Source organism: Helianthus annuus, chromosome 5, assembly GCF_002127325.2.
Source record: "Helianthus annuus cultivar XRQ/B chromosome 5, HanXRQr2.0-SUNRISE, whole genome shotgun sequence".
Classification (NCBI taxonomy): Eukaryota; Viridiplantae; Streptophyta; class Magnoliopsida; order Asterales; family Asteraceae; genus Helianthus; species Helianthus annuus.
The window spans coordinates 88,468,431-88,540,519 of NC_035437.2; the positions used below are offsets into that span (position 1 = coordinate 88,468,431).

At 37.3% G+C, this 72,089-nt stretch overlaps 2 protein-coding genes and 1 non-coding gene across 4 annotated transcripts; 2 read left to right on the forward strand and 1 right to left on the reverse strand.

The window, feature by feature from the left end:
• Positions 1-13,657: 13,657 nt before the first annotated feature.
• On the reverse strand, positions 13,658-14,110 carry LOC110938909. The gene has a single exon (XM_022180897.2). The coding sequence runs from the start codon at positions 14,108-14,110 to the stop codon at positions 13,658-13,660; it is 453 nt and encodes a 150-aa protein (XP_022036589.2).
• A 7,358-nt stretch (positions 14,111-21,468) lies between these two features.
• On the forward strand, positions 21,469-21,575 carry LOC118492682. The gene has a single exon (XR_004894684.1). It is a non-coding gene; the product is annotated as a small nucleolar RNA R71 (small nucleolar RNA).
• Positions 21,576-44,467: 22,892 nt separating this feature from the next.
• On the forward strand, positions 44,468-59,494 carry LOC110940722 (transmembrane E3 ubiquitin-protein ligase FLY2). 2 transcript variants are annotated; one of them, XM_022182280.2, is made up of 16 exons: positions 44,468-44,652; positions 44,753-44,995; positions 50,516-50,588; positions 50,836-50,963; positions 51,062-51,177; positions 52,871-52,931; positions 53,651-53,717; positions 53,796-53,873; positions 53,962-54,119; positions 54,274-54,333; positions 54,433-54,526; positions 55,138-55,305; positions 55,501-55,829; positions 56,437-56,553; positions 56,750-56,911; positions 59,201-59,494. In XM_022182280.2, the coding sequence occupies exons 2-15, from the start codon at positions 44,879-44,881 to the stop codon at positions 56,849-56,851; spliced, it is 1,668 nt and encodes a 555-aa protein (XP_022037972.1). In that variant the 5' UTR covers positions 44,468-44,652; positions 44,753-44,878; the 3' UTR covers positions 56,852-56,911; positions 59,201-59,494. The 2 variants fall into 2 exon arrangements, with proteins under 2 accessions (XP_022037972.1, XP_022037971.1); XM_022182279.2 differs by having other exon boundaries at positions 44,468-44,995.
• Positions 59,495-72,089: the final 12,595 nt, after the last annotated feature.

The window sequence follows — 72,089 nt, forward strand, 5'->3', positions numbered from 1 at the left end:
GACATGCAGTTTTTCTCCAGCTAGACACTTCTTGAGGTTCGAAACGTGGAAAGTCGGGTGTACGCTGCTGAGTTCCTCTGGTAATTTGACTCGGTAGGCCACTTTACCAATTCTTTCAAGAATCTTAAAAGGACCAACGTATCGTGGCGCTAGCTTTCCTTTCTTGCCGAATCGGATCACCCCCTTCCAAGGTGAAACCTTTAGGAGTACGTGATCACCAACTTCAAAATCAAGGGGCTTGCGATGTTTATCGGCGTAACTCTTCTGACAACTCCGAGCTTTCAAGAGATTATCTCGTATCTGGAGGATCTTGTCAGTCGTTTCTTGTATTAACACAGGACCGGTAATTTGCGCGTCTCCGATCTCGTGCCACACAATAGGCGATCGACATTTTCTTCCATATAATGCCTCAAATGGTGCCATTTGAATACTAGCGTGATAACTGTTGTTGTATGAGAATTCGACTAAAGGTAAATTAGAATCCCAATTACCACCAAAATCTATAACGCACGAACAAAGCATGTCTTCAAGGGTGTGAATCGTACGCTCAGTCTGACCGTCGGTCTGGGGATGGAAAACGGTACTAAGATTAAGAGTAGTACTGAGAGCGGATTGAAAAGTTTCCCAGAGACGCGAAGTAAATCGACCGTCGCGGTCAGAGATGATGTCACGAGGTGTCCCATGTTGACAAATGACTTCGTCGGTATAGATTCGTGCTAATCATTCAGCCTTATAGTCTTCTTGTATTGGTAGAAAGTGAGTGGATTTCGTAAGACGATCAATGGTAACCCAAATGCTATCGTGACCTGATGGCGTGCAAGGGAGTTTCGTAATGAAATCCATAGCTATACTCTCCCATTTGCACATCGAGATCTCGGGTTGTACGAGTAAGCCAGAGGGTCATTGATGTTCAGCCTTAACCTTTGAGCAAGTTAGGCATTTCAAAACATAGAGAGCGATATCCTTCTTCATTACTGGCCACCAATACCTGGCACGGAGGTCCTGGTACATTTTGTCGGCACCGGGATGAATGGAATATCGGGATTTGTGGGCTTCAGTCAGCAAAATCTCGTGGAGATTATTGCGACTAGGTATCCAAATGCGATTGAGATGGTGAAAGATACCATTCGGTTTATTAACTAGTTGGTTTTCGGTTCCAAGTACTCTTTCTTCCTTCAAGGTGTTCTCGAGAAAACAAGCGGGTTGAGCATCGCGAATGAGAGCTTTGAGGTCGTGTTGGGCTTGAACGTTACGAATACTATGTAAATAGCTTTGTCGGCTAAGGGCGTCGGCAACGACATTTGCTCTGCCTAGGTGGTAGCGTATCTCACAGTCGTAGTCGTTGAGAAGTTCAACCCATCTGCGTTGGCGCATGTTCAGTTCTTTCTGCTTTAAGATGTGTTGTAGGCTCTTATGGTCGAGATCGTGGGTTGTGTAGTTCTTCTCGTGAACTTTGAGTTGATGAGACACATACGCGATAACCTTGTCTCGTTGCATAAGAACACAACCAAGACCTAGGTTAGAGGCATCACAATAAACAACAAAGTCGTCATTTCCATCAGGTAGCGCGAGTATAGGAGCGTCGCAAAGCATACGCTTAAGAGTTTGAAAGGCATCCTCTTGTTCGGTTTCCCAAACAAAAGTCTTGTCTTTATGCGTTAGGGAGGTGAGAGGGACGTAGATTTTAGAGAAATCAGCGATAAATCGACGGTAATAACCTGCCAATCCGAGAAAAGAACGAACTGCAGATGGGGTTTTCGGTGTAATCTAACTCTTAACTGCTTCAATCTTCGCGAGATCGACGTGAATATCTTGATTGTTGATGATGTGACCGAGGAATCGAACCTCCTCAAGCCAAAATTCACACTTGGGGAACTTGGAGTAGAGACGATTTCATTGGAGAAGCTCGAGAACCAAACGAAGATGTTGCGCGTGTTCAGCTTTCGACTTCGAATAGATAAGGATATCATCAATAAACACGATGATGAAGCGGTCGAGGAAGGGTTTACACACACGATTCATCAAAATCCATGAAAAGCGCGGGTGCGTTGGTAAGACCAAAGGGCATAACGACGAATTCATAATGGCCGTAACGGGTACGAAAAGCGGTTTTAGGGATATCTTCCTCCTGAATTCGTAGTTGATGATAGCCAGAGCGTAGATCGATCTTAGAAAAACACGTAGCGCCTTGCAATTGATCAAATAAATCGTCGATTCGAGGTAGAGGGTAGCGATTCTTGATAGTAAGCGTATTGATTTCCCTATAACCGATGCACATTCGGAACGATCCATCCTTCTTTTTCATGAAAAGGACAGGTGCGCCCCATGGAGATGTGCTAGGGCGTATGAAGTCTTTATCAAGTAATTCCTTGAGTTGACTAGAAAGTTCACGCATTTCGGATGGTGCGAGGCGATAAGGGTTTTAGCGACAGGGTTAGCTCCAGGAATGAGGTCGATATGAAAATCAATATCACGACTCGGGGGTAGATAGGGTAAATCGTCAGGAAAGATATTAGGAAAATCACGAACCACAAGTACCTTTTCCATCGGTTTCTTTTCCTTCTTCGCTACTACGATGTGAGCCAAGAAAGCCATGTATTCCTTGCAGAGATACTTGCTTGCTTGAATGCACGATGTGAGTTTCAATTCCTTCGAAGATACTTCGCCATAAACACAGAGTTGGTCGCCATTAGCAAGAGATAAACGAATCATCTTTTCGAAACAAACAACTTCGGCACGGTTTTCACGAAGAAAATCCATACCTGCTTTGACATCGAAACTACAAGTTGCATTGGGATGAGATCGATCGGGAAAACGTGATTGTTGAGTTCAAGAGTACAATCACGGAGAATAGATTCTACGGTGACGGTTCTTCCGGTGGTAATTTCTACGTCGAACGTTGTTGGGAGGTTAGCGCGTTTACGTTTTAGGAGCCTTTCGAATTCAAACGACACAAAAAAGTTATCGGCTCCAGTATCAAATAAACACGAAGCATAAATACCGTTAACAAGAAATGTACCATTGACAACATTGTTGTCAGTTTGAGCCTGGCGGACATTTATGTTGAAAGTTCTTCTGCGGGCTGCTTGTTGCGGTTGCTGCTGCTGCTGTTGTTGTTGTTGTCGTTACTGCTGTGGTTGTTGTTTCACAACTCGATTTGGGGAGACGTTAGCAAAGTGGTTCGGGTCACCACAGGAGTAGCAAGCTCGTGCGTGAACAGCGGGAGCAGGAGCTGCTTGGTTACCCTGAATTGCAAGGGTTGAGCTGGTGGTGCTAGAGCTTGAACAGCTTGTTGACGTGGGCCTGAAGGGCAATGAGCAGTAAAATGCCCATAAATGTTGCAGTTGGCACAGAAACGACAATTCACCCCTGCAGGGTGATGGTAGGTGCAAGTAGGGCAGAGAGGATGAACACCAGTGTACGCACGTTTAGTAGGCGGTGCGTTGGTGTTAGGAACTACAACTTGTCAGTTCTGGTTGCTGTTGGGTTGTACGGGTACAGCGTTGAGAGGAGCGGCGGTAGTAGCGTAGTTCTTGTTGTTGTTACCCTTGCGTATGCGATTCTGGCGTGAAGACTTCGAAACTTGTGATGCTGCAGGTTCGGTAGCGGGAGTAGTAGTGACTTGGTTGAGATTCTTGGTTGTGGTCTTGAAATACCCAGCTAAGACTCGCTTGTCGTTGATCTCAGCTGCGAGTTGGTAAGTCTCCTCAATGGTAGCAGGTTTAGCTGCTTGAACAAAGTCAGCTACATAGTCGGGTAGAGCGCCGATGTACTTCTTGATCGTTATATCCAGTGTTGTCACTTGACCAGGACAGATAATACTGAGCTGCTTGAAACGAGCGGTGAGACCAGCGTTGTCACCTCCTTCTTGTTTGATATGCCAGAATTCATTCTCCAACTGTTGAACCTCATGGGGAAGACAGAACTCCTTCATCATGAGCTCCCTAAGTTCTTCCCAAGAAAGACCATAAGCGGAATCATTGCCGCGCCTATTGCGCTCAGTAGTCCACCAGTCCAGAGCCCTGGACTGAAAAACTCCAGTTGCGTTAACAGTACGCAAATTTTCTGGGCATCCGCGTTGCCTGAAGGTGACTTTGATTAAGTCAAACCATTGGAACATAGCGTTGGGTCCATCTTCACCAGTGAAGTTAGCAGGACCGCAGGCCTTGAATTGCTTAAAGCTGAAAAGGAGCTTTAGGAGAGTCGCTCTTCGATTCGATGGACGATTTGCCGCTGACATCGTTGTTCTCACAAACAATCTGAGGTATGACCTTAGCCATTTCCTTGGCTACCAGCGAAGCGATGCACTTATCAGCATGGTTGCGTCGAGCGACGCGTGAAGTGTGGGAACCAAATGACGACATTGTCTGTAGCAGACATCGTCACATGGTTTAGACGAGATTCGATTATATCAGGTTTCGTAAAGTTTAGCGTTCGTAACACATAGGCACATAATCACGTAAGCAAATAATCCACATAGACACATAAGTACGTAGGAGCACATAATCCACGTAAGCACATATTTTGCACATATTCACCTATATTTTGCACGTATTCACCTACATATTTTGCACGTATTCGCCTATCTGTCACGTGCGCGATTCGCGTTTGAGAGTTGCGAGCCTCACTATCACTCATAGTACAAGCATGTGTCATATGCGAGGGGTGTTGCGAGAAGTGTAGCGAGTATCATAAGCGGGGAGCGTTGCGTACGAGAGTGCTTAGTTTGAGTTGCGATTAGTTAGCGTTTGTGGTTCGATAGCTGTGCGAGTTGTGCACGTTTAGTAAGAGATGAGCAGAAAAATTAAAAGTGGTATAAAAATCGTAGTGTGCGTGGTCTGGAGACTTTACGCTTTCCGCTAAATGGGTGAAATCACAAATCGTAAAATAAAATCAATGACGCATGAGGGGTATATTTGGTATGGAGCTTTTAGGAGCTTCTAGCTTTAAGCTTTTAAGAAAAAGCTCCTACTCAATAAAAAGTCTTGTTTGGTTGAAGGAGCTTTAAGCTTTTAGGTTAGGAGCTTTAAGCTTTTGGTTGAACGCTACTACTAGTAGCGTTTAGAAGGAGCTACAAGCTTTTAGGGAAAAATGACTATTTTAACCTCTAAAAATAAGGAACTTTTTAATGCACTAACTTTCTAAATTTTTAGTTATGTCCATTTTGGTCATTTTATACATTTTATTAAAAGCTCCAACTATCTTACCAAACACCAAATATATCTAAAAGGTTACAGCTACTAGCTACCAGCTTCCAGCCACCAGCTACCAGCTACCAGCTTCCAGCTTTCAGCTACCAGCCACCAGCTACTTTTGCCAAACATACTCGAGATCAGCGAACGGGGGCTCAGAATCGAAACAGGGTGCCTTGGGTGTTAGGTATTGACTATCCCAAGTGATTTGACTATTCACAATGACCTCGAGTACACGCTTTTACCAAATAGACTGTGCTCTCGCCAAAATATGGCGAACGACATGCATCCTTTCGGTTACTACGTAACTCAAGCCATTGGAATTCATCAAGACTTTGGTGAGAGTTTTGCAAAATCCAAGTAGGGATTGGAACTAGTCATTAAGATGCGGGTTTCACCCCTAACTTAACAACTTTGTTCCTAATAGTGCGGCAAAGCCACGAGATAGAAAGGGAGAATTTCTTCGAGATATGGATGTCACTCCTGACTCAACGAAAGATTCTCGTGCTGAGAGTAAAAATTTCGCGTAGAGTGAGCGATTTTATCGAGAGTTCTTGGTTTTCACACCTAATCTTGATTCAATCACTCGTTTGTGTTATGCGAGTGCTTTCGAAAACGTGTGTATTGTGTCAGCCTTAGGAAAGGCAAATATGCGTTTTTAGCTTTAGGAAAAGTTGTCTTCATGCGAAGCTGTAGTATGTGGTGTTCGCACAAAGATGTAGTTTTCGCGAGTCCAAGCGAGAGTATCAAGAGTAAGATCGTGCAAAACCCCTACTGGATGCGCACAAGGCAGTCTGTTGGTGCTTAGACTATAGACTAGGTCAATCCTAAGACACGACCTAATTCCCTATAGTTTGGCTCTAATACCAATCTGTCATACCCCAACCGATGGCGGAATCATTGAGGCGTCCCACTAAGAGAAACCGATTGTCCAAGAGAATCCATAACAACTATTAATGACAATATATTTAACGTTAATGTCCCATACCACTAACATATAAAGTAAAAACAGTCATTACAGATAGCGTGTCTCAAAAACAAATAAACTTTTCCGACAACTCAGATTTATTTAGTGAAGTTTCTAGACTTCCTACTCGTTTCACCAAGCATAGCATCCTATCAACCTGTCACATACGTTAAAATAAAGTCAATACATAAAATGTAAAGGTGAGTACACAAGTTTGCATAGCATATAGTATAGCGAAAAGTGTTTACGCATAACCAGCATGTATCACGTAACGGGAGAAGCATGCAACTATCAAGACTATGTTCACACTTAACCACAAGACTGTGTTGTAGAGTGATGTGATCCCTAGCAACTAGGGCTGTAAACGAACCGAACGTTCAGCGAACAGTTCGTGAACCGTTCGGCGTGAAGTTCGTTTATGTTCGTTCGATTAGCTTAATGAACGAACACAAACACAAAATTTCGTTCGGTTAGCTTAGCAAACAAACAAGAACACAGGTCTCGTTCGTTCGGCTGTGTTCGTGAACGTTCGGTAATATGTTCGGTTACGTTCGTTCGTGTTCATTTGATTATATTAAAAAATTAATAAATAATAAACCTTTTCTCTAAATATATTGAAAACTTGAAACCCTATTTTTTTCTAAGTTAGCTAAAATTTGGACATTCTAAGACATTTTTGGGTGATAATTATGTCTAAGTTAGTTAAACTCGATTCATTGTTTTGTGGGATAGTAGACTTCTTGTGTTTTGAGTTATCATTTGATGGTTGTATTTAACTACTTATATCCAATTTTAAGGATAACCGTGTTTTTATTTTTTTTTTTTATTTTCAAGTTAAATGTTAGTTTGCGTCCGTTTTTATTTTACTTGCGTTTGTTTGTGTTCGAGACCAGTGTTCACGTACTGTTCGTGAACCACTGAATTTCCTTAACGAACGAACATGAACATAAACTTATGTTCGGTATGCGTTCGTGAACAGTTCGCGAACATGTTAATTTCCTTAACGAACGAACACGAACATGTCCTCGTTCGTGTTCGTTCGGTTCGTTTACAGCCCTACTAGCAACCCCTGCCCACGACAGGTGCTGAGTCCAAACTATAGTACTATCGTTGCTAGACGCAGTAGAATGTAACACTGTCTAAGCATAGTAACAAGCATTCAAGATCACGTATAACATGCGGGAGCGGTTAGCGTTAAAAGTGTTTGCGTTGTGTGTTGTTGTGTTTTGATAGAGAACACATGTAACACCCAAAAGTGCGTTAAAAGAAAATGGGTTCGAGTATACTCACAGTATGTGCTTAACAAATAAACACAGCCATGATTGGATTGAAGGGAGCGCGTTGGAGTTAGCCTGAGCATAGAACAGTAGCGTAAGCGTTGAACAGCGTGTCAGATGAGATAAGTGTCGAATGGCGAGTCGCACGGATGAATATCCATTTGAGCAGATGGTCATCCGAGTGGATAACCATTCGAACGGATGGCTATTCGAATGAGATGTGGGTGTTTGTATATCGTTTTGAAAATTTGAAGTTTTTGTTGTAGCATTTAAACAATGCAAAGTGTGGATGCCAAGTCATCCGGTCGGACGGATGGCCATTCGATCGGATGGCTATTCGATCGAGAAATTGGTAGTTTGAAGTTTTGGTCAAATTCATTTTGAACAAGGATTAGTTTAAGGGACAATCACCTGGTTGAATGGTCATTCGATCGGATGGTTATTCGATTGGATGGCCCCTCGAGTGGGCGATCTGTTGTTTTGAAAATTTCACAAAGTCTTCTAAGTTCAAAAGTTTGAGTTTTAACGGAGACAACTTGATGACGTGTCAAACAACGGAAACTCAGCATGGTCCAACTCAGTCGATCGGATGGGAATCACCCCATTCGATCAGACTCACTGCTCTTGATGGAGTCTCATGTTCAACCCGTTAATCAGACATCTCTCCGGTGGAAATCCGTTTTCAAGCCGGCTCTAGACTAAGGAACGAGTCTAAAGTCAGTTTGAGTCCAAATCCCATCGGTTTTGAGCATAAAGTGAAGAAAGGTTGAAGAAAAGTTGAAATCAGTGGAAATCTTGTTGAGATTCGTGTTTAAATGTGTGGAAATACTTTAGATCTGAACCAATCTTGATGAGGTGATGTCACACAACAGTTTGCAAAAGAAACCGAGTGAGAACCACCTTCAAGGAGTCCAAATCAGGTGATTTCGAGATGAAAACATGTGATTTTGATGGAGAAGATGATGTAGAAGTGTGTAGTGATGATGATTGTACAAGATTTAAGGAGAAACACGTAAGAAATGGCCTTGAATCGAGAGAAAAGTGACTTGTAGCGACTTGAGTGCGTGCTGGTCGGATGGAGCTGTCAAATCAGTTACAAAGACGTGTACGGCGGGTATTTTGTAGGGTAAGAGGAGAGTTAAGTCGGTGGAGGAATGTGAGGTGTCGAATGGGTGTCCGGTCGGATGGCCATCCGATCGGATGGTCGTCCAGACGGATGTCCATTCGATCGGATGTCCATTCGGACAGCCGTGTTGTGCGAGTTAGTTTTCCAACTTTCATTTCGCGTGTTAAGCGTTGCGTTGCGTTTAAGCGAGTTGCGAGTAAGCGATAAGCGTATAAGCGTTGTGTTGAGATAACCAGATAACATCAAACAAATAATCACATAAATAACTAAGATGCATAAAAGTATATATTTGTTTCGAGTTTGCGTTTGGTTTGCCTTGCGATAGCGTTTAGTCTAAACAAGCGGATAAATGCGAGTAAATAGTATACGTTGTAAACTGCGATGTGATAACTGCGTTTTGAATAAGCGTTATGAACGCGTTGTAAAATATAGTTTTAAATAGTTAACCCGTAGCGATAATTGAAATCTCGAGAGTACAAGTTAATTAAGCAAGAAATGATAGATACAAGTAATGACCCGAAAAGTCGGGTTGTTATAGTGAGTGCATATGTCTATCGCTTCCGTTCAATCACGTATCATAGCTAAGCAAATGAAACAAGATAAGGCTCTGAAGTATTCAAACATAATAAGTTGGTCCGATCTAAAGCTCGCACGGATGGACTTATATACATCCGCACGAATGCGCAAGATTAGGGTTTCATATGTTAGTCCTTAATTGCGCAATAGGTCCGCATGAACTGTCCATCCGCAAGTACTCTTGATCCGCGCAGGTTGATCCTCAACTATGTTCATCCGCAGTTATGAGTCCATCCCTAGTTATCTTGTGCGGATCTAGGCATAGTATATATAGGGGTCTTGTTCATTTGTCATTGGTAACTATTAGCAATAGAGAGGCGAAGTTCTGCTCGTTTGTTTCATGGTATTGTAGTTAACATCAATTAATAGAAAACAACTTTAATTAGCTTGTTCTTGTCTGATCCACTCTCGTACTTGGATTCCGCACAAGATAAGAGATCTACGCAGTCAACGGTGTAACGGAATCGATCCTAACACGATCTCACATATGTTGATCTCTTGTTGTTGTTAACAATTTAAACTTGTAAAAGTCAAACAGGTTGAAGGGCAAAAAGTTAAACACAACCCAACTCCAAATAGTCAAAACCAGTTCAAGTTCTAAATTGATTTCCAATTATGCATACATGTGTTAATTTCTTGTTGTTGTTGTGTTACTACCTTTATATTGCCGATTAATTAATGGCTTAAGGTGGTTTATTACTAGATTAGGAAAGACTTTTGAATATGGGGGGGAAATTATGAAATATACTAGCAGGAACTGAAATTGTAAGTAAAGTTGTGAGGGTATTTTAATTTTGTCACTGAATTACAAACGTTTAGTTAGTGGGAGGGACTTGATTGTGAGGAATTGACAACCACATAGACTTGATTGTGAGCAATTGACAACCACATAGACTTGATTGTTCGTTTTTTTTTTTTTTTTTTTTTTTTTTTGCAAATGAGGGTTGAAAGTATGATTGGGTGTAAAACCAGGGATTGAAATTGTACTTTACTCACTCTTTAGTTTACCCATGTAAGGAATTGAACCATGATCTTTTCTCTCAGTGACAGGTCAAGAAGAAAACTTTAGGAGAATCCTAAAAATAGACCTAGGGGTATCCTAGTATTTGTTTAGAAGTATTAGATAGAGAAAACAAAGAAGAAAAATATTTTTTTACACTAATTTTACATGTAGCCGACAAAATTGAAGGGTAGATCAAACTACCCCTAAACTCTACATACATCCACCCTTGTTTTATCCGAAAGGCAAAAAACCTCTATTACCGGACAAAAGATAGAATGGCCAAATTTGACTTGGTTAGGAAACTTAATTGAAGTTTTCCATTCTCTCATTTTTATCGGTTAATGATTTTAAAAACAAATCAAATTTCTTTACTTACAATTTAGAGTTAACTAGAAGCGCACCCCGCCGCGATGCGGCGGGGGCTTGAAGATGTGTTGCGAAACCGAGTCAATGTAGCGGTGTTAAAATATATTAACAGATCCTTTTTTCCGGAAAGTTAGATTAGGGTGATCTATAAAGTATATTTACTAAGCACAATCATTAAGATAGTAAATCCGCTTTGAGTAAAGATTATTGCACCATAAACCATCATTGTCCATTTACCCTTGACTATACCCATACGTTCGAGAATCAAGGTTTGTATACATTTTGTTTCTAAACATGTGTATGTGGTTGTCGGCTCCCATGCAACTTCACAGATTTTAGATATATGTAACTATGTTAAATGTTTTTTCGATGGTAGACCACAACCACCAAAATCATCACAACAATAGCCACCACAACATCGCATTCGTCAACACCACAACCGTAAAAAATAAAACCACCACCAACCATATATAAAGATTTTTTGTTACTCATATAGGCACACCTAGAGCCGTATTTAAAAGCCCAAATCCAACGGCCAGTCTTTGACTACAGGCACATAAAACATAGCTTTTGAATGATCAAATTACGTGATTTCTTCCATCTTTTCATAAAAGCCATTCAAAATTGAATTTATTTCTTTTCCTTAAGGATGGTTCTTATCAGCAGTAAGAAATGCATGAATGCTCCCCTTCACTTCCACCCAACCACACCCAAGATCAACTATAACCCCTTTTTCTCTCATTGTCATTTTCAACTTTGCAACTTCATCCCATTTACCATTATCAGCATAAAAATTACACAAAAGTGTATAATACCCGGCATTTACCCATTCATATTGATCAATCTGATTTTATAGGCATTTCTCTAATAGACATGTAAGCTTCTTCCCATGCACGCAAAAGTAAATCACACAAGCATAATGTTTGAGGTCAGGGACAATACCATAATCTTCTGTTATACCCTTTACCCAAAAAAAATCTTCTGTCATAATCTTGTTATAGTCATTAAAATAGTAAATAATATAAACGTCAAAGTAAAAATTGCACATTTGTCCCAACGGGTATTTTTAAGAAATTAACGGGTATACCCGATACCCGTGGGTATGCCCGATAACCGACGGATAATTACCCGACAAATACCCGACGGGTAACGGGCCGGGTATGGGACAAAGAATTACAACCGAGTACGGACTTGTGATTACCAATACCCGACCTAAGCCCCGCCCATTCTCATTCCTAAAAAGCATGAAGCCCTTCTAAAGTGGTACAACAAATGAAACACATGGTATAAGTGGCCCATTGCCATTCTTAAAAAGCATGAAGCCCTTCTAAAGTGGTACAACAAATGAAACACATGGTATAAGTTCTAATGCATAAAAATGTTGCAAATTAGAGTATATATAAATTGCTAAAATCGCCCCTGAGGTTTGGGCACATTTGCCATTTTCGTCCAAAATGACACTTTTGTACCATTTTGCCCCCCACGTTTGTAACTTTTTGCCATTTTCATCCAAACCACTAACTTAGTTTATTTTTCTGTTAAGTTGAAGGATATTTGGATGAAAATGACAAATATAAACCACAGGGACGAAAATAGCAAATGTGCTCAAACTCTTTTTAATTTCTTTTATTTAGTTAATTTTTTCACATATATAATAAAAAAGAATATACATATATAATAGTTTTCTCACATATTTTTTATAAATTTCCATCCATCCACTAACTAAGTTAATTTTTTTCTATTAAGCTGAAAGATGTTTTAAATTTTATAAATTAATTTTTTCTATTAATTTTATAAATTAATACATGATCTTTTATTTATTAAATTTCAAAAGAAATCTAAATACAATTATGAATATTTTTGTATTGTAAATTAGGTATAATATTCTTTTTAACGAGCACCGATACCATACTTCTTTGGTATTGGTACCAAACTGTACCATATCGGTACCAGTTCTCATTTTACATGTTATGGTTACCACTACTACAGAATGAAACTTCAGACGCGGTCAACGTTTTTTTAGACACGGTAAAAAAAAAACCCGTCATCCAAAAGTGAGATAAATACTGTTTAAAATTTGTTTAAGAAACAACCAAACCCAGTCTAAAGGGTTTTATAATGAACCAATTTAAAATGCTTGCATCTTCCGAGCCATCCTACTTCAGGATAAAAACAAGTTTGAGTTTTAAGTTGATTTTTTAAAAATGTATTTATTATTTGTATCAAGGTTATTATATGTAGTCTTTTGTTCAATAGAAATTTGTTTTCTTTCTCTAAGTAACATGAATATTTCGATTCTGTTTTTGAGAGTTTAACAAGAAAAAAGCCCGTCGTGAAAAGTGTTTATCACAAAATATAGATGGCATTATACTTACTATTTGGTGGGTAATTTTAAGGTTTGATAATGGTACGTTGTTTGATGGGGGGCACTGGCTTTTGTTTTTCGTTAGGAGCGAATTTGAAAGAGTAGAAGATGAATTACAAACTTGGTACATATGATAATATTTGTTTATTTGACATTTTTCTATAAGGTCACAAGCATTTTAGTTTTATAAAAATTAGAGGTTTAAGTAGATTTATTTTTATAAAACTGATCTATATAAACAATTGGAAATTAATTTCAGTATTAATTTATAAAATTTAAAACATCCTTCGCCTTAATAAAAAAATTAACTTAGTTAGTGGTTGGATGAAAATTTATAAAAAATATGTGACAAAACTATTATTTTTTTTCATATAAAAATTACATGTATATTCTTTTTTTATTATATATGTGACAAAATTAACTAAATAAAAGAAATTAAAAAGAGTTTGAGCACATTTGTCATTTTCATCCCTGTGGTTTATAGTTACCATTTTCATCCAAATATTTTTCAACTTAACAGAAAAAATAAACTAAGTTAGTGGTTTGGATGAAAATGGCAAAAAGTTACAAACGTAGAGGGCAAAATAGTACAAAAGTATCATTTTGGACGAAAATAGCAAATGTGCTCAAACTTCAGGGACGATTTTGGCAATTAACTCTACAATTTATTTTACAGTTCTTATTTTAAACCCAAAAATTAAAGTTAAACGGCCATATGGCCCAAATAAGATATAAAATAATCAAAACCACAACATCCACATCTATACTAACGTGCACTTAAGGCATCAGAAATTGTACATTGCTTTCGATTTTATCATGCCCCCACTTCTAACAAGAAGAAAGTAGCCAAAAACAGCACCCACAGCAGCAACTAGATTCCCTTCTTTGATCAAAATCTTACCCACCGTCCGAGCAATCTCCACCGTCAGTTTCTTCCCTTCCACCACCACCGACTTCCGCGGCATCCCACAAAAAGTCAACAAAACCAAGACGGAGATCCACATGACGATGGTGGCCGGAATCACCACGGCCAAAGCGGCGGCCATGGAAAGAAGGCCGAACATGACACCCAGAGCCACGGAAGCGTAGATCGCTGGCCACCCTGTTGACGAGGACGGAGAGGCCGTGACGGCGGAGTCGTACCATGAAAGTACCAATTTCAGGAGGTTCCATGATGATGATAAGAGGACTGTGTACACAAATAAAAACAGGAAAACCCATGTTCGCCGTTTGCTCATTAGTTTTAAGAGGATGATATATGCAGTCGACGGTGGATTACGGTGGTCGTCTTGTATATTATCCGCCATAATTTAGTTTGTGTGGGTTGGGTGAGCACTGAGCCGTATTATTATTTAACGATTATTATATATTGATTTCGTATTATTATTTAACTATTATTATATATTGATTTCGAGCAATAGTAAGTTTATTTTTATAATAATATATAATTTTTTATTATTTAATATATTATAATAGTTTATTATTATACGTACATTTAATAATATACTAGGTTAGAACCCCGTGTATTACACGGGTTAAATAAATATAACTTTATATACTAAGTAATAAAATAGTTACATCTTTTAAAAACTCGTGTATTGCACGATTTGAATAAACACATGTCTTACACGAATAATGTAATTCGTTAACACATTTAGTCATCAAGATGTGTTTTCTAACAAAATGAACTTTGAGGTACTATTTACTTATTGTAACATCTCACTTTATTTTTTATTAGGTTAGAGAGTTGTGGGTTACATGGTTTATAACATTTTACTTTGTTTTTTTATTTATTATTAGGTTAGAAACTTACGTATTACTTGATGTTGGATAATCAGCAGAAAAAAAAAGAAATATTTTAGTAAAGAATATTAAATATACAAGAGATAAACTGGATATTATGATGTAATATTATTATTTCATTGGAGTGTAAAACGGGATAATGGGATCATTTATTAAAAGTAGGATTCTAATTATACCGCATGTATAAAAACTATATTTGTTTTACATGTATTGAATAAATTCTTTTAACGAAACAGTTGATTAAAATAAATATTTTTATTTTAATATGTAATTATCAGTTATCCTTGTCCTTATCATCAAATATAAAAATGATTAAAACTACCAATTAAATAAAATCTTTATTTTTGTAAATATTTTATGTCACAACCCCCGATCCCTTATCTATCCCGGGAACGGGCGGACGCGAACTCGGAGTTTGGTGGTATCAGCTTATTAATTTGGCAGCGGAAATTACATCAGGACCGTAGTTAGGAAATGTTTATCAGAGTAAAACCATCATATTTAATATTAATAATCACATGGGCAAAACCCAAGTTTCTTATTACAATACATTTATAGGGATAAACCCTGTTTTATTGAATTTAAAACATCATTTATTAGGTAACTTTTATAGCCACCTTTTTCCCAAGCCTTCAATGCTCTCAAGCTGGCTTTTTACTAATTGGCTGTCACATTGTGTTACCTGAAACGCGTTTTAAAAACATTTGTCAGTGGGAAATACTGGTGAGTGAATCTCAATTTAATCAAGAAACATTTTATTAATTAAAACAGTATTGAGAGCGATCACATTGTTTATTTCTACACAATTACTCATTCAGTACTGTCAATCCTGACTTGTGGGTCATATTACACATTGGCTAACTCATTGTCCAATGGTAACGTACTATCATCCCCGACTTACTACTCGCGGTAGTAAATTTTGTATACAAAACCCCAACATACCGGCAGTAATTGAAGAACTACAAAGACTCAATCACCGCTTAATCACATTGTAAAATAATTAAGGTTTTGTAAAAACTGTTAACAAAAAGAGGATAACTCACATTGCTATCTTAGACTTCGCATAAGGGTTTCCTGAGAATAATCTATAATTTATACAAATGTACATAGGTTAGTATCATAACCCTTTGAAAACATTAATGATACCCTCCCCGAGACGGTATTCCAACAACTACGTCGGGCAGAACCACGACAGTTGTTACGGAACCCTAAATCAATCGGGCAACGTATCTATTTACGAAACTGGGGTTATAATACTTACAAAGGAGCAGAACCTCGCTAATTAGGGGGTATAATACCCAAGTATAATAACTCTACTACAGAAATTGAGATTGAGAATTAAAAGTTGAACGATTTCTGGTTGAACCCGATGGCCTTCTTATATAGTGCCGATACTTGACTTTCACGCGGCCCGTGTAAAAGATAAGCAGGGCTTACGCGGCCCGCGTTGTCACACCCCGACCGCGTATAACATGCAACTGCGGCGGAAACGTCGGGGAGTGTTGAGACAGAATTAATTGTTTCACAACTATGGCATACAAAGTTATATTTTATTTATTAAACACGAGTGTTACATTGTTTCAAAACAGGAAATAAAGTGTTCAGAACATATTCAAACTAAGTCTATCTTCTTTTTATGTCTCTAAGGCACAGGTCTGCCCTAGTATCACAATCATCATCCTAAGCGACAGCTCCTGAAAACACATGTGAAAGTAGGTACGTGATGTGCGTTAGGTGTAATATATTTTTGATGTATAATTTAAGCCCTTTTTACACTTTTAGCCAAGTTTTAAATTTATAAAACACGATATTTACTAACACTAAACACACATATGGGCAAGTGCACCCATCGTGGACGTAGTATAGTGTTGGTAAGATACCGAGGTCGTCCAAGGACACAAGAGCTTTTAGTACCGGTTTATCCTCAACGTCTAATCAAATCAAAATGTTAGAAAAGATTTTTAAAATAAGAGAAATAAAAACTAACTAAATGCTGAAAAATAAAATAAAAATAAAAATAGATAGACAAGATGAATCACTTGGATCCGACTCGTGTATTAGTATAACCTTTGATTATTTTCGCACTTTTGCACTTGTTTAAGTGATTATCTTAGTTCTTGTAGTAGGCCCCTCTTTTGAAGGCGACGTTACCCTCAACCCAGTAGTTTGAGTCAGCAAGGATACAATCCTAAAGGGTCGGATTATTGAAAGATAATGAATTAGGTTATTAATGCAAATTATGGTAGGCCCCGCTTTTAGCGGTGACGTTACCCTCGACTAAGTAGTCTGAGTCAGCAGGGATACAGTCCTAAATAGCCGGGTTAAGTATTAATAGTAGTTAACTTATGAGGGGGTCAAAGAGTTTGGATCCCCGCCATCCAATACCTATGAGCATTGAAGGAGATCCTACTAAAATTGACCCAGGTCCCTTGCAGGACCTCTAAACGCTGAACAAGGGCAAGACCCTTACCAAACCGTTCCCTTAACCCCCGACCAGGTAGCCAACATACCTCCATATAGACCGTGGAGATATGAATGGTGAAAATCTTTTATTTTATATAGACAGTAAAATAATGTCAAGACACCACGGACAAACGATAAGGAAAGATCACCTTCAACATAAGCAACTAGTTATTAAAGTCATTAATACAAAACCAAATAAAAAGTGCAAAATGTTGAAAATAAAAAGTATTAAACTAAACACTTGTCTTCACCAAGTGATGTAAGAGACTTAGGCAAACATGGCCTTGATTGTCAAGAACTCTTACGATCAATCTTGGATCCCGAGACGACTCACACACTCTATGATGGACAATGGATGATGGTGGTGGATGATGGTGTTATGGTGGTGGTGGGTGGTGGATGAAGTGTGAGAGAGGTGGTGTGTCAAGGGATGAGTTGCAATGAAACCAAGCACTCCTATTTATAGGCTGAACAGAAGGCTGGGCACGGCCCCGTGTCCGCTGGGCACGGCCCCGTGCCTGTCTGACACTCTCTATCTTCATTAATTGTAATTCGCAATTACAATTAATGCGCCTACTGTACTTTCGCCACGCCCCCGTGTTCACTGGACACGGCCCCGTGGTGGGCAATAGAAGCTTCTATAGGTTTGTCTTTTCTGCTGCTTCTTGGGCACGGCCCCGTGCTGGCTGAGCACGGGGCGTGTTCAGTCTTCTGCCTTCTCTATTTTGCTTGGGAGGATGCTGTTGAGGGGTCGGGCAATCCACTTATGTTCCTTTTCTTGTATTTATGTTAGATTTAGCTGTCTTTTTGCTTCTTTTGTGAATTTGAGCTCATTTAATCCTGAAAATACAAAAGGAAGACAAAAACACTCTTTTTCCAACATTAGTACTAAAAAAGGGTTAGTTTTATGCCTCATTTGATGTAATTTATATGTTGCATTTTACACACATCAAATACCCCCACACTTGAACTTTTTCTTGTCCTCAAGCAAAACTCTTTAATATGTGGCTTACATTCCCAAATGGAATGGGTAGAAGAGAAGGTTTTGGCTTGTCATAGAGTGTCGGAAATCCAAGATCTTTTTGGGTTTTGTTTTTATTTATTTACAATCCTATTCGTTATGATTTGTTTGGAACGTTTCATAGGAGAAATTACTTATTTGGGCATAGCATGCCTTTTTAAAATTCCATTTATATACAAGTTCACATACCTCACGGGAGAAATCACTCACACTCGGCCGAAGGTGTATTTCTAGTGAATCACTCGAGAGCGGCATGGAACTTATTCCTACCATAAGCTTGCCAAGCAATCAATCATCCTCCTTTTTAACTTGTTACCTTTGTAAATATCAAGAGGACTCTTTTGGGTAAAGGCTCGGGCTAAAGGTGGGTGAATGGGTTAGTGGTTAGTAGAAAAGGGCGAAAAGCGTAAAAAGCGTCGGTTTTCGTAGAACACTTTGTTTTAGTGACTTTTTTATTTTGAAGTATTTCTTCAAACAAGCTTTTGTTTCAAGAGCTTTGTTTGTTTATTTCTAACTTCATCATTTTTTTTTAGTCACACGAAAACCGAGCTTGTTACTAAAATAAAGGGTAAAAAAAATTAAAAAGGGTTTTTAGGGTAAAGAAATGAAAGGTTTAGGCTCAAAGGGGTTAACTAGGGGGATTTTAGGTAGGTGGTAAAAAAAATGAAAAATAATGGTGTAGAAAGAAAAAGGGTTAGTCCTAATGCCTCCATCATTTACTTACTTGGGTTTAAGTTGGTAAGGACCGGGAATGAATCGTCTTGGCAAGTTCTAGAGTCGTAAGAACCAAGCGGCTATTCACACAAGAAACGAAAAATGAGCATTTAGTCTAAAGATGTATATTTGTATGCTCAATAAAGGCTCAAAACTCACTTTTTGTGGGAATGGGTTTTTTTATGTGATCAAGTATATATAATCAAATTTTAACTAAGCTTGTCATGCCCGTTTCATAATTTTCTTATGTTGGTTCTTTTTATCACGACGCTCTTGGTTGTAAATTTATAAAAATATAACCTTATTAATCTTAGAATTCCTAACTTAAACTTTAGACAAGTAAAAAAAATGGAAATTTTTGAAAAAAATTTGGGGTGACTAGCGGTTCCAATAGAGTTTTGTGTAAGGCTTGTTATTGTGACTTGCAAAATTTCAAGGTTTTAGCATCCCCCCACACTTAAATTACACATTGTCCTCAATGTGTCCCAAAAATAAATTTTTAGGTTGATTAGATGTGTAATATAGTGTTAAAAGCAAAGATTTATGTTACTGGCAATCTGGGCACGGCTCCGTGGGGACCGGACACGGCCCCGTGTTCAGGTGCCAGTAACGAAAATTAAAGAAAAGAAACAGAAGCCTGGACACGGGGGCGTGTCTGGTGAACACGGCCCGTGTCCAGTTACCTGAACTAGGCATTTTTCTGCAGGGGTTGCAGTACGGGGCCGTGTTGGTTGGACACGGCCCGTGTTGAACCTTCTGTATCGGAGAAATTGATGTCGGGTTGCCTTGTTCTTGTACATGGGGCCATGTTTCTCGTTTCCCTTTTCATCCTTTACCACCATAAGTGTGTTTTATTCCTGTAAATTAAAACTAAAAGTTTAAACTAAACTAAGGATAGTTCCGTGGAATGCCTCTGTGGTGCGCCACGTTTATAAGGGTCCTTGGCTAGACCTAATGTGAGGTTATATATTTTCTGAGTGGGATGTTTGGCATCCCATGTTGCACCGTCGGAGAGCAGCATCCAAACTCGAATCAATAACCTTCATGTAGTTGACCGGGTCGTCGTCCTCTATTCTCTTCCCAACCCTGAATTTTACTTCATCATCCCCGTACCTTAAAGTGAGCGTTCCGTCATTCATGTCTACCACTGCTTGTGCGGTGGCGAGAAACGGTCTCCCTAGTATGAGGGGGACCTCTGTGTCTTCTTCCATATCGAGTATGACAAAGTCGGCTGGATAGACAAATTTGTTTACCTTTACTAGGACATTTTCGATGACACCTTGCGGGAATTTGACGGATCGATCAGCGAGTTGTATGCTCATTTTTGTAGGACTCGTTGTTCCTAGGCCGAGTCTTTTAAACATTGATGATGGCATGAGGTTAATGCTAGCCCCAAGGTCGGCTAGTGCATTACGAACGGGGGAATCCCCGATCGAACAGGGAATCATGAAGCTTCCAGGGTCGATTTTCTTTTGGGGAAGTTTGTTGAGTACGAGGGCAGAGCATTCTTCGCCTAAGTTAACTAATTGCAAAGTTTCAATTTTCTTTTTATGACTGAGGAAGTCCCTCATGAACTTAGAGTATTTAGGCATTTGGGTTAAGACATCAATAAAAGGAATATTGACATGCAATTGTCTTAATAGACTTTCGAACTTTGCGAACTGCTCATTGGTCTTTTGACAGATTAACCTACCGGGGTACGGAACCCGAGGAGTTTTAATGGGCTCTGGTGATGGAGTGGAATCCTTCTCTTGTAGAGGCGGTGGTACAGTCTCCTCTGCAGGCGGTTGTACTTCCGTAGGCTCCACGGTACGGTTCCGTAACGTGATGAGATGAACTTGTGCTTTTGGGTTTGTTTCGGTATTGCTTGGTAATGCGCCTTGTGGTCTTTCGGAGAAATTTTGGGCTAGTTGACTTAATTGTTTTTCTATGTTTTGAATACTAGCTTGTTGATTTCTAAAATTTGATTCTAATTGTAGAAACCTTTCTGAGTTTTTCTTTTCAGTGTCGGAGATGAGGCGAGATACAGTATCTTCTAGCCTTTCTCGTCCACCTTGCTGTTGAGTGAAATTTTGTGACTCATTTCTTGGTTGTTGAAAGTTTGTTCGTTGGGTTTGTTGGTTACTACTATTGTCGGGTTCTCTCCAACCAAGGTTAGGGTGATTTCGCCATCCTTGGTTGTAAGTGCCCGTTGGAGGACCCGATGGCCTAGGTCTATTGTCAATGTAGCTTACCGACTCTTGTTGATCGTCCGTTTCTTTCATACAACTCCAATTTTCATGTGGCCCACCACACCCTTCACAAGCCATAACCGAGACCGTTTTTGTCATTTCTAATTTTTTTTATTTTTGAAGAAAGGGCCTCGATTTGGGCTTGTAAAGAAGTGTTTTCATCTACCTTATGGGCGCCCGGGGCAATAGATTTATTGCCTCGGGGAGTGTGCCATTGAAAATTGGTTGGGCAATTTCCTCAATTTGGTTATATATTTCATGCGGGCGGCGATTACCTAAAAGTCCCCCGGAGCTAGAGTCAAGTGTCTGCCTTGTGTGTGGCAACAACCCATTATAGAAAGTGGATACTTGTTGCCATATTGCAAGACCATGATGTGGACACTTTCGCAATAGCTCCTTGAACCTTTCCCAAGTTTCATATAAGGATTCCCCGTCCTCTTGTGAATATGTATTAATTTCAGTCATTAATTTGGCCGTTTTAGCGGGAGGGAAATACTTATATAGAAATTTTTGGGCTAGTTCATCCCAGGTGTTTACCGATCCAGCTGGGAGGGCGTTGAGCCAAGCTTTTGCTCGGTCTTTTAGCGAGAAAGGAAACATTCGAAGGCGGATGGCGTCATTTGATGCTCCATTAATCCGAAAGGTATCATATATTTCTAAGAAATTAGTAATATGTAGATGGGGATCCTCGTCTGCAAGCCCATGGAAGGTTGCGGATTTTTGGAGCATTTGTATCAAATGCGGCCGAAGTTCGAAGTTATTGGCTTCAACATTCGGTGCGTTGATAGCGGCGCCAAGGTTACCTACGGTGGGTCGTAGATAATCCATGAGAGTACGTTGGTCCGCCATTGGAAGTGGCTTTCCCGAAACCTTCTCTTGATTTTTGGCTTTTAGTCTTTTTCTGAGAAAGCATTCGGGTTCTTCTAGAGGTTCTTTTATGTCCTTATTGGAACTGGAGTTCATACACTACGTAGGGGTGGCGTCTGGTTCCAAATCCTGCAATAAAAACAAAAAAAGAATACTGGTCAGAAGGTTCACCACGGCCCCGTGCTCAGTGAACACGGCCCGTGGTCGGAGTTACAGTGATTATTTTCCAGATCCCAGTTACTGGAGAGTTGGACACGGCCCCGTGTTGCACCGACACGGCCCCGTGGTCAGCCTTCTGTAACTTGGAAAACTAAAAACTGCCAGTAACAATGCTGGGCACGGCCCGTGCTGAGCTCTGCAGAAGCTGAAAAACTAAGAAAATCCTAAAAATTAAAAAGAGAAAATAAAAAGATGATTAGGCCGTTGATTCCTAACTTTCATAAAATCCTTATGTCCCCGGCAGCGGCGCCAAAAACTTGATGTGCGTTAGGTGTAATATATTTTTGATGTATAATTTAAGCCCTTTTTACACTTTTAGCCAAGTTTTAAATTTATAAAACACGATATTTACTAACACTAAACACACATATGGGCAAGTGCACCCATCGTGGACGTAGTATAGTGTTGGTAAGATACCGAGGTCGTCCAAGGACACAAGAGCTTTTAGTACCGGTTTATCCTCAACATCTAATCAAATCAAAATGTTAGAAAAGATTTTTAAAATAAGAGAAATAAAAACTAACTAAATGCTGAAAAATAAAATAAAAATAAAAACAGATAGACAAGATGAATCACTTGGATCCGACTCGTGTATTAGTATAACCTTTGATTATTTTCGCACTTTTGCACTTGTTTAAGAGATTATCTTAGTTATTGTAGTAGGCCCCTCTTTTGAAGGCGACGTTACCCTCAACCCAGTAGTTTGAGTCAGCAAGGATACAATCCTAAAGGGTTGGATTATTGGAAGATAATGAATTAAGTTATTAATGCAAATTATGGTAGGCCCCGTTTTGGCGGTGACGTTACCCTCGACTAAGTAGTCTGAGTCAACAGGGATACAGTCCTAAATAGCCGGGTTATAGTATTAATAGTAGTTAACTTATGAGGGGGTCAAAGAGTTTGGATCCCCGCCATCCAATACCTATGGGCATTGAAGGAGATCCTACTAAAATTGACCCAGGTCCCTTGCAGGACCTCTAAACGCTGAACAAGGGCAAGACCCTTACCAAACCGTTCCCTTAACCCCCGACCAGGTAGCCAACATACCTCCATATAGACCGTGGAGATATGAATGGTGAAAATCTTTTATTTTATATAGACAGTAAAATAATGCCAAGACACCACGGACAAACGATAAGGAAAGATCACCTTCAACATAAGCAACTAGTTATTAAAGTCATTAATACAAAACCAAATAAAAAGTGCAAAAGGTTGAAAATAAAAAGTATTAAACTAAACACTTGTCTTCACCAAGTGATGTAAGAGACTTAGGCAAACATGGCCTTGATTGTCAAGAACTCTTACGATCAATCTTGGATCCCGAGACGACTCACACACTCTATGATGGACAATGGATGATGGTGGTGGATGATGGTGTTATGGTGGTGGTGGGTGATGGATGAAGTGTGAGAGAGGTGGTGTGCCAAGGGATGAGTTGCAATGAAACCAAACACTCCTATTTATAGGCTGAACAGAAGGCTGGGCACGGCCCCGTGTTCGCTGGGCACGGCCCCGTGCCTGTCTGACACTCTCTCTTCATTAATTGTAATTCGCAATTACAATTAATGCGCCTGCTGTACTTTCGCCACGCCCCCGTGTTCACTGCACACGGCCCCGTGGTGGGCAATAGAAGCTTCTATAGGTTTGTCTTTTCTGCTGCTTCTTGGGCACGGCCCCGTGCTGGCTGAGCACGGGGCGTGTTCAGTCTTCTGCCTTCTTTATTTTGCTTGGGAGGATGCTGTTGAGGGGTCGGGCAATCCACTTATGTTCCTTTTCTTGTATTTATGTTAGATTTAGCTGTCTTTTTGCTTCTTTTGTGAATTTGAGCTCATTTAATCCTGAAAATACAAAAGGAAGACAAAAACACTCTTTTTCCAACATTAGTACTAAAAAAGGGTTTGTTTTATGCCTCATTTGATGTAATTTATATGTTGCATTTTACACACATCAGTACGTCAGCATAAAAATGCCTGTGAGATACATAGGTTTTGTGAAAATGGAATTCATGACTTAAGTTTAAAGAAAACGTTTAATAACAGTCAGTCATGAACCTTGTAAATTGTTTTGTTTTGTAAATCATATGAAAAACGATAAGATCAGATGATATGTATAAATAAAATGTAAGGTTAAATTAATAGCCTAGTAAAATGAGTTTGTATAAGATAAGTTGTTTGTAAAAATAATGTCTTGTGAAGTATATGTTATTTGTGTAAAATGTAATATGTCTATACTGAAATGATTTAAAAAATGCTACGATAGGTAATATTATACAAACGTTTATATGTAGGAAGTACCAGCGGCGTATCCACCATGTTTGTATCATATTACATACGCCACGTTACTCAAACCATTTATTCAAACCAACCACCATGTAAATTGTTCATGTATGAATCAATTGTCAAGTGTTATTGGGTAAACCATATCAAAATGTCCATGTCTAATGTAAACCACCAAATGTGTATATCAATGTCAAATTGTTTATGTTTACTGTAAATCATATAATGTGTATCCAAAATATCATGTATGGCATGTGAAATATATCAACTAGGCCATAGGTAAAAATGCACAAAAACAAGGTATTGAATTAAACATAGTTTAAGTCAAAGTTATGTTTTGTGGAACAAATGCATGCTATACTGATACAAACATTTATGCGGTATTGTGAAAATTCATACATTCAAGCCTTTGTGACTGTGATGATAGACCTTTAAACAAATTAAAGGTCTATATGTGTTATTGTTTATCGAATTCGGTCATTCCTTCCAATCCAAACAAACCCGAGATTTCAGGAATGGGAGTTGTCAAGTCCTATGGTACCATTACCTACTAACGGGCGGCATGATCGGTGTTAATGAATGTACATTGTATAATTTAAACAAACCAAATGTCATACCAAAATGTGAGCATGTGATGAATAAATGTACTAAGTATGCACACAATGGGCATACATAGCATAAAATGTAATGTAAAATAATGTACTAAGTACGCACACAATGGGCATACATAGCATAAAATGTGATGTAAAACAATGTACTAAGTACGCACACAATGGGCATACATAGCATAAAATGTAATGTAGAATGATGCACTAAGTATGCACACAATGGGCATACATAGCATAAAACGTAATGAAATCATGTACTATAATGTACTAATGAACATAACAAGCATATGATATGAAATCATGAAAAGCATGAAAGTAGCAAGTAGGCACATGTGTTCCACCCCAAAACAGTTTGGAAAACAGTAAAAGAGGGGTCTATGTACTCACCTGAGATTGCTTAGAAGTCCTTGTGTAATAATCACACAATGCTAGAGATCACGGAATATCAAACGGCACCTAATAGGTAGCTGTATTAATATACCAGACCTAAATCGGAAGATTTGATAGAATGAGGGTTCGTAAACCAAACGAGTCTAGAGGCTCATGTAATATGGTTTAACAAAACCTACATTCTAAAATGAAACCTATCCTAAATGCTTACGACCCATTACGACCCGTTTAGGTGGCTTATGCTACTTTAACGCGTCGTTCGCGTAAAACACGTTCGGAACGCCTAACTAGCCCTATGATAAGTAAAATATGCCTTAACATGTCTAATATTGTTACCAAATCAGTTTAGATACCAAAAGTTATGTTACACATGCTTAGAATGAATTTTGGCGTAAAAAGGGCATTTTGGTAATTTTCCGAAGGCATATAAATTACCTATCACATAGCTACTTAAATGAAGCGACCATAAGGTATAACCTCGAAAGGTTATTCCCTATATGCTATGGTCACCTAATGTGTTTGGTCGGATCCTAAAGATCGACCAAATAGGTCGGGTTCGAAAGCATAAGCGATTGTTTAGATCGCTTACCTTACGACCCTATATAAGCACTAAACTAAAAGTGACGAGCTAAGCATGTTAGAACATGCTTAACTAAGTTTAGAAAACGGGTTTGGTATCAAAACAAACGGTTTTGATACCTATGAGTAGTTTGGTTACAAGATACACAAGAATGCGCATTTTGGCCGAAACTACGACTCGTCACTGAGCCTAGATAACGTGGTGATCAGTAGGTGTAGTCACTAGGGACTATAACCATCGTGATCACGCTCACGTTATGAAGTTCAAACGAACTTCGTGTTGACCATAGGCTGGTTAACGCAGAAAGTCAAACATAGTTTGACTTTAGGACTAGAAAGCGACTAAAAGAACGAAAGAACACTTACGAAGGGTCCCCGAAAGCTAATCTCGATCCAGGAGCTCAGGTATGAAGCAAAGGCCTCAACTTAGAGCTTTAGATCAGATTTTGTGGGTTTTACACCAAATGGGGGGGGTATTTATAGGAAAAGCAAGACCGTTAGGATCGTTTCTTGAATATCGTGCCTTGATCTCATTCGTACACTTGTCAAAATGTTGTGGTATCAAAATGTGACCCTAACCCAGAGATTGTGAAGAGGCATTGCCCCTTGGATGCTTGAAAGGCCAAATTTTGCAAGAAAAACGAGTTTCTGCATCTGCAGGGCTGACGCGGCCCGTGTAAGAGTTCAGCCTAGCTTTACGCGGGCCGCCTGGAGGTCCAGTTCAGAAAACAAGTTTCAGAATTTACAGTTTAGGTCCCTGTTATGGTTTAAGGCCATTTCCGACACGTTCAAGGCCCGTTAAGCCATCTTTAAGGCCCTAAAATGATGCCTAAACATTGAGGACATGAAACATGCTCAAAAATATGTCGGATGTTGGTTCGTTTGGCCGTACGATTGCGATGTTCGCTTAATTACGACGGAATGCGCATAAGCGCGAAAAACGATCCAAATTGCGCGACGAATGGACTTTTCTCATGCCAAACACTAAGGCATAATATAAGGATGCTTACATAAATTTTTGGATGTCCGGATATATTCATAACGTAAGTTATGCGCGAAAGTGCAAACTTATGCACTTTTTGACACTTTTAGTCCCTGAATGATCCAAAAGTTTATTTTAGCACACCGAACACCTCAAAGCCTATTTCTAAGCTATGGAGAGGGTATTTAAGGTGTGTTTAACTTATGGTCATGTTCCGGAATGTTATACAGTTCAAATTGGCATATTTCGCAGTTTGTCAAGTTTAGTCCCTGTAAGCGAATTAACTTGTTTTTGCCATACCAAAGCCTTCAAAACTTATTTCTAAGTTATGTAAAGGTTATTTAAGGTATGTTAAGTATATGTTGATGTTCCGGAGTATCTTTCGCATTAAACTGAGTACGTTTACGCACCAGTTTGCGTATAATTCTCCAGAAAGCGATGTAGAGTTTGAAATTGAACAAAAGTCAAAACATGAAAAATGTAAAACACAACCAAACAAACATTGGGATCAAATAACATTGTTTTATTGATAATTGAACTGTGCACAATGATTTCAAGCACAAATGTTACAGTCTCCCCTACTTGTGGAAATTTCGTCCCGAAATTTATTTAGAGGAAACTCGTGGAAAAAGATGCGGATACTTCGCCTTCATTTGATCTTCGCGTTCCCAAGTAAACTCGGGTCCACGTTTAGATTCCCAGCGAACCTTGACCAAAGGAATGCGCTCGCGTTTAAGCCACTTGACTTCACGTTCCATGATTTCCACCGGTTTCTCAACAAATTTCAGTGTTTTATCAACACGAATTTCGTCAAGCGGTATGTGGAGGTTCTCATCAGCTAAATACCTCTTGAGATTGGACACATGAAAGGTTTGATGAACATTTCCAAGTTCAGGAGGTAACTTAAGTCTGTAGGCTACCTTACCGATTCTTTCGACGATCTTGAATGGTCCAACGTATCTAGGTGCAAGTTTTCCTTTCTTTCCGAATCTGATCACACCTTTCCAAGGTGAGACCTTAAGTAATACACGATCACCGACTTGAAAATCCAAGGGCTTGCGTTTTAGGTCCGCGTAACTCTTTTGACGGCTTCTAGCTGTCTGAAGGTTATCATGAACTTTCTTAACCTTATCTGTTGTCTCTAAAATGAGGGCAGGTCCAGTAAGCTGAGCCTCGCCGATCTCATTCCAGCAGACTGGTGAACGACACTTTCGACCATAGAGAGCCTCGAAAGGAGCCATGTTGATGCTGGAGTGATAACTGTTGTTGTAGGAGAATTCAATTAACGGAAGATGTGAATCCCAACTACCACCAAAATTGATCACACAAGCTCTAAGCATATCCTCCAGTGTCTGGATTGTTCTTTCAGATTGACCATCCGTTTGCGGATGATAAGCTGTGCTCAGATTAATTTGGGACCCCATAGCAGATTGCATGGTTCTCCAAAAATGAGAAGTGAAACGAGTATCTCTGTCAGAAATGATGTTCAAAGGAACACCATGTTGAGCTACAATTTCATCCACATAGATTTTAGCAAGTTTGTCAGCCGAAAAATCCTCACGGATTGGCAAGAAATGCGCTGACTTAGTAAGACGATCAACAACTACCCAGATGGCATCGTGACCTTTCTTTGTGCGCGGGAGTTTGGTAATGAGATCCATAGTAATGTTTTCCCATTTCCAAACTGGGATCTCTGGTTGCTCCAATAATCCGGAAGGACGCTGATGTTCAGCCTTAACCTTAAGAAAAGTAAGGCATTTTGATACATATAAGGCGATGTCTTTCTTCATACCAAGCCACCAATACTGAATACGAAGATCCTTATACATCTTATCTGAGCCAGGATGAATAGAATAACGAGACTTATGGGCTTCATCCATAAGCAGGGTACGAAGATTATCTTGGATTGGGACCCACAAACGGTCCATGAAGTAATACGATCCATTGTCCTTTAGTTCCAGAGCAGGTGTTATGTGATAAGGAAATTCCTTATCCATCAAACCTTGTGAAACACAAGATTGTTGAGCCTGAGAAATACGTGCTTGGATATCGGATTGAGCTTGAATAACAGATTGGACACGAACACAATGAAACTTAGTACGTTCCTTGCGACTCAAAGCGTCGGCTACGACGTTCGCCTTACCAGGATGGTAGCGAATTTCGCAGTCATAGTCGTTTAGAAGCTCCACCCAACGTCGTTGCCTCATGTTGAGTTCTTTCTGATTGAAGATATGCTGGAGACTTTTGTGGTCAGTGAAAACCACACATTTTGTACCGTACAAATAGTGTCTCCAGATCTTAAGAGCGAAGACAACTGCACCCAACTCAAGATCATGAGTGGTGTAGTTCTTCTCATGTATCTTCAACTGCCTTGATGCGTATGCTATGACTTTGTTTCTTTGCATCAGGACGCAGCCAAGACCTAATTTAGATGCATCGCAATAAACGACGAAATCATCATTGCCCTCAGGCAAGGTTAGGACAGGCGCGTCGCAAAGTCATTGTTTCAAAGTCAGAAACGCTTCCTCTTGCTTAAATCCCCAATCAAATGGCTTGTTCTTCTGAGTTAGAGCAGTTAGAGGAACTGCAATCTTCGAGAAATTTTCAATGAAGCGGCGATAATAACCCGCAAGACCAAGAAAAGAACGAACTTCAGTAGGAGCAGTAGGCGTATCTCAATCCTTAATCGCACTGATCTTGGAGGGATCTACATGAATACCTTGTTCGTTCACAATATATCCTAAGAATTGAACCTCTTTAAGCCAAAATTCACACTTGGAGAATTTGGCGAAAAGTTGCTCTTTCTTTAGGAGTTCCAAAGTAAGACGAAGATGTTGCTCATGATCAGCTCGCGTCTTAGAATATATCAAAATGTCATCAATGAAAACGATGATGAACTTATCCAAATAAGGTTTGCAGACCCTATTCATCAAGTCCATGAAAACAGCAGGAGCATTAGTCAAACCGAATGGCATGACTGTGAACTCATAATGCCCATAGCGAGTGCGGAACGCTGTCTTGGGAATATCTTCTTCATGCACACGAAGTTGATGATATCCAAATCGCAGATCAATCTTTGAAAAATAAGAAGTGCCTTGCAATTGATCAAAGAGATCATCGATGCGAGGTAGGGGATATCGATTCTTGATGGTAAGCTTGTTAAGCTCACGATAATCAATACACATCCTAAAAGATCCATCCTTCTTTTTGACGAAAAGAACGGGAGCACCCCAAGGTGAAAAGCTAGGACGGATAAAACCTTTGTCAGAGAGTTCCTAAAGCTGCTTAGACAACTCTTGCATCTCAGACGGTGCAAGACGATATGGAGCTCTGGCAATGGGATTTGCACCAGGTACGAGATCAATACGGAACTCGACTTGGCGTGCTGGGGGTAGACCAGGTAAATCTTCAGGGAATACCTCAGAATAATCCCGAACAACAGGAATATCTTGAATAGATTTACCTTTGCCCTTATCTGCTACAACCTGTGCCAAAAAGGCCACATAGTTCTTTCGCGGATACTTCCGAGCTTTAAAACAAGACATGAGCTTTAGACCACCAGCAGGTTTCTCACCACGAACTTGTAGGATCTCGCCTGTCGAAAGTGGCACACAAACAATCTTCTTGAAACAAATTACCTCTGGGCGATGCTTGGCTAACCAATCCATACCCACAATAACGTCGAAGCTTCCAAGTTGCATAGGCGTGAGGTCAATAGGAAAAAGATGGTTGTTAAGGTTCAATTGGCAGTTGCGGAGAACAGAATTTAGAACAATGGGTTCACCGCTCGCCACTTCTACTTTCAATGGTTTACCTAGTTTCGTTCTAGACACGCGAAGCAATGGTTCAAAAGATAACGACACAAAACTCTTATCGGCACCCGAATCAAAAAGAACAGATGCTGGTTGATTATTAATAAAGAATGTACCGTTCACAACATTATCATCTGCTTGCCTCTTGTGCGTTCATGTTGAAGACTCGACCTCGAGCCTGAGCCTGATTCTGATTCTGGTTGGCTAGCCTTGGGCACCGGTTTCTGTAGTGGGTCAGATCCCCACAATTGTAGCACGAACCAGGAGGAAAATGAGGTCGTGCAGCTCGACCTTGTTGCTGAGCAAGAGGCTGAGCAATTTGTTGAGCTTGGTTCTGGTTAGCAGAAATACGGCAGGTGGCATCAAGATGACCATTTCTTCCACAGTTGGTGCATTGACGACACTGAACATGTGGTGGGTGATGGCCGTTACACCTGTTGCACAAAGGTGCATTGCCAAGATAAGGCTTCTTGGCCAGTGGTTGCGCAGGCTGATTTGGTGCAGCTTGAGCCTGTGCAGTAACAGCATAGTTTTGGGAAACCTTTCGCTTCCTAGACCCCCTTGTAGAACCAGAATCCTTTCTCTTCTTGTTTTGACCTTTCTTGCTATCTTCTTTGTCAGATGCCTGCTTCTTACCCTTGTCACCCTTTTTGTGCAGCTTTCCCTTTCGAACCTGCGACTCAGTCAATGTCGCTACTAACTCGATCGCCTGACGGAGTGTGGTAGGGTTACTGCCAGTAATGATGTCTTGTACCGAGTCAGGTAGACCATCGGTGTACCTTTCGATAGCCTTGTCGAGTGGGGTAACCATAGTTGGGCAAAGCAGACTCAGCTCTTCAAACCTATCAGTATATGCCCGGTGCTCACCACTGTATTGTTTTAAGTCATCAAATTCTTTCTCCAAAGCTCAGTGTTCATGACGAGGACAGAACTCCCTCATCATTAGTGCCCTAAGTTCAGCCCAAGTCTGAGCTAGAGCAACTTCTGCACCGCGATCCCTCATAACCCCGTTCCACCACGTAAGAGCCCTCTTCTGAAACACACTCGAAGAAAACTCGACCTTGCGATTGTCAGGACACTGCACGTGACGAAATGTATTCTCAATGCTCTCGAACCATTGAAGAAGCCCAGTTGCTCCCTCAGAACCACTAAACTTGAGTGGTTTAGCCGAGTTAAAATTCTTGAAATTGCATGGAGCATTGTTGTTGTTGTTGGCTTGATTCCATTGAGCAAAGAGGTTTGGGAGTGCAACAGCCATTTGCTATGCAATAATTTCTGCCAGTTCGGCATTTGCTACCTGATTGTCGCGTCGAGGAGGCATTCTAAAAGAGGAAAACATGAAAGGAACGAGTGAGATGATTGGATGAAGAGAATGAGATGAAACAATTTTGACAAAAGCAAAGATGGTGGTCATGCATCGCTAAGCGAACAAGCGATACACAATGTCTAATCAAAGTAAATGGGTCGATAATAATGTATCGCGAAGACATGTTCGCCTATAAGTGAACACTCACCCTAAGAGTTCCCAGGTAAGAGTGACTGGTCCGATTATGTGGATTTGTACGAACACTCTAGCCTTAGACAGAAAACCCGGGGTACAGGCATTCACTCTTCCAGTTTGCACGTGTTCACACTATTAAAACCCAAAACTTTGACGAGATTTTGAAAATTCAAAAGGGTTCAAAACCATATAACAGAGGGTTCAAAACCTAGTAATCAATCATCCTAGAACAAATGATTAATTTTCAAAGCAGATTCGGAATCGCTGTTCTCATTGTGGTTATCACCTAAGGATAGGTGAAGTGCATGTTTTAAAATCTAAACACAAGCTAACTTGTGTAAGGGTCCTAGAAAGTTATAGTCTAGGTCAAAGCATTACTAATAACCTAATTCCCTATAACCATTGGCTCTGATACCAACTCTTCTGTCACACCCCGACCGCGTATAACATGCAACCGCGGCGGAAACGTCGGGGAGTGTTGAGACAGAATTAATTGTTTCACAACTATGGCATACAAAGTTATATTTTATTTATTAAACACGAGTGTTACATTGTTTCAAAACAGGAAATAAAGTGTTCAGAACATATTCAAACTAAGTCTATCTTCTTTTTATGTCTCTAAGGCACAGGTCCGCCCTAGTATCACAATCATCATCCTAAGCGACAGCTCCTGAAAACACATGTGAAAGTAGGTACGTCAGCATAAAAATGCATGTGAGATACATAGGTTTTGTGAAAATGGGATTCATCACTTGAGTTTAAAGAAAACGTTTAATAACAGTCAGTCATGAACCTTGTACATTGTTTTGTTTTGTAAATCATATGAAAAACGATAAGATCAGATGATATGTATAAATAAAATGTAAGGTTAAATGAATAACCTAGTAAAATGAGTTTGTATAAGATAAGTTGTTTGTAAAAATAATGTCTTGTGAAGAATATGTTATTTGTGTAAAATGTAATATGTCTATACTGAAATGATTTAAATAATGCTACGATAGGTAATATTATACAAACGTTTATATGTAGGAAGTACCAGCGGCGTATCCACCATGTTTGTATCATATTACATACGCCACGTTACTCAAACCATTTATTCAAACCAACCACACATGTAAATTGTTCATTTATGAATCAATTGTCAAGTGTTATTGGGTAAACCATATCAAAATGTCCATGTCTAATGTAAACCACCAAATGTGTATATCAATGTCAAATTGTTTATGTTTACTGTAAATCATATAATGTGTATCCAAAATATCATGTATGGCATGTGAAATATATCAACTAGGCCATAGGTAAAAATGCACAAAAACAGGGTATTGAATTAAACATAGTTTAAGTCAAAGTTATGTTTTGTGGAACAAATGCATGCTATACTGATACAAACATTTATGCGGTATTGTGAAAATTCATACATTCAAGCCTTTGTGACTGTGATGATAGACCTTTAAACAAATTAAAGGTCTATATGTGTTATTGTTTATCGAATTCGGTCATTCCTTCCAATCCAAACAAACCCGAGATTTCAGGAATGGGAGTTGTCAAGTCCTATGGTACCATTACCTACTAACGGGCGGCATGATCGGTGTTAATGAATGTACATTGTATAATTTAAACAAACCAAATGTCATACCAAAATGTGAGCATGTGATGAATAAATGTACTAAGTATGCACACAATGGGCATACATAGCATAAAATGTAATGTAAAATAATGTACTAAGTACGCACACAATGGGCATACATAGCATAAAATGTGATGTAAAACAATGTACTAAGTACGCACACAATGGGCATACATAGCATAAATTGTAATGTAAAATGATGCACTAAGTATGCACACAATGGGCATACATAGCATAAAACGTAATGAAATCATGTACTATAATGTACTAATGAACATAACAAGCATATGATATGAAAGCATGAAAAGCATGAAAGTAGCAAGTAGGCACATGTGTTCCACCCCAAAACAGTTTGGAAAACAGTAAAAGAGGGGTCTATGTACTCACCTGAGATTGTTTAGAAGTCTTTGTGTAAGAATCACACAATGATAGAGATCACGGAATATCAAACGGCACCTAATAGGTAACTGTATTAATATACCGGACCTAAATCGGAAGATTGAATAGAATGAGGGTTCGTAAACCAAACGAGTCTAGAGGCTCGTGTAATATGGTTTAACAAAACCTACATTCTAAAATGAAACCTATCCTAAGTGCTTACGACCCATTACGACCCGTTTAGGTGGCTTATGCTACTTTAACGCGTCGTTCGCGTAAAACGCGTTCGGAACGCCTAACTAGCCCTATGATAAGTAAAATATGCCTTAACATGTCTAATATTGCTACCAAATCAGTTTAGATACCAAAAGTTATGTTACACATGCTTAGAATGAATTTTGGCGTAAAAAGGGCATTTTGGTAATTTTCCTAAGGCATATAAATTACCTATCACATAGCTACTTAAATGAAGCGACCATAAGGTATAACCTCGAAAGGTTATTCCCTATATGCTATGGTCACCTAATGTGTTTGGTCAGATCCTAAAGATCGACCAAATGGGTCGGGTTCGAAAGCATAAGCGATTGTGTAGATCGCTTACCTTACGACCCTATATAAGCACTAAACTAAAAGTGACGAGCTAAGCATGTTAGAACATGCTTAACTAAGTTTAGAAAACGGGTTTGGCATCAAAACAAACGATTTTGATACCTATGAGTAGTTTGGTTACAAAATACAGAAGAATGCGCATTTTGGCCGAAACTACGACTCGTCACTGAGCCTAGATAACGTGGTGATCAGTAGGTGTAGTCACTAGGGACCATAACCATCGTGATCACGCTCACGTTGTGAAGTTCAAACGAACTTCGTGTTGACCATAGGCTGGTCAACGCAGAAAGTCAAACATAGTTTGACTTTAGGACTAGAAAGCGATTAAAAGAACGAGAGAACACTTACGAAGGGTCCCCGAAAGCTAATCTCGATCCAGGAGCTCAGGTATGAAGCAAAGGCCTCAACTTAGAGCTTTAGATCAGATTTTGTGGGTTTTACACCAAATGGGGGGGGTATTTATAGGAAAAGCAAGACCGTTAGGATCGTTTCTTGAATATCGTGCCTTGATCTCATTCGTACACTTGTCAAAATGTTGTGGTATCAAAATGTGACCCTAACCCCAGAGATTGTGAAGAGGCATTGCCCCTTGGATGCTTGAAAGGCCAAATTTTGCAAGAAAAACGAGTTTCTGCATCTGCAGGGCTGACGCAACCCGTGTAAGAGTTCAGCCTAGCTTTACGCGGGCCGCCTGGAGGTCCAGTTCAGAAAACAAGTTTCAGAATTTACAGTTTAGGTCTCTGTTATGGTTTAAGGCCATTTCCGACACGTTCAAGGCCCGTTAAGCCATCTTTAAGGCCCTAAAATAAGGCCCTAAAATGATGCCTAAACATTGAGGACATGAAACATGCTCAAAAATATGTCGGATGTTGGTTCGTTTGGCCGTACGATTGCGATGTTCGCTTAATTACGACGGAATGCGCATAAGCGCGAAAAACGATCCAAATTGCGCGACGAATGGATTTTTTCTCATGCCAAACACTAAGGCATAATATAAGGATGCTTACATAAATTTTTGGATGTCCGGATGTATTCAGAACGTAAGTTATGCGCGAAAGTGCAAACTTATGCACTTTTTGACACTTTTAGTCCCTGAATGATCCAAAAGTTTATTTTAGCACACCGAACACCTCAAAGCCTATTTCTAAGCTATGGAGAGGGTATTTAAGGTGTGTTTAACTTATGGTCATGTTCCGGAATGTTTGTTACAGTTCAAATTGGCATATTTCGCAGTTTGTCAAGTTTAGTCCCTGTAAGCGAATTAACTTGTTTTTGCCATCCCAAAGCCTTCAAAACTTATTTCTAAGTTATGTAAAGGTTATTTAAGGTATGTTAAGTATATGTTGATGTTCCGGAGTATTTTTCGCATTAAACTGAGTATGTTTACGCACCAGTTTGCGTATAATTCTCCAGAAAGCGATGTAGAGTTTGAAATTGAACAAAAGTCAAAACATGAAAAATGTAAAACACAACCAAACAAACATTGGGATTAAATAACATTGTTTTATTGATAATTGAACTGTTCACAATGATTTCAAGCACAAATGTTACACGCGTACTAGCCCGGGTAGGGTTTAGGTGATCCGGGTCATCGCCTAGCTTAGCCACGATGTCGACACGTGTCGGCCTCTGGTATCGCTACGTTGTTGACCTTACGTGGCCCGTGTTAACTTAAACGAGGTCTTACGCGGCCCACCTTAACTTAAGAAATTAACGAAGTCAGTTTTGAGCCTTGATACCGCCCGCGTGAAGGTTGAGGTGTATTTACGCGGCCCGCCTCAGCCCTAGATTAATACTTTTATTTATTTTAAATACGGTTTTATATATTTTGGGCTCGGTTTTCACATACGGGGTGTATATAAAGACATATTGGGATGTTTTAAGATATACTTAGGGTGTCAGAAATATTATGAGGGTGTTGGTTTTTACCGAGGGTTGTTACATTCTCCCCACCTTGTTTTAGAGCTCGCCCTCGAGATCTACTGGAACAAATGCGGATATTTCCTTTGCATTTCAGATTCAAGCTCCCATGTGTACTCAGGTCCTCTCTTGGAGTCCCACTTCACTTTGACCAGAACTAATCTCTTGTGTTTGAGATTCTTGACTTTCCTGTCTTCAATCTGTAGAGGCCTCTCTACAAACTTGAGTTTTTCATTTACCTCTATATCTTTAAGAGGTACTATAAGTGATTCATCAGCTAGGCATTTCTTGAGATTAGATACATGAAATACATCATGTATTCCTGCCATTTCCTTTGGCAGTTGTAGCTGATAGGCTACAGGTCCTATTCTTCTAATTATCTCAAAAGGTCCAACATACCTGGGACTTAGCTTTACCCTTTTTATGAATCTTACTATTCCTTTCCAAGGAGAGACTTTTAATAATCCTTTATCTCCTACTTGAAACTCCAATGGCTTGCGTCGATTATCGGCATAGCTCTTCTGTCGGTCACGTGCTGCTTTCAGTCGTTCCTTGACTTGAATAATCTTGTCAGTTGTTTCTTGTACTATCTCAGGTCCAGATAGTTGTTTTTCCCCAATTTCTGCCCAACAGACTGGGGTTCGGCACTTACGTCCATAAAGTGCTTCTAAAGGTGAAGCATTGATACTTGTGTGATAACTGTTATTATAAGAAAATTCTATTAAAGGTAAGTGATCGTCCAAATTACCTTCGAAATCAATTACACAAGCTCTAAGCATGTCTTCCATTGTCTGAATTGTCCTTTCGCTTTGTCCGTCCGTTTGAGGACGATAAGCCGTGCTTAGATTTAACTTGGTTCCCATGGCTTTTTGGAAACTTGACCAAAAATGAGAGGTATATCGGCTATCCCTATCAGAAATAATTGACAAAGGAATTCCATGTAAAGAAACAATTTCATTTACATACAATTTAGCTAATTGTTCCATAGTGAAAGTTTCCTTCATTGGTAAGAAATGAGCTGACTTGGTTAGCCTATCTACAATCACCCAGATTGTATCATTTCCTTTCTTTGTTTTGGGTAATTTAGTAACAAAATCCATTGTTATTAATTCCCATTTCCACACCGGCATTTCTAACTGTTGTAATAAACCTGAGGGTTTCTGGTGTTCAGCTTTAACTTGTGAGCAGGTTAAACATCTAGAAACATAGGCTGCTATGTCCTTTCTCATTCCTATCCACCAAAAATTTTTCCTTAAATCCTGATACATTTTATCATTTCCTGGATGCATCGTATATTTAGATTTATGGGCTTCTTCTAATATACGATGACGTAAATTTCCTAATTAGGTATCCACATTCTCTTGTTATGGAATCTCCAAATTCCATCTGTTCCTTGTTCTAATTCTTTAATTATTCCTTTTAATTTTTCAGAATCATCCTTGATTACTGATTCTTGCGCTTCTCTAATTTGATCGTTTAAATCTACTTGCAGATTTAATTTGAGAGAACGTACCCTTTTTGGATTTTCATGATACTTTCGACTTAAAGCATCAACCACTACATTGGCTTTTCCTGCATGATACTGGATATCACAATCGTAATCACTAAGCATTTCCATCCAGTGTCTTTGTCTCATATTTAACTCTTTTTGCCCAAAAACATACCTTAAACTCTTATGGTCGGTGAATATGGTAAATTTACTACCATAAAGGTAATGTCTCCAAATTTTAAGGGCAAAAATTATGGCTCCTAGCTCTAGATCATGGGTTGAATAATTTTCTTCATGATTCATAAGTTGTCTGGATGCGTAAGCTATAACCTTTTGACGTTGCATCAATACACATCCATAACCTAATTTAGAGGTATCACAATAGACTACAAAGTCTTCAGTTCCTTCTGGTAATGCTAGTATGGGTGTATGGGTTAATCTTTGCTTAAGGATTTTAAATGCTTCTTCTTGTTTTAATCCCCATTCAAACTTAACAGATTTACAGGTTAGCTTAGTTAAAGGAATGGCTATTCTAGAAAAATTTCGAATAAATCTTCTATAATAACCGGCCAATCCTAAGAAACTTCTGACCTCGGTTGGTGACTCAGGGGTTTTCCATATAGTAACCGCCTCAATCTTTGTTGGATCCACATGAATTCCTTCATGATTGACTAGGTGTCCAAGAAACTGTACCTGTTCTAACCAAAACTCGCACTTTGAAAATTTAGCATAAAGCTTTTCCTTTCTTAATAAACTTAAAAGTGCGTGCAAATGCCTTGCATGTTCCTCTTTACTATTAGAGTAAATTAGAATACCATCTATGAAAACAATTATGAATTTATCCAAATATGGCGTACATATTCGATTCATCATGTCCATAAATGCAGCTGGGGCATTGGTTAAACCAAATGGCATGACAGTAAATTCATAATGGCCATACCTTGTTCTGAATGCGGTCTTAGGAATGTCCTCTTCCTGTACCTTTAATTGATGATATCTGACCTTAAATCGATTTTTGAGAAAAATCGAGCTCCTTGTAGTTGATCGAACAGATCATCGATTCTCGGTAATGGGTACCGATTCTTAATCGTGACTTTGTTCAATTCACGGTAGTCAATGCACATACGCATTGATCCGTCCTTCTTTTTAACAAATAATATTGGCGCTCCCCATGGCGATGAGCTTGGCTGTATAAATCCTTTTTCTAATAATTCGTCTAATTGTTTCTTCAGTTCCTGCATTTCAGCGGGTGCCAAACGATAGGGTGCTTTGGCAATTGGTGATGTTCCTGGTATTAAATGGATTCTGAATTCGACTTCCCTATTTGGAGGTTGCTCTGGCAATTCTTCTGGAAATACACCTGAAAATTGAGACACTACTGGAATATCTCTTAAATTCTTTCCTTTAGTGTTAGTGATTATGGAAATCAAATACACTAATGATCCTTTTCTTATGTAACTTGCAGTTTTCATCACAGAGATGAATTTTGTAGTTCTAGATGGTTTATCTCCTTTAATTGTGATCATTTTACCTTTTGGTGAATTTATTTGAATTGACTTTTGATCACATAAAATACTGGCTTTATTGGCTATTAACCAATCCATTCCTAAACATCATCGAATCCTGCCAGATTCATGGGATAAAGGTTTGCAATAAATTTCTGATTTAAAATTTCGATGCTTGCTCCCTGCAAGATCTCAGAAATTCTAACAGTTTCTCCATTAGCTGTTTCTACTAAGCATTCTTGTGGTAGTTTAGTTAATGATTGATTTAGGAATTTGCAAAATGATGTACTAATAAAACTTTGGTTAGCACCAGAGTCAAATAATACTTTAGCAAAAATATCATTAACTAAAAACGTACCAGCTATGACATCTGGAATTATCTTGGCTTCATCTGCAGTCAGAACAAATGCTCTAGCATTTTGAGTATTCTTGTTATTTGTAGCCGGAGCTAATTTTGGACAATTAGGCTTGATATGACCTTGTTCTCCACAGTTGTAACATATCCTGTTGTTAGCTTTCTTCCTACAGTTTTCTTCTTTGTGTCCCGATATTTTGCAAAAGTTACAGTATATGGAGCATCTTCCTGAATGCTTTCTTTTGCAATTCTTTTCCTACGTGCAAAGGCTTCCTTATTGAACCATCCTCTTTTCTTATGAGGGAATGGCTCTTCTGATTGAGCTTTAAAAGTAAACATTCCTTCTTCCTGATCAGCAGAATACCCAGAAAGGGCAGGCTATGAAGAGGTACCTTCACTCCTAGGTGAATCAGACAACTGACGACTCATGTCTGAGGGTCCTTGATCACTCATACTGTAAACTAACAAATAGTCAAATAACACATAACAAATAAATACAGTTATGCACGTATTTCCGTAATTTATTTCCTAACACAAAATTAAAAGTTTAAGTGTCAGCAGAACACTTCTTTGGCTCAGACCAGTGGCTAGGCTCTGATACCACCTTCTGTCGCAACCCCCGATCCCTTATCTATCCCGGGAACGGGCGGACGCGAACTCAGAGTTTGGTGGTATCAGCTTATTAATTTGGTAGCGGAAATTACATCAGGACCGTAGTTAGGAAATGTTTATCAGAGTAAAACCACCATATTTAATATTAATAATCACATGGGCAAAACCCAAGTTTCTTATTACAATACATTTATAGGGATAAACCCTATTTTATTGAATTTAAAACATCATTTATTAGATAACTTTTATAGCCACATTTTCCCCAAGCATTCAATGCTCTCAGCTGGCTTTTTACTAATTGGTTGTCGCATTGTGTTACCTGAAACGCGTTTTAAAAACATTTGTCAGTGGGAAGTGGGAAATACTGGTGAGTGAATCTCAGTTTAATCAAGAAACATTTTATTAATTAAAACAGTATTGAGAGCGATCACATTGTTTATTTCTACACAATTACTCATCCAGTACTGTCAATCCTGACTTGTGGGTCATATTACACATTGGCTAACTCATTGTCCAATGGTAACGTACTGTCATCCCCGACTTACTACTCGCGGTAGTAAATTTTGTATACAAAACCCCAACATACCGGCAGTAATTGAAGAACTACAAAGACTCAATCACCGCTTAATCACGTTGTAAAATAATTAAGGTTTTGTAAAAACTGTTAACAAAAAGAGGATAAACTCACATTGCTATCTTAGACTTCGCGTAAGGGTTTCCTGAGAATAATCTATAATTTATACAAATGTACATAGGTTAGTATCATAACCCTTTGAAAACATTAATGATACCCTCCCCGAGACGGTATTCCAACAACTACATCGGGCAGAACCACGACAGTTGTTACGGAACCCTAAATCAATCAGGCAGCGTATCTATTTATGAAACTGGGGTTATAATACTTACAACGGTGCAGAACCTCGCTAATTAGGGGGTATAATACCCGAGTATAATAACTCTACTACAGAAATTAAGATTGAGAATTGAAAGTTGAACGATTTCTGGTTGAACCCGATGGCCTTCTTATATAGTGCTGATACTTGACTCTCACGCGGCCCGCGTAAAAGATAAGCAGGGCTTACGCGGCCCGCGTACTAGCCCGGGTAGGGTTTAGGTGATCCGGGTCATCGCCTAGCTTAGCCACGATGTCGACACGTGTCGGCCTCTGGTATCGCTACGTTGTTGACCTTACGCGGCCCGTGTTAACTTAAACGAGGTCTTACGCAGCCCGCCTTAACTTAAGAAATTAACAAAGTCAGTTTTGAGCCTTGATACCGCCCGCGTGAAGGTTGAGGTGATTTACGCGGCCCACCTCAGCCCTAGATTAATACTTTTATTTATTTTAAATACTATTTTATATATTTTGGGCTCGGTTTTCACATACGGGGTGTATATAAAGACATATTGGGACGTTTTAAGATATACTTAGGGTGTCAGAAATATTGTGAGGGTGTTGGTTTTTACCGAGGGTTGTTACATTTTAGTTAATTACATAGTTAGTCCCTGTGGTTTGCACAAAGTAACATACTTAGTTACTAATAGTTTAAAATCACATTCTAGGGTATTAACTTTTCATTTTGTAACGTTTGGAGGTATTAACGTCATTTGTAGGTTTAAAATCACATTCTATTAGTACCTAAGTAAGTTATTTTGTGCAAACCATAGGGACTAACTATGTTAATACCCTAGAAGTTAATACCTCCAAATGTTACAAAATGAAAAGTTAATACCCTAGAAGGTGATTTTAAACTATTAGTACCTATGTATGTTATATTATGCAAACCATAGGGACTAACTATGTAATTAACTCTAAATATTTAAAACGCTAATATATTTTTTTTAGATTTTAATAATTAATATATGATTATAATAATTAATATATTATTATCAGTTATCTTTGTCTTTATCATTATGATTATAATAATTAATATATTATTATCAGTTATTTTTGTCTTTATCATTAAAATATCTTCTATAAATTTTAAATTTAATATTATCAATAATTAAATTTCCATAATAAATATCTAGAAAAATAATTAAGAAGGGCTCATAGAGCGCCATGTGTCCCTAACATGGTTTCTTTTATTATATAGTATATATATATATTTTTCTTTTTTCAAAACATCTATTTCCTTTACTTTTTTTAATAATTGTTTTTTTTCTTTTTTTTAACACATATTAATTTATCGATTAATTTGATACTTCTTTAATAAGTTACGTTTATAACTTTTTTTCTAAAAACTTAAGTACGTAGTCGTGTTTGATTTCTTTCCCTGACATTCGTTATAAGTTGGTTAAAACGAGGTTATACTCAAAATAAAGTATTTATTTGGTATTATAAAACGGTACGATGATAAACTAAATCGTTCTAATGGTTTGACTTTCTAAACAACATGCTTTATTTTCAAATCACGTTTGTTTTACATTATCATTTGCTCGGTTTCGCCGCAACGCATGATATAAAAAACTAGTTAAGTTTGAATGAAGATGGTAAATGTCTAAAAAACATAAAGAATACTAATTGTTTATAACTAGTCTTAAGCCCCCGTGCTACGGGGCGGGAGTGTAAACTGTGCTTAGTAGCAACTGAATGACAGCTAAAATCATGAAAAAGTGTAAAAAAACGAATTTTTAACACCAAGTGACTTAGGTAACGTAAAACGTAGACGAAGTTGAATTTGTACCGAAACATATTAGAAAGTCGAGGGGGTCAAAGTGGATATACAGTATCAAGTTTTTAGAAAATTGGAGGAAAATTGAGGGGAGGGAAAAAAAACCTATGTGACCACCAAAAACCGTGTTAAACAGCAACAAAACAACGACCAAATCCGTGAAAAACGTAAGACAAAAACACAAAAGAAAAAAGCTTATGTCGAAACATAAACCAACTTGTATTTATACCAACACGTATATTAAAATAAGCACGTAAAACTCGAAGGGGTGAAAATAATATTTTACAAAAAAATTTAGAACGTTGAGAGGTTCTAAGGGTTAATATTGAAAGTTAAACACAAAAACCACAAAAAAAAAATGACAAAATAATCACTATTAGCGAATATATTAAAAGAAAAAAATGAAAAAGTCTAACGGCAGAAACATAAGACCACAAAACTACACTATTCATTTAAAGAATATATTAAAATGAAAGAATTAAAAAGTTTAGTGGCAAAAACATGAAACCACAAAACTACACTATTCATCAAAATGTTTAAAATTAATATAGATTAAAAAAACTAAAACATGTGTACTCAAATAATTTATATATTTCCTATAAAGTAATATTTGGAATCGGAATTCCACTCATATTCTCTAATCTAATGTAAAGGAATACAACGTTTCTTCTTTCAAATTGTGAAGAAATTTAATTAAAGAAATTAGAATCTCTAAACAGCTGTTGTCGTCACATTTGCCACCCCATACCGTTATCATCGTCCACACCAACACCCCCAAGTGTGACGGGTGGTGACGACAACCAACATGTGATGATACCACCTATAGATTTTCGTTCATTTATAATTATTTAGTATTTACTTAACTTTGAGTGTTCCACCACCACCGATGATGAGAAAAAACCCTATCAGTGATCGGTATAAACCTCTAATTTTTGTTGCAAATAAACACAAATCGATTGTCTATTCCTGCCCATTGTGACGTGGTCAGTCCAAATCAAGTGTCGATAACCCCCACCCCACCCCATTTATCCACCACCAAACTCAGTCACAACTTTTACTTTGTTGAATAAACAAAGTAGTAAACAAGAAACATCGATCACCACCACCACCAACTACTACTCAAATCAATATCTTGTGTAGAAACACGGTGGTTAACTAATTGACTTCTCAATTACCTTCTTGTTGAAACAACACCCATTTCTTTATGTTTAATCGGTTGTTAACCTCTCATTTTCTTATCTCCATAGGGCTCCATTCGAAGCAACAATCTCTATCTTCACCATCCTTATATCTATAATCTATGATTTTGTTCTACGCCTGCTTCACTGGATCTTGATTTCCTTCTCTCGGTGATCTCGGAGTAATTGGGGTTTATGGGGTTGAAGGTGAAGAAGCAATTTAGGGTTTTGTTCGTGGTGTTGTGGTTTGTTTTGCAGGCGGCTGATGGATTGAGGCCTCTGAGGGAGAGACCTCGTTCATGGGGCGATGAGGTTAGTTTCTACAGTTTGAAGTTTACTTTCATGTTAACTACAAGTTGTCTGTAGATTCTGACTTTGAAATGAATATTGGCCTTTGTGGAGATTGAAAAATAATGTTTATATAGTTGACAAGTGATGAATCTAAATGATTGTTATAGGTTTGTACAAGTTATGGTGTTTGTAACGTTTCCGAAAGTTGAATGGTGTTTATCACTGTTTTTGGTACTACCTCCTTACCAAATTCGAAATGAAGAGAAAGTATGTTGCTAGTTATTTTAATTTGTAGTTGTTCGTGTGTAAAATGTCGATTTCTAGCCGCTTTAAACTAGGATGCTTTTTTTTTGTTTTGTTGTGTTGTGTGGTTTGGTGGTAGTTTCATTTGATTCATATTTTAAGTGTAACATGGGATGATGAAAACGAGTTGTTTCTGGTAGATTAGAGAATGACATTCTCGAAAGGATATTTGGGAATGCTCTCTCTGTGTAAGAGATCGTTTGGTAGTGTAGTAATGACTATTAGGGAAAATATACAAAAACATCAAACATTAGTAATTCAATTATAACAACATACGCAATATTTTATTTGTTGAAATGATATTGATTTGAAAGCATTGCAACACTCTTGTTATATCTTGAGCATGCACTATACAACTAAGGCAACCTAAGTACACCATCAACAGTGTTTGTAACCTATTGGTTTCAGTAAAGACTCTTGATTCCATTTGCTTTCAATCCCATCCATACCTTTACAGAGACAAGGAAACAATTTTTGTTTCCATCTAACAATATAAAGCAACACCCTTTTCTACTCATCCGTCACCACTGACAACACCACTGTCACCAACTAGCCGCTAACACCACTACAGCCGCCGCCATTGCCACTACCATCTCCATCGCCACAACCGTTGCTATCACCACCATAGTTGCCATAATCTCCAGCGAACGTCACAATCCGAACCCACTTTAATTTTATTTCTCTAAATCGACATGTTCAACCCGATCCCATTTTGGTCGGAACCTGTTTTCACCTAGACCCAGTTTTACTTAGTACTTACAGGCTTACCCGATCCTTCAGTTTTGCAAGGTTTAGTTCCTACGGTTGATCTAGAAACACTTGACCTGACTTGCTTGTTACATTCTTCTTTTATGTTACCAAATGTATGTATGCCTTTTGTTATTTTATTGCTGAATGCTTACCAAACTACAAAGATTAACCGACAAGTGACTACCTTTGCAACACAAGCAATGTCAATCTTATGTAAATTTTGGCTTCTAAGCATCGACGAAACATGCATTAGATTTTTTTTGCAATATAGGGTGTAAGACTATGCTGATATTTGTATATTAATGCGTTTTTTATACAATTCAGGTTCTAATACCATGCTGATTTCCATAATAGGATGGCAAACTATGATTTCACATTGCTTTTCAGACTGCTCTTTTGGTATTTAATTGAAATATTTTTATACTTATTAACAAGGTCTTGAATATCAAGTGCTTCACGTACGCGAGGCTAGCTCGCGTTGTTAGGATCACGAGGATTGAATACACACACGAAACTGAACACACACACACGAAAGCAATAAACGACACGAAGATTTAAAGTGGTTCGACCAACTGACCTACGTCCACTGTGCTGCAACTAGGGTTTCTTTATTATTCAGGTGCTCAAGGAATTACAAGTACAATGATATCAATATATAGAGACTAATCTAGGTTAGGAAACTTGATCCCCAAGTTAGGCCCAAGCCCACATATAGATAACTAGGGCCGGCTAAATTAAAACCCTAATTTAATAGCCAAATAAAAACGTGTGGGCCAATGCAAAGTTAGGGTCGGCCGCCCTCCCTTGATCGGGCCTCCATACCAATTCGCCCAACAATCTCCCACTTGGAGGGTCAAACAACGCCCAATAGTCTTCAACATCTGTACATCTTGTAATCTTCCTTTACCATTTAGTTGCAACAGCCTTCTCAACAATTAACCTGAAGGCACGTTGAAGCTCCCACTGAGCCTTAACTCATCAGTCACAACCTGTGACTCGTTGCCGAATCCTGAGAAATCCTGAGAACACACTCTCCAATACTAGCAAGAGATTCTCTGGAGAGACTTTTCCATTTGGAATTCTGGTCCTTTTAACCCACTGTCGCCCTGAAACTGTAATTGAAACACGCCTTGCGCTCCCACTGTCACGATGTCCCTTGACTGGTTTGACCTTCCAAACTCGTTCATCCCGAATCTTCCCTGTAACTTTAGGTTTCTCTCTTGCAAAGGTAACCCTATTCTGTCCCCGAGATTCTGTGAACTCGACTTTGTTTTTCTTCGGAACTGGAACGTCACTTCCTTCTGATGGTATACTCCTTCTGATGGTATACTGACCATGTATAATGAGCCTCTTTTCTTTCCACGAGCCATGACCATATTCCCTTTAACAACCTTCCACTGTCCATTCCCGAACTTAATAACTTCATGTCCCTGATCATCCAACTGGCCAACTGAAATCAACAACCTCTTCAAACCTGGAATAACCTTGACATCTCTTAAAGTCCACGAACAGGCTGAAGTCTTCAAAACAATGTCACCCATGCCCGTAACATCAAGTACCTCATCATTCGCCACTTTTACCTTTCCAAAGTCACTTTCTTTCAGATTCTGCAGTGCTTCACTGCTGTGGGTAGCGTGAAATGAAGCACCAGAATCTATGACCCAGGAATCCACACTACTCTCCACACTACAGACTAACGCATCATCATCATCACTGTGGTCTCCTGCACAGTTTATTTCTTTCTTCTGTTTAGAACACTGATTCCTAAAGTGTCCTACTTCATTACATTTCCAGCATACCACATCCTTTCGAGCCTTAGACACACTCCTCCTCTTGCTCTGACGACTTTCCGCTGATTCTTTCTTCCTCTAGCTTCTGTACTCAACAAATAACTCGAAGACTCACCTGAACCACGACGTCGAGCACCCTCTCCTAAAATAAGATCCCACATCTTCGCAAATGTGAACTTACTCGATTCCGAAGTGCTAGTAACAACAGTTACCTGTGTTTAAAAAAGCGCGCTTGAAGCGATGAAGCGCTGGAAAAAACGCTTTTTTGGCTCTGAAGCGTTACATTACGTGAAGCGAAGTGAAGCGAGCTTTAAGCGGCGAAACGATGAAGTTGTGAAGCGACGCTCCAGCCAATCAGATCACCATTTGGGCCATTTTTTAAGCCCAACAGTCTTTACAAGGTACATATCGACCTTATATCGACGATATAACGACTTCCTATGTGAAATCCGGCGACAAATTCCGGCGACGGAGTTGCTTTCAGCCGGAAACAAGGAAGAAGGGGGAAGAAGAAGAAGAGAGATGCGGCTGCGTATCTTTTAGGCTTTTAGGGTTTTTATAAGTTAAGGTTTTTAAACATTTAACCCCTCTATCTTTCATTAATTTATATTCAGTCTGAAACTTCTAACTTTTTACTTAAAAAGTGTAAAGATAGTTTGTCTATTTAAACATTTAACCCCCTCCATCTTCAGTAGTTTACATTTGGTCCTTAAACTTTTTAATTTATGCATATAAGTACAAAATTAACATTATAAAATACATATATTTAATATGGATAGCTATCTTTTATACATATATATAAAATTAACATTATATATAATTATATATAATATGGAGCGCTTCGTATACGTGAAGCTCTCGCTTCGCGCTTGAAGCTTCGCTTAAAGCTTTTGGAACCAAAACGTTTCGGAGCGCTTCGCGCTTTTTTAAACCAAGACAGTTACGGTTCCGGACCAACTATCAGGCAATGAGGATAATAATAGTAGAGCTTGAACCTCATCATCAAACTTAATATCGACAGACACTAAGCGAGACAAGATTGAGTTTAGGTTATTGATGTGATTTGTTACCGAGTCACCCTCCTTCATCCTAGTATTCACAAGCTCTCGAATAAGATAAACCTTATTTGCTGCAGAAGGGTTCTCATACATGTTTGATAATGTTTCCTTCGTACCTTTAGCTGAGGTCTCCTTCTAGATGTTATAGGCAAGATTCTCAGACAAAGAAAACGTTATCACTGCTCTGGCTTTCTTATCCAACTTCACCCGAACTGCTTGTGACATATCTTTTGGCTTCCCATTCTCAAGCACTTCATCTAAGTCTTTCTGACAAAGTAATGACTCAATCTGCATCTTCCACCAACCAAACTTATTCCCATCAAACTTCTCTATTATAACCTTTCCGTCTACAGCCATGGCAATGACTAAACGAAACACTTGTTATGGATAAACAGAGATAGACACAACAAATCAATCTATTTAATACGCAGGGGAATAACGAACTTGATAATCAAAACTGAAACAAAAACTGAAACAATAAAACCTGACAAATGCGGTTGACTCTGGTTCTAGGTTTCTATAGTTGGTCTCTTTGATTCAACCAAATTGTTCTTTTGCGAAATAGATCTCCGATTTCGGCTGATTCGGGACTGGTTGTTAAAGCTTTCGAAAAACAGAACCCAAAACTCCTTCTGCAACGGCGGCAGAAACCCTAACGACGGCGGCGGAACCCTAGGGGCGCTAGTGTGGTGGCGACGGTTGACTGGGTGGCTGACGGCGAAAGAACCGAAGATGGCGGTTCTCGTGTGATCCCGATCAAGAGCCAAAGCTCTGATACCAGTTGTTAGGATCGCTAGGATTGAATACACACACGAAACTGAACACACACACACGAAAGCAATAAACGACACGAAGATTTAAAGTGGTTCGGTCAGCTGACCTACGTCCACTGTGCTGCAACTAGGGTTTCTTTATTATTCAGGTGTTCAAGGAATTACAAGTACACTGATATCAATGTATAAAGACTAATCTAGGGTTAGGAAACTTGATCCCCAAGTTAGGCCCAAGCCCACATAGAGATAACTAGGGCCGGCTAAATTAAAACCCTAATTTAATAGCCAAATAAAGACGTGTGGGTCAATGCAAAGTAGGGTCGGCCGCCCTCCCTTGATCGGGCCTCCGCACCAATTCGCCCAACACGCTTCTCCGTTTCTGGCACTCTATGCGCCTCTCATGTTTTAAGAGCAAGATCTAGAAGTTAAATTAGCTTCATATTATGTGTCTGAAAAATTTATTTTGGGGTTGTGAATTGTGATGCCAATATGTTTGCTGTGGTTTTAGGGGAGGCAGTCCTATGGTATTACTTTTTCTTCGTGTTATTGACTTTCAAACCATAGTATTTGACTTTCTGCAAAGTAACTAGTTTTCGTGCAAAAAAGGGACCTAATAGCTAACAAAATTGTGTGAAACGTAAATGCTAAAAAATGTTATCCCACCTGTCACTGCCCATTCTTGTAAAGGATGGTAAATCGTAATTCGTAACACGATCAGTGGTTTGTTTGGAACAAAATCAAAGTACTCCATGTGAAATGTCAGTGACTTCTGTTTGCTAGAAACATCATAATCACAATCGTTTTGGGTATTGATTTGATATACCAAGTTGGAGTAAAATATAATTTAACCTTTTCTGCTTCTTTCAGTGGCTTGTTGCAAGGAAAGACGAGAATGAATTGGGTCCATCCTCTGCATGGAATATAACCGGGACATACAGAGGTTTGTAAATTAGAACTAGCTATCATGGAATATAAATAGTTCTCGTTTTAGAGTTCTTAGTTGCTGCCTGAGACTCTGATTTGAATGCTGCTGGGGTTTTAGCATTTAATAGCTAATAACATGTGTATCAAATGCTTATTTTCACTTTATTACGAGGACATTAAGATATTTACTTAGGCTATGTTTTTTTGGTAATTCATAACCAGATATTTGATGTTTTTCATTGATGTCGTGCTTATAATATCAGGGGCTTGGAGGTTCCTCCAGTCATCTAATACCTCTAGCAGATTCCCAGATTTTATGAAATCAAGTGGGAGTTCTGTTTTGGAATTGGTCACTAGGCCAACTAAAATAAATGGCGTACATTATGTTCAGGTATTGTTGTTATATATCAAGATTGACAAGGTCAAATATTTCTTTTTCCTTTTTCTTACTTTAAGGAATTCTAAATTTGTAACATCTTAACATGACAGGGTGTAATGATTTTCCATGATGTGTTTGATAATGAGCCTGAAGCTGGCCGTGTCCAAATAAGGGTAGAAGGAGTATACATATGGCCGTTCAGACAACTTCGAATGGTCGTCAACAGGTAGCATATCTTCTCTGTTTTCAGGCAATTGAACATATATAAGAGTCACTTGGCAACACATATCCACTAATATATCGCTATGGGCTCGTCATTCTCATACCGGCACACCGCACATGTAATGAGCTAGTGACTGACTAAATCTTTATAATTTCTGAAGCATGAAATCATTTGGCTAGTCATAGCAGCACTAGTCACTCTCATATCCCTGCGTCTTCCCTCAAACTCAAATTTGTGCTTCTCAATCCATGCAAGCCTGACTCGTTTCATATTCAGAGAATTTTCAACACACCTTTTTGCGTTAACATAAATATTAATTTAAATTATATATTTTTTCCGATAAAAACTAATAGAAAACGAAGGAAGCAACACAACATAAGGAATTATAATGTAAATATGTTTTGAATATGAATTTACATATCACGCAAGCAAACACATATACAACGTTACGCACATGCTTTTGAGTCTGCTTGTATACCTATGTACATGTTTGCATGTTAATATGTGTCTTAAGTGAATATGTACATACATATTTTTTTTTCTCATAAAGTATGCCATATATTTACACATGTATGTGGGCGCATGAGGAATACTATGTGGAAATATAATTAAGTTTGAATAATTTCCCCCATGTACATTACCTTTTGAGGCTCATTGCCATCCTAAGCTAACGCTTATTTCTATGGTAATAGGTTGTGATTTGCTTTCTTGGAAATTCTGATTGTTATACAATTTGTATATTTTCAAAGGTGCAACAACAAAAAAAACTCTTCATAAATGTATTTGAATTTAGAACATATTAAACTTAAATGAATATAGTTGAGTGATATCTATTTTGTAGGAAATGCCTATGTTCCAATGTTACTTAAATATTGTAAAAGTCGTCTTCCTTCTCTATAGAAGGGCTGATATACAATTTGTATATTTTCAAAAGTGTAACTAAAACGACTCTATAAATGTATTTGAAATTAAAACATATGAAACTTCTATGAGTATGGTTGAGTGATATCTATTTTGTAGAATATGCCTACGTTCTAATGTTAAATGTTGTAAAAGCCGCCTTCCTTCACCATAAAAGGCTTATAGACAAGTAAATAGGATGTCATCATGTCTCTGGTTAATTGCTTAAAATATGTCTACAATTAGGCAAGAATATGATGGTCCATAAGTGGACAGTCCACTTATGGACCATCATATTCTTGCCTAATTGTAGACATATTTTAACCAATTAACCAGAGTAAATTATATTAATGTTCCTTGAGGTGTTACACTTCCAAGTATATATTGATTTGAGAATGATGTTCCTTGAGGTGTTACACTTCCAAGTATGTATTGACTTGAGAATCATCATGATAGTCTAGATACCGATATATGAGATAAGGTATAGTTGTAGATCATGTACCTAGTGTACCTTTACGTTGGGATTCAAGTAGATTGCCGGTTTGCAACATAGTGAAAAAATATCACAAATAGGATAGTTAACGCATTTATGTATCTTTTTGCTATGATATTTTTGGTGATTAAGGATTAAAATGGACAAATATTTTTTACTATTAGTTTATAAGTATTTATGAATACCGGACACCTCGCTTACATGATGCTAGGCACTTTTACTTTTATTGTCTTGTGTGTTGCCTTATCTGGAAGATGGATTGTACATTGAAAGTGTGTTGATGAAATTATGTATGATATGCAGCGGAAGAGATGGAGAGTTTGGTCAAGAAGAGGATTATATACTATCCAATCCATACCACCTGGTAATCTTTATTATCTTAGTGATGCTCGTAATATTATATGGCCATGATACTCTAAGTTGGCCAAACTATTACTCTTACAACGGAGTTTTGTTTATTGGTCACTGTCTCACACTACACAAATTGGAGAGTAAAGTTGCATTTTCTCCGTGGTCACTGAGTTTTTTTTTTTTTTGTTTGTAAATATTGCTTTAGGAACACCAAGGACTGTAAGGTAGAGTAAAATGATTTAGGAGAATAAGCACTTTGCAACAAATCTGATTATCAAAAGCGTTATTATCCTTTAAACATTCAGAATCTATCAAACACAATCAAAGCTGATTATTACAACTTCAAGTAGCAGAAGCACATCAAAATACTTATCTCTTGCACCATGTTCAATCACTGCTGATCATTTTATTTTGACTATTCGAAATCATACAATCACTTTCAAAATGCACATTCAAACACCGACTACCACAGAAGGAGGTTTTCTTGGTAGTGATAGATGCTCATTATAAAAGAACAGTAAGGATCTATCAACTTTTAAAAGAATAGTAACTGAATGATCTTTTAGGTTGCTAATATTAATTATCAGTGCACGGGTTCATCACAGGAGAGGGCTTGACTTTCTGGGATGGAATCTGTGGCATCCACCTATACATTCACATAATCGTTAGTTAGCCTCCTGCCAAACGCATGAAAATCATATTATAAACTTATCTATCTTTACTCAATTCCAGCTTGGAGTTTTCTCATCACAAGTCTTCCAGGAGTCCCCACAAGATAAAATCAGGAAGCGCACACAATGTACTTTTTCTCACAATTTGTTTTGTATTACTTCCTTTTCCCAAAGGAGTTTAAAGTACACTAATTTTTTTGTTGCAGCCCCAATTAGTGACATGGACAAACACTGTAATGTTGAAATCTCTGCCCAAATTTCTCGTGTCTCATCTACCCAAAGTGGTATAATTCATTCTCTCCTGAAACTTTATTTTTCTAGTATATACAATAACATATAATCTGTTTGGATTTTTTTCTTCCTTTGCGTTAGATGGAGAACATGATCGTTATTACATGGAAGGCTTAATGGAGAGCCCTTCTGCTGATGATGATGGAGATTGCTTCTCCCCAATGCTGATGAATGCCACTTCAGTTAACATAGAGGTTTACTACAACAAAGCAGTCAATTATACATTAATGGTTACCTTTGTATCCTTCAATTTATCCTTCTTTAACAATTGATCCATACTTCTTTTATATAAAATATTTCAAAATAAGGTTGCTAACTCTTAGATTATTTTTCTTTTCGACCAAATATAAATCAACTGCTTATTGTTGCTCCTTAAACTATTCGGCGTATCAGATTTCTTTCCTCCAGGTTCTTCTGTTAATTCGGCAAATGGAGCATAGTAATACACAATCTGTAAGATTTTGACAAGTTGTACCTGTATTCTAGCACTTGATTAAATTTTAGTATGATTATTACTATACGTATGTATGACAATTTGACAATCTACCGCAGGGGGCTGCGAAAGTATCAATTCTGATGATTGGACAACAGGCTATCATGGATGCGTATCTTTGCCTTATACATTTGACTGCGGGGATATTAGTTGGTATGCATTTTACTACTTCATTTCAGGATGTTTTCCAACGGCTTTCGTTGTTCTCTTAAGAAAGATTGTTTTGCTTTTTTTTTTTTTTTGTTGATTTTATACTTTTTATGTAAAATGTGCTGAACAATGCAATTAAGTAGAATTGACATATTGGATGTGTCGGGAGATGTGTCAAATATGGGCTAGCTTGACCGGTCAACATCCTTTTGCATACCCTTTTTGGAATTTCTTAAATAATTAGTATGTTAAATATGATTAGGAAAATTATGCATCGAAATGATAAACCAATTTGTTCTAGTCAAGGGAAAGTAGGAGATAATAGACATTTGAGTATACATTGGGCGATTTTTTTAACCTTTCAACTTTTTTAGCTTTGTTTTATTTTACCCTTCTGACCCATTTGGAGTTAAACATAAACCCAAATTGATCTGCTTTGCAGTCATGCAACTCAGTCTATTAGGAAAAATTTCAATCCATCGATCTTATTCTGTGTATTACTTGTTCTCTAATTGTGATGATTAATGTCCTTTTGTTAATACTTTAGCTAATATGCTTTGTCTTCTGCAATAAAAAAACGTGTTTCCATATTGAATATGGTGTTTGACCTGCAGAATCACTGTTTAATGCTTTTGCTACTGCGGCATTTTTTAAGTTTGTGGTGTTCTCAATCTTTGAGATGAGGTATCTTCTTGCTATATGGAAAGCCAATCGGTCAATTACTAATGGAGAGGGTTGGGAAGCAATGAGACGTGAACTTTCACTTCTTTACAGTCGATTCTGTAAGTACTTCTCTCTAGTGCTATAAAGTTTGTCGCAAATTTTCTTCAAATTGACTTGTATGCCAGTTTCTTTTCTAGTTTTCCTATCAAATTTAACTATTTGTCCATTTCCATTGTCAGTTTTCTATAAGATAGTAGTATTAATGTGATCTGTATTGCTTGCACTAAAAAAACTTGTGAAAATTTATTTGGCAGATGGAATCCTTTTAGGTGGTATTCTGGTGATGTATGAGTTCCACAGATATTTGCGGGGTATCCTTGTTGTTTTGCATTTGTTTTGGGTCCCACAAATCGTGAGTAACATTATTGGTGATTCAAGAAAACCATTGCATCCCCATTATATAATAGGGATGTCCCTGACTCGGCTTGCAATTCCTTTCTATCTGTTTGGGTGTCCTCATAACTTCATGCGAATCCAACCTGATCACAAGTGGTGTGTTACTTTGGGTCTTCTTGTTGCTTTCCAGGCTGCACTTCTCATTTTACAACACTATCTTGGATCTCGTTGTTTTATTCCTCGCCAGGTCTCTTTCTTTTTTGTTTTCTACATTTCTCACCCCACCCCACCCACGCTCTTATTTTTATTCCACAAATCATTTTATTTTAAAGATTTGGATTTATGTATAGTTTTGTAATTATATTAAGGGAAAAAATCACTAAATGTTTCACTAAAGTCACTCAAACTTCTAAGTAAGGGAATAACCAACCAACTTTCATAATGTGTTCCGATGTGAAATTTAGTTACCGATTGATGTCATTTCTTTGAACTTAATAGACGACGTGATAAAAAATAAATTATCTGGATTATTTAAAGAAAGGATTAACTCTTATTTATAACATACTTTATAAAATAAAATATATTATATCATTTAAAATTCTTAAAACATAAAAATGAACCTAATATTTATTCCATAGATCCTTTTATTTCGAAGATTTGGATTTGTATATTATTTTGTAATCGTATTAAATATTAATGAGGAAAGAATGAAAATAGGTAAAAAATGTGTCCGTTGGTTCAACTTGTGAAGATAAATTTGTAATATACCATTTTCTTTTATCTATTCATTTTTCACTTGTGAAAAATATGGTTTTACTTTAGTTTCTTTGACTCACATTTCACTTTTGGTGCAGATTTTGCCTGAAAAATATTGTTATTTTAGAAGGGTTGATCATGATTCAAATAACATAACCGATTGCGTCATTTGCATGACTACTATTGATCTCACTCAACGCCCTGACGATTGCATGGTATTTGACGAAAATTCAAACTATTTAGTTACTTTTCATCATTGGGTCAAGAAAAGAATTATTCAACAATCATATTATACTACAATTTTATAATAAATACATCTATCAACTACATAATAATTGGTGGGATGTTATTTGCTTTGCCGATAGGTGTACTCTTTTCCCCACCACGAATCTAACTAAATGTTGTTTGTAGGTTACTCCATGTGATCATTTTTTCCACTCTGGTTGTTTACAAAGATGGATGGATATAAAGATGGAGTGCCCAACTTGTCGGCGTTCGCTTCCACCAGCTTAAAAGTGGATTATACGGAGCTGAACCACTTGACATGACCAACCTGTTCATTGTGATATCATGGTAAGAAAGGATTAATATTATTATTGATTTATTTTTATATAACTTTTTGAAATTAGAGTGTGGACCAAAATTTAAATCACAATGAGCCGTATTCCCGTCTTTTGTTGTTTCCTTGTAGGACTCATACGCCTCTAAAGTATCTTACTCATGATGTTTAGTTGAAAATTTGCAAACTTGTCCTTGAATATATTATGGGTTAATATTATAAGTAAATGGCGTACTTCTTCATCATTTTGCGTGAAAAAGTCACTCAGCCAAATTTTGGTATATTAACCCATAATATATTCAATAACCTAAAATTAAACCCACTACATCACCACCCAAAACCTAAACACCCACCCCCACCACCACCCAAAAACCTAAACCCCCCACCCCCAAAAACCAACCCCCCCAAAAAAAAAATAAATAAATAAACCTAAAAAAAATCTAAAAAAAACTAAACACCCACCCCCACCCCCTTGGCAAAAAATAAAATAAAAAATATATTTTTTTTTTTTTGGCGGTGGGGGTTTAGGTTTTTGGGTGGTGGTGGGTATTTAATTATTATTTTTTTTTTTTTGTGTAGTGAGTTTTTATAGGAGCCTTTATACCCTTCTTACAATTAGATCCTTTGTATTTGATCCTAATCCTTATTCTCTATGTAGAGTTGGTCAATATATAATTACTCTTCCTTATTTTAGTAAAATACACTTGTGAAAAAACTTGAAGTAAGGACTTGTTATCCAAAATGTCAAAATTTGGCCGAGTGGCATTCCAAATGTGCAAAGATGAGGACATGGTTAAGTTTTTATCATATAAGTTAGTTAAGTTTGTACACAAGGTGATAAAAAACTGTTGTACAGGACATCTAAGTCAACAAAAAAGACCATCTTCATAGCCTCCACATATGTAACGAGTGTGCTAGTAGGTGAAATTTATCTTTGATATCAGGGCTACGTGCAATTTAAACCTAAGTAGTTAATGCGGTAAAATATCAGATATCGGTCAAGGACCGATATATGAGATATCGGTTATCGCGGTGGGATATCGGTAATTTTCATATCATGCTAAACTTATATATATATATATATATATATATATATATATATATATATATATATATATATATATATATATATATATTTAAATTTAACACTAACAATTCAGTATACTCCTACCATTAACAAATTAACTCTTTGCAAGTTGTAAAACACTAACAATTGTAGCAAGTAGGAACTCACTAAGACTTAAAACACTAACAACTAACAATTAAGACTTAAAACACTAATAGCAACAATAAGAAGAAAGGCGAATGGTAGAACTGAGAAGAACGGTACCGATATCGGGAAAACCGGTGATATATCGGTCAATATCGCCGATATTATCGGTACCGATATCAGGACCGATATTTTGCACTGATATCTTGGCAGGAGACCGATAACCGATATATGATATATTGGTGATATATCGTGATATTAACTACATAGGTTTAAACAAGCTCAGGGACTAAATTACAAAAATCGTCCTTTATGTACGTCACTTATTGCAAACTGTGTCCTTTGTCTTCAATAATTACAAAAAACGTACTTGATGTTTGCAAACCCTTACAAGTTATGTCCTTTAGCCCTAACTAAGTTAATTTTTGTGGTTAAATCTCACCAAATGAACCCCACATGAGGGTATTTTGCTCATTTTACTCTCATGTGGGGTCCATTTGGTCATACTTAACCACAAAAATTCCCTCATGTGGGGTTCATTTGGTGAGATTTAACCACAAAAATTAACCGAGTTAGGGCTAAAGGACATAACTTGCAAGGGTTTGCAAACATCGAGTACGTTTTTTGTAATTATTGAAGACAAAGGACACAGTTTGCAATAAGTGACGTACATCATGTGGGGTTCATTTGGTGAGATTTAACCACAAAAATTAACCGAGTTAGGGCTAAAGGACATAACTTGCAAGGGTTTGCAAACATCGAGTACGTTTTTTGTAATTATTGAAGACAAAGGACACAGTTTGCAATAAGTGACGTACATAAAGGACAGCATTTATTTGTTATTTAGCTTAATTATCGTTAAAACTTTAAATGCCAAATGTTGCACTTCCAAAATTCTGGATTGGAATTGAGTTTATAATGTTTTTTGCAACAAAATTTTCATATTTGCAGTGTTTTTCATATTGTATACTGGATTGCGTATTTAATAACAAATAAACGTATATTTATCTGAGAATTGTAACGTACCATGCTGCATTTTATATATCAAATATGTCATAAACTAAATTATCCGTACTGTTATGATTATTTGCAGATTTGCAGGGATACCCAAAAGTTGACTTATGTAGAGCTTATATCAGGAAACTGCATAAACTGTATATTGTACATTATGTAAACATTTATTCGAGCGCTGGGACCAATCGATTCCTCTTCAACATTAGATCATCTATATTGACTTAGGAGAAACCACATTTTGAGCTACTGATAGTGCAGCCCATTTGGTATAATAATGTATGTATATAGAATTTTATGCAGTTGGTGAATTTTAACATGACCTTAACCGCAATTTCCATCTTTTTATTTATTGTCAGTTGAATCTGTGGTTCAAGGTTTTCTCTTTTTTTTTTTATTTATTTTTTTTATACTATTGTTATTGTCATCATTTCACCGTTGCAATCTTGCACTCTACAAATTAGTTAATATTTTAGTTGGTTTCAGTGGACCATTTTTGTGTGGTTGCGACTAGTGGTGGAGCCAAGATCTTTTTTCTTCACCGGGGTCATTCTTTTTCGATGGTTGAATACATCTTAACTCGATGTCCGTATTTTTGGTTTGAGTTAGGTTGGGCGCCATATTGATTTGTATTTTAACCGGTAAAACTAAGAACTTAAGTGAGGTAATAATGACCACGAAAATGTTACGTAGCAGGTACATCGTGTTTTATTTTGTAGATAACAAATGGTTTATTATCTAGTGTTTTATTGGTAGAAGTTATAAGCTATTTTAGTTTTTGATAACAAAGGGTACATAATGTTATATTTTGTGTATAGCAAATGGTATATGATGTTTTATTTTATAGGAATATGTGTGTTTATTATAATTGAATAATTATCTAATTTAGGGGTTGTTTGGCTAAGCTTTTCAAAATGACTTATTTGCTTATTTGCCTTCTGAAAAGCAAATAAGCAAATAAGTCATTTTGAAAAGCTCCATTTTAAAGCTTTTCAAAACAGCTTATTGACTTATTTGCTTGTCAGAAAAGCAAATAAGCAAATAAGTCATTTTGAAAAGCTTAGCCAAACAGCCCCTTACTCTTATACCATCCATCCTTAATTTTAATAATTGCCACATGTCTAATTCTTATAGTTTATTATCATTCTTATGAATTTTCCCTTGTATATATTGGGCAATTATAAGAAAAAATCGCATATAAGTTAAGAAAACTAAAAAAACCCAAATGAATGGACCTTGTTTTGTCAAGTGTTACACCTTTTTACAGACGTGTTACGTGTAACAACTAGAGGCTGCCGCGTGTTACGTGTAACAACTAGAGGCTGCCACGTGTTACGTAACAACAGTCTGCAAAAGCTGTTACACGTAACACGTGGCAGCCTCTAGTTAAACGTAACACAATCTACAAAAAGGTGTAACACGTGGCAAAAGGAGGTCCATTCATTTGGGTTTCTTAGTTTTCTTAACTAATATGAGTTTTCTATCCCTCCTATATATACATATATATATATAGAAAGTATATCGTACATTACGGCTTAACGTACTTCACGTACAACAACGTGCGTGATTTGTTATATAACATGGGTGATTAATGTTTTCAATATGCGTGATTATTGTGTTTCAACATGCGTGATTTTGGATTTTTGAGTTATAACGTGCGTGATTTTAAAATGAACGTGTGTAATTACCTGTCGTACGTGATATACGTTAAGCCGTAATGTACGTTAACCTTCCTCTCTCTCTCTCTATATATATATATGATTAGGTTCAAGAGTGAACACTAGTGTAGCTTGTGAACTAAGTGAACTAATCCTGGCCATACACGTGTGTAGATCAATGGCCACGATTTGTTCACTTAGTTCGCAAATACACTGGTGTTCACTCTAGAACCCCACCATATATATATATATATATATATATATATGTGTATGTATAGAGCCAGGATTTAGAGAAAACGGTGAAAAGTGTGAGAACGATTATGGATGGCGTGGTGGCGTTTTCGTAAATAACATCACTTTTATTAAGTGGACGCGCTTCATTAAAGGTAAAAAAGTCTTTTGAGTTCTTTACACAAAACGCCAAACTCATGAATAAAACGCCATTAAATTCCCGCCTTAACCTACATAGCACACATCATCCTAATCTAAACGCCACTAGATATAAAACGCCAAACTTTATTTTTAACCGATAAAGCTGAACAAACAGTAACTGAAACGACGGAACTTAATTACTAGCATTTATTATAATAAAATCGCGCCTAAAATACGCGCCAAAAACTTCTTATATAAACAACCTCTCAGACCTTCTAACAACCACACCAAACCTAAAACGCCGTATTTTCCTATATACCATTCTTCTTAGAAACGCCAAAAAAAACCCAAATATCAAAGATTCCAATCGACGTTTCTTTGAGATACACCATTTTCTCAGTAAACTTTCACTCATGTGATGGACAAAATCCTTATGCGGGGATATTGTCCATCTCATTGAGCAAAATCTTATTGAGTCTATCCTCAATATATGTGACAACTGGCACTTTTCCACATATTCCGTACAATGTTAAACAGTAATTTGTGCATTAATGACTGTGCCTGATTTAATTAATGACATGAATGATTTTCTGAATGCTGTCATATACATACAAGTGCATTACGTGTTGCAAGATTATTTATCATTATTGCATGCAACACAATATGGTTCAACTAATGCACAAGAACAAAGTTAGCACAGTTACTAGACAAACTAGAAGCACTGACGGGAGTTCAGTACTCTGACGGACATGATGTTAAGACACAGAATGAGTCCGAAACCAAGAGTTACACTAGAATAGTGTGTAGGAAAGTAGAGATTACAAAACTGCCTTCCTAGTGATGATTTAAGTGCTGGAAAGTGCCCGAAACACACAAAAACTGTAGAATTCTGCAGAAAACAACAGAATTCAGCAATTTTCAGCATTTTAACTCTAAAATATAATGTAGAATTATGGTTTAATGGTCCAGAATGCTTTCCTAAGTGCCGGGAAGCAAAACTGTCATAAAAGACTACATAAAGCACACTAAACTGCACAATTTAGCACCTTAATGAACCGGTAACCAACCGAACAACTGGACACTACCCGAAACACCAAATTTTCACTAGAACCATTGTTTTAGTGTTACGAAGCTAGTTATGGTCATCGAACATCATAACACATCCAATAAACTCTAAACACATATAATACTAACCAATACACTTGAAATCCAACTTAATTATATGTGGATTTCAAACAATCACCAATACACCAAACTCGTATAATACTAAACACATATAATACTAACCAATACACTTGAAATCCAACTTAATTTTTAGACATCTAAAAACAACCCAACTAACACCCCCCCACTTACGGTTATACATAGGCCCCACAAATAGATTTTTTTCAATATTCTATTAGATCATGTTGGCATGATTATGAACATTATACCCACTAGTTTATGAGATGTTGGAAGATATTGTATTAAAAACCATAAGTTACAACACAATACTCATTTTACAACTTCACAACTTCATCACCTTCCTTTCCTCCCTCCTTGTTCTTGGCTCCCATCACCCACACTTCAACCTCCATTTTCATTCCTTTAACAACCATTCTAAGGTGATCCAAGGGTGCTAGAAGCAAAGTTAAGAAGTGTGGAAGCATTGGAACTTGAAGGACCTTCACATAAAGCTTTTATCCACCTTGTTCATCATCATCTTCATCTTAGTTTCTTCCCTAGCCATTGTGCTAGTAGTAAGCCCCTCACAACCTAATTTTACTTCTCATTTTAGTGGTTAAAAGATTATGTAATGTGTTAATCATAAGAATCTTAAAGAAACAAGAAGATGATCACTTACATAAAGCTTAATAACATAAGAATCTAAGTTGTTTTAGTGTATGTGTGATACTTGATTATTAATTTCTTGTGCTTATGATGTTAATCATCATAAGAAGCTTGCTATATTGTGATTTAACACATGATCTAGCAAGTATGAGGATGAATCTTGTGAAAATCAAAATGATCATCCTTTATGTTCAACATGAACTTGAAAATGAAGTTGTTTTTGAGTATGATGATGATTGATGCACGTTATAAGTCTTGTAAATGGATGATTACAAAAATAATTTTCTCAAGAAACCAAAGTTATTTACAAGATTAACATGAACATGGCTTTTAAAGAAAGTAAACATGATTTGAGTGTTAAATCAAAGCTAGAAACATGTTGTTAACAAGAAGAATACAAAAAGAATCATTTTTAGAAAATCACCATGTAAGTTGTGAAGAAGTAAAATCTTCAAGAATGAGTTTTCTAAACTATAAACCATGTTTTTAAGGGTAACTAAACTTACTAAACAACATGTTAATACTACAAATTTTTACAAACTTTCAAGTTCATGACATACTGTAAATTGCATGATCTTGGCTCATGGTAAGTCTTGAGTTAATTGTTGATGATTGGTGGTAAATTTTAAAAGAAATGATATGCTTTTAAAGCATAGAAACCTCCATTTTTAAGGGGAAAATATGGCAAAATTTTTGTAGAAATTAAACACTTAGAAAAATATTTTTTTAAACAAGTGTTTACAAGTAAATTTTGATCAAGGTTTTCATATAAAAATTTGCCATAAATTTTGTTACAAAAATTACAAATATTGGAGGTTGGTTTTTGATAAATAAAAATGACTAAGTATATATTTAGGAAAATGTATATTTAGATATCACAATTTGTGTGCTACTTGTATATTATGTGTATTAGTTATATTATTTTTAGGAACTTGAAAATAATATAACACACCAAAATACCAAAATTGTAATGCAAAATATTACCAAAATTCCAAGAAAATAAATATATAATTTATACCCGAATTGTGGACAAACCGAACAAGGACCATGGACTATAAAAATATAGATTCCGGAAATAAATTCATATATTTCGACAAGCATGATAAACGGTGTTTTGGAAACCAAGGAAACGGAAAATATGATTCTTATAAGTATTACAGATTATATCATATTTTTTTCAAGTAGAAAATAGATTATTTTGAGTGGAGAAAAATATATACATTTTCTCGAACAATTAGAAGATATATTATTTTTGAAGAAAATATATATTTTCTTAAACAAGCTAAAAACATATTATTTTGGGTGAAAATGGGATTATAAATATTTTCTAAGTTAATCTTGAAAATATATTATTTTTAAGATTTATACGAAAGCATAATTATTTTTGCCAAGAAAGATTTATAGATATTTTTCTATAAAATTTTTCTTAAAATACATATATTTTAAGAATACGAGTTTGCTGATTTTTAGATGTCTAAAAATAATATTCCGGAAAACTAAATACAAGATTAAGTATAAAATACTTAATAAATATAAGAAAATACGTATTCTCATACGTACAAATGCACACCGGTATACACCACCAATACTTGACAGAATACACAAATACACAAGTACATGTACACCCATACTTGGGAAAATACATACGTGGAAATACATAATAAACCCATTTAAAAATATTTTGTTCTAACAATATTCCATATAATTGACAAATATAATTTAAGTTAAGATATTATAATTTTAACTAATAATTGTACACCTTGGAATTATACAATGTACATAAAAAACATAAGTCAAAGGATACTAAGTCTTAACAAAGCAACTAAGACTAAAAGTCGTTACACGACCTAAACGTCTAATAAAACATGGCACGTGTGTAGGTAGTTGTACGACTCATAGAAGGACCTTTGAGTATACGAGACAGCAGGACGCAAAATTATGAGTTCATGTCCCCCTTTTCTTTTAACTGTTTTCAGATTTATAACTCTCGGGGGTGAGATACATGTTTCAAATGTTCAAATGTTTCAATGGCATGATATAGCTAAGGAATGAACTGTTAGATCACGTGGATAATGTAGTATCTCTCTTAAGTGCCATTAATCTAGTTTAAGACCGAGGGGCATGAGTGGTAGATCTATCTGGGTGTAGCGAGCCCCACCCATGGGTACTTGTGTGGCCGCATGTGGTGACTATGTCGTTCCCGCCGGATGGCCCGGAGGAAATTCGCGAGGTTTGAGCACTTCCTACATACCACACATATTAATGTCTTAGCTACACATTAATGATCTGTTCATAGACGCTTTCATACCAGATTACAAAGGCATATTTACAAATGTTTACAAGATTATTCGAACTCATACAGAAACACATGAACTCGCTCAACTTTTGTTGATGTTTTCAAAATTACATGTATTTCAGGAAATAAGATGGATCTTGGGCGCTGGTGTTGTTTTCAAGACGTAAAGTCCAAGTTTAGATGTCACCCACTTTTGTATTGTAACATAAATTGAGGATATTGGTTGAAACTTAAAAGACTTGTGTTTGTAACTTTTCAAATTTATGAATGGATGAACATCATGTTTTAATCATATAGTTGTTTATTATAATTAAATGCAATGATATTGAACAAGTCACACATCATACGCTTCCGCAAAAGTCAGGGTGTGACAATATAAACGCCAAAACATACAAAAACCACAAAATTGCAAAAACGTTATTTCTTGGAAATTCAGTTTTGTTCTCAATAAAGATTAGCTGAACGGGGTGGAGAACATTGTTAGATATCTTTCTTAATTGAGGATTAACAATGTTGTCCATCTCGTTCAGCAAAACATTATTGAGTTTAACATGACCAAAATTAGAGGTTTAAGGTAGTTTTATCTAGTGGCGTTTTTTTTGGCGTTTGATTTGCTTGTCAGATCTTATATTGTTTGTTTTGTAACTTCAAAGTAACATGTTATGAACAAATAGGTAGAAAAAAAAGGATGAAAAAATGATATATAAGAGATTTAAAACGCCAAACTGAAATCTGTGTGTGTTCTGTAAGAATGAAAAATGCAAAACTCCAAACTATTCTTCACTGGCTCTCGAAGACCTTGTCAATCTTCTTTTAATTACGGCCTGTTTGCATGTCGATGTGTAGTGTCCATAGCCTTTGCAGTTCTGACACTGTCTTTCTTTGGCCCCGGGTTTCGACTTTGATTTCATTTTCTCGATTGCTATCTCCTGTTTAGATTTCAGGCGCTTCCGAGATCCAGAACCTTTGGATTTATACCCAACAGGAACTCTTATGGGATTCTTGTCGTTTTTATATTGACCAGTTATCTACGCAAATCTATCCCTAGTACTAGCGGGGGTAGAAACAATCTGCATATCTTGAACCTTCTTCATATAAGATTGAATATGATCCTTGTATAAGGATAGCTCCTCTTTATTACCAGATAAACAGTTCAAAGTTTACTCCGTTGAAAAAAAATCTCTCGCATCATACTTTGCACATCGGGATCAAGCTTGGTCATATATTCACGACTAATTAAGTATTCGGGAGAGCAGTTTGGGGAAGCCTTTTTGCGCCATCAATTTAAAATGTATTGTTTTGGAAATTCCCAAATGTCCAAACTTCTCAAAACATAGAATATATGTCTACATAGCAAACCAAACTACTCAAAGCGCCTGCATGAGTGTAACACCTTGTAAAAATCATACCCAATGAAATAAAGACACGTGTCATGTAAGACAAACGTGTCAGGAACCCGGATTAAATAAAGATGTATGGTAGGATTTAAAAAGGGCGACATGTTATTAAAACACCTCTGAGCGACCCAAGTTACAAATCCCAAGACCTTAAATCGTTATGATGAACATCTGATATATTAGCCGGTTGTTCCTAAATAAATAAATTCAATTTTATAAGGGAATTAAGTTCTTTAAAATGTTACTACAACATTCAGGAATTAAAATTCTTTATTTAAAAGAATTGAACTTGAATTAGAATGCATGTCCAAACTTCCATAAGGATCCAATGTGAATTCTTGATATTTCCGACATTTCAAAACCTCCCACAAGATCCAAAATATGTAAGTGCATGCAAAGCATGCAAGGTCTGAGCAATTGGTCCCTCTACTGAAAAGGAATGCACAAGATTCGGACTTGTAAGAAGTGCATGGTCAAATCTTGAAAGATTACAAATTTTTGGATTCTAGTCATCGGATACGGACCGCAAAGCCAAGGGCTTACGGTCCGTAAGGATGGAACTGGGCGATTTAAGAAAGGGTCGGTTACGGACCGCATCCGTTTAAGCATACGGTCCGCAAGAGGAGCATACGGACCGCAAGGGCTTCGGCTTACGGTCCGTAAGCCTGTCGCTGGCAGCAGAAGTGGATAGCTGCCTGTTCAGCCTGTTCCACCGCCTTATATGAATGGTTTTTGAAAATCAGGGGTCTTGTAACTGGTTTTTAGCATCATAGGGACACCTGGGAGGATCTCATGACAATGATAGAGTTGTTTGGCATCATCCTAAGGAATTGGGTTCACTATATAAGAAGAACAAGTTGTGACATTCTCACTTGCTCACTAATGGTTTTTGAAAATCAGGGGTCTTGTAACTGGTTTTTAGCATCATAGGGACACCTGGGAGGATCTCATGACAATGATAGAGTTGTTTGGCATCATCCTAAGGAATTGGGTTCACTATATAAGAAGAACAAGTTGTGACATTCTCACTTGCTCACTTGGAAATTTATTCAAGACTTATCTGGAGCTCTCTGGACAGCAACCAACTTCTCCTAGGATCCATAAGCATACTTAGGACTCTTGTAAGTGTCCTTAATCCTTTTTAATTCAGTTTAGCTTAGTTAATTAGCTAAAAGTCAAACCATCGTAATTAAGGTTTGACTTCGAGATTAATCAATAATTACCCAGTCAAATCTCGAATTAAAAATACCTTTGAGTAGGTAATTATATGGGTAACAAACCCTTAAAAGGGTACCCTCTGATTCCCACTCTAACTATGTCAATTATCGGGTCAAAGCTAATTACAAAAAGTTAACAGAAAGCTTTATTTCAAATTAATGCATAATTAGCAATGTAGGATCCATGCAACCTGTTTTATCATTAATATAACTTGGTAATTAATGTAAGAACATGTCTAAACATGTTCAACCCGACAATTTTCAGTTTAGGTTAGGTTCGGAACCGAAAGTCGCATAGTTTGACTTTCAGTTCTGACCCGTTTAAGCTTAGTTTAGGATTGCCTTAGAGCTTCTTTTGGACCTAGTTACATGTTAGTATAACCCTCTGTGATTATACAACTTGGTTCATTAGTTGTCCAATTATTATGCAAGTTTCCATTAATTGCCTAAATGTTGACTATTATGCCCTTTCCACCTTAAAATGTGATTTTTGAAAAAGTAAAAGAGTAGGAACCTTCACTACTGATTTATAAACTTGTACCCAAAATTTGATATCAGTTTGAGGACTAGATTAGGAGTTATGCTCATTAGCGTAATTAGAAAGCTTTTTATGAATTAAGTGGCATAATTAGCATATAGCATATCTACACCCAATTTTTGATACCAAACTTTATACCTACTGATATAAATAATATTTTGGGATTTTTAGAGATTTTTATTTATTTTTAGGCTGAGCATAACTTACTGTTCTAAGCTTATTTCAGTTAATGCCGGTTTTGCCCTTTTGGGCTATAAAATGAGTTTTATAAATCCTTTTGACCCCAAACCTTTTTCTACTGATCTAATATGTTAAATAAAATATTTTGAGCCTTCTTGAATATTAAAAATATCAGCTTTCCGTATAAAACCCGAAAACGGCTCCATCGCCTTTTTAAGCGTTTTTAACGCATAGTATGTGTCAAAACCATTTCAAACATATAAGGATGAGTACCTACTGATTTTATTCAGTAAAATTTTTATATTTTACAGTAGGTAAATGTTTTAAACTCAGATTTCCAGTTTTGGCCTTTTAGGCTTATGTGAAATTACCAAAATGCCCCTACGGTGCACAGTATGGTTAAAATTAATAAATTTCACACATAAATGATACCCTACTGTTATAACCTATTAAAATGAGTATATTTACTGATTTAATCAGACCTGTAACTCAGATTACTAATTAAACTCTTTTATATCCTTTAAAATGACCAAAATGCCCTTACGGGGCATAGTTTGTGTTTAAAATCATTTTGGGCATAATAGAAGATATCTTACTGATATCACAACATATTTAAGGCATATTAACTTAGGAAACTTGTATATGACTCTTATGGTTACTCGTTACGCACTTTTCGCGTTCGGATCGGCTTATATTGTGACAACCCTCACTAAACCAGGTGTCCGTACGACTTAATTAACTATTAATTGTTGCCTAATTACTGTGCTTAACTGAGATTTCTGATAAACTGCTACTTGATTGTTGATACTTGTACATATCTGCATCATACTTTGATTTTTCCGTCACTACATTACTTATTTACTGAACTTTAGTGACAAACATGATGCACAAAAGCACAGTAGCATTGGAACGGATAACCTATTTGACATGCTGATATAGCCAGCATCAGGCAGACACTGCCTCTAAAGGCCTGTATGAGCCAGAAATATTTTACTACACCCATAGTGTGTGTAAGGATACAAGGGTTGTATAACTGCGTCTCTAGGAATAAGATATAGAGATTGGATGTGCCTAAAACGTACCTTAAGCACAAAACATAGCACTTTTATCAACACACTAGCTTCTAGCTAACTAATAAAGTGCCAAAACATGAGGAATTATTCCTGACACTTTGCAGAATGAATTGTGTCGCTAAAAATATTAATTACGACGCTTAAAGGATTACTTAAGCACTTTAACGGATTACTATCCGACCGAACAACCGGACTATACCCGGAACATAAAAATATTGCCAGAAATATTATTGGTATTTTTCTGAGCCAGTTAGGGTCCCCGATTACCCTAACACCCGCTTTATAACGCATTAAACAACTAACGGGGTTAGTCCCTAAAGTTAACCGACTTAACCAAACTAAACTCTAACTGAACAATCGAGATCGAACCGGATGGCATTCCCCCTCAATGGAATCGGCCAACTAGGTGGGACCAAGGGAGTACAACTTTGAATATTATATTAGATTTCGTGGATATCTAGACGACTTGAAACCGTTGGACGATAGCACTAAATTTCTCTATAAATACACACACACACCACACAAACTCACACACACCAACACCCACACTTTCTCTCCCTCTTGCCCCCTCCCTCTCGGCCGAACATACCCACCACCATCCACCATACTTTCGGTTCGTGTCTTGCCATTCCGAGCATATACTAGTGTCGGGGATCACGTACGAGGAAGCTTGAAGCAAGCGGAAGCTAAAGGACCACGTTCATTTGCTTTTATCCACGCCGTTTTCGCCAAAGATCTTCCCTAGCCCCGAGCTAGAGGTATAACATTTAAAACTTGTTCTTGAACGTATCTAAAGTGGTTAAAAGGATTTTTAACGGTTAAAAGTCGGTAACCCATCTTTTGAATCTAAAAAGTCTACGAAAACTCGAATATCGTTGGTTAAAAGCATATAACGCGTGTAAAAGTTGTAGTATTTGAATATGTTGATTGTTGAGGCCCGATCTACGTTGTGGTGGCTCCTATCATCGTTTAACCCGACTTTGTTAAGATCCCGAATCTTGACATACACTTGTTTCTTTTGTACAAGGGTTAAAAGGTGAAACTCCACCACACGGGAAACATGAACTTGTGTAAAAGTGTTTTGACATGTAAAATAGTATTTAAAACGAGCCGATCTACGTATGTACAAGTGGTACATTCGTAGAACCAAGTGTCGAGAAAATCATGTTTTTGTATAAGTTGGATAACATGTTTACAAAGGTGATTTTTATAAACTACAAGTGTATGAACACTTGTGAAACAAAAGATCCGACAAAATAACAATTTTTATAAAAATTGTCGGGAAGTTGTAAAGAATGATTTGTTCCAAAAACGGGGTTTTTGCAAGACTAAACTATTTTATACATAGATCCACTAAATATAAGGTGATCTACACTATGACATTCGGAAAAACTACAAGTTCATGTAATAATGCGATTTTACATACTAGTCTACAAGTTTGAAGTGTTGAAATTTGTGTATTGTGTTGGAAATTGATTGGTTGATTTTAAAGAAATTGTTGGAATGATTTTGTAAAAGAAAATGATACGCTTAAAAGCGTGGCCACCTCCAGTTACAGGGGAAACTCCGGCGAAATTTTTCTAAAATCGAACACTTAGAAATTATTTACAAGTGTTAGAGTTATTTTTGAAGTGTTTACAAAGTATATTTCGCCATGACTTTATTTACAAATATTCGGAGGTGGGACTTTCACAAAAACTAAACGTGATAAATATATATTCGGTAAATATATTTTTCACAACACTGTTTATGATTATTTTGTGAAAATGTATAAATATTATTTTTAGTGTAAAAATAATATTTACTAACATTGACGAACCCAAAATAATACCAACGCCTACACGACAAACATATAAGTTACAACGGTAATTACTGTTACCACTTAATCGCCAAAACGTAACTTACGCCTTATTCGGAAGTATTCACGAATGCGTATCTTGTCAACGTATTATTTTGGAAAGTATTATGTAAAGAGAAAATATATTATTTTTGAGAAAAATAATTATATTTTGAGATGAGAAATAAAATATATTAAGTGAGACTTAATATTATAAACACGCATGTATTAATTCCCCCATCCTTGGGAAGGAGATTAACTACCAAGTATATACGCGGAACGGTTGTCTAACTGTTTCCCGAAAATGTAAACTATGAAGCTAAAGCACGACCATCCGTCTAATAGAATTAGCACATGTAGGTCGTTGCGCAGCAGTTGGATATTTGGATTACTTGGTATTGTGACGCACTCACTGTGAGTTCATGTCCCCCTTTTCTCTTAACTGTTTTCAGTTTTATAAACTGCGGGGGTGAAATACATGTTACAATGATTATGAATATGTTTATACATGGTATGGTTAGCGTAAGGAGGTTTGTTACTTAGATCATGTGAGTGGGTAGGCACAACTTGAGG

Bases quoted from the DNA above. Each gene is read 5' to 3' on its own strand.
- LOC110938909 (XM_022180897.2), bottom strand. From the start codon at position 14,110: ATGAGCAAACGGCGAACATGGGTTTTCCTGTTTTTATTTGTGTACACA.
- LOC110940722 (XM_022182279.2), top strand. From the start codon at position 44,879: ATGGGGTTGAAGGTGAAGAAGCAATTTAGGGTTTTGTTCGTGGTGTTG. The intron at 52,932-53,650 runs GTAATCTTTATT...ACTCAATTCCAG, and splicing joins TATCCAATCCATACCACCTG to CTTGGAGTTTTCTCATCACA. The intron at 55,830-56,436 runs GTCTCTTTCTTT...CTTTTGGTGCAG, and splicing joins GTTGTTTTATTCCTCGCCAG to ATTTTGCCTGAAAAATATTG.